Raw genomic sequence first — 70,911 nt, forward strand, 5'->3', positions numbered from 1 at the left:
GTGTGTCGTGATGTTTTTAGTTTAGTTTGATTCCTGAGAAAATTGTGACATTCTTTGAACACAAGTTCAGTGATATTTGTATTCAATTAGTTGTATAGATCTGGATAGTGTGTCTAACATGTTACAAACACCTACATGTATTACTGGATAACAGATTATTTGATTCATATATGAACCTTAAAAATAAAAATTGTCTTCTGAGAATTGCATGTGAACACTTAAGGACAAATTGCTTTATTTTCCTACAAGTTCAGTGACGGTAGTGCAGGATGTACTAGATAACTGGGTTATGATCTTCATTATAATTCAATGAACTGTCTTGAGGTCATTTCTATAACTTCACAAAGCACTCATGTGTTTGTTCATAATTGTTTTGTTGTTGTTATGTTTAATAAATAATTTCTGCATTTCAATTCAATTATTGAATTTTGTTTCACTTCCCGAATTGACTGCCTTCAATTCAAATTGACCCAAATCCTGCAATCCACCTAGTCTTGCTATTGCTGTTATTACTTTATTCCTAACACCAATCCAATCCTTTCAGATCTGCACAAGTGGATAGGAATATATTTTCCAAAGGTGTGAACACGGATGTCTGGAACCTTGTTGTATTAAAAACAAAAAACTACGTTTTAAATAGGCATTGGTCTGAAGCTGAAAAGAAAGGAAATTCATGAGCACCACAATGCCTATTCCACACATGCTCTACCAAGGTTTTCCAGCACACAGCTTTGACTTACTACAGTAGCTATGTTGGTTGTTTGAGATGATTTGAAACCTAAGCAACCTGCCTACACATAGTTTGAAGTACAATACCAACATAGCTACTGTAGTAGGTAAACGTTGTGTGCTGGAAAACCTTGTGTAGAGCATGTGTAGCGCTGATCCAGGTGTTTCTTCTCTGCTGTGCTGTATGACCACTGATACTCAGGTGAGTCTATGTAAATAGTTATGTAAAGGTTGCGTGCATCCATACAAATATCCAAACCCACCTATGTGTCATCAGCACCTATCATTGGAAACCGGTGATAAGACTCATGGAATGCCATCCGCAAAACAGAGCTAGAAAGTTCATTTGAGTTTCCATTTCCAATTCAGGTTTTGAATCACTACCTTTAGCAAATTATATCAAAATCAAATCAAATCAAATTTTATTTGTCACATGTGCCGAATACAACAGGTGTAGTACACCTTACAGTGAAATGCTTACTTACAAGCCCTTAACCAACAATGCAGTTTTAAGACAAATAAGTGTTAAGAAAGTATTTACTAAATAAACGGAAGTAAAAAAGCAAATTTAAAAAAAGAACAAGAAAAGCAAATTATATGTTATTGTTGAAGTAGGAATTACTGCCAATGTCATCAAACAATTATTATTTATTCTAGTCCCTTTATTGTATTTTATAGAACATTCCACTTGTATGTTTCTTAAACCTTTAGAAGTAATTAAATCAGGAGGATTTGTCTCTCTATTTGACTTTCCATTGTAAGGTGTAACGTATAATTGCTGCATCCTTTGTTTTGAGGGGGTGGGGGTGTGTGAATTTCTTATTTTTTATTTTTATTTTTGTCTTGCTTTCGGAGTTAAGAAATTTATTCTGAGAATTGCGTGTGAACATTCGAGCACAAATTACATTATTTTCATAAATTCAGTGATGGAAGTGCAGAATTTACTAGATAATTGGATTATGATTCTTGATTCAGATATGATTCAATTAACTTTCTTGAGGTAATTTTTATAAATTCACAAAGTTCTCATGTGTTTGTTTAGTCTTTACAGGGACAATGGAGGATTAGTTTGTCTAAAGTGGTCAATGTTATTTTGTGATTCTCTTTACTAATCACTGAGGCAATGTTGGTGTGTCATCTCTGTCGTGCTGTATGACCGGTGCTACTCAGGTGAGTCTCTTTAAATATTAAAGGTTGCGTGCATCTATAAAAACAGCCACACCCACATCTGCATCATCAGAGCTTTTTTATTATTAACTGTTAAAGCCACATTACAGTAATGTATATGTTTATGTTTCTGAAACCTATTTATGAATATTGTATCTTTATTTGACATTCTAGTGAGCAAGGCTTTTCGAATAGCTTACCTTTATTTAGAGCAAACATACCGTATACTATTAATCATGCTTAATTAATAGACAGACAGTTGTGTTGTGATATTTTCAGTTACATTTTTGTTTATTGAGAAATGGCAAGATATTCTTTGAACACAAGTTCAGTGACATTTGTATTCAATTAGTTGTATTGATCAGTGTGTCTAATGCTGTGTTCATAACCAAGTGGGAAGGTGTTTTTTACCATGACGTAATTTCTATAACTTCACAAAGCTCTCGTGTTTGTTCAGTCTTCACAGGGACAATGGAGGATTACTGTGTCTTAAGTGTTGCATGTCCTTTTTTGATTCCCTTTGCTTATTACAGTGGAAATGTGAACACATCCTGTTATTCAACAGCTAAAACTAGATAGATCACTTCATGTACTTTCCTTCACCCACACTGAGCAAATTGTTTTTACCTGTCACCTGACGAGGAGAGGGAGCTTTAACCCCAATCCCAAATCTGGAAGATTGTCCAGGTGCAAGCAATCAATTCACCAGGATTGAGGTCAATTCGAATTGAAGGCACTGGGCAGTCAATTCAGAAAGTGATTTGAATTTAAAATGTAAAACTTAAATAAATAGCTTCTACATTTCAGTTCAGTTATTGAATTGGAATTTAATTTTACTTACTGAATTGACAGCTTTGAATTTGAATTGACCCCAACTCTGCAATCCACCTAGCCTTGCCATTGCTGCTATTACCGTATTCCTAACACCAGTCCAATCCTTTCAGATCTGAACAAGTGGATAGGAGTCAATTTGGAATCGGGCGATAGACTGTTACCTCGACAATAGCCAGACAAGTTACCTCGGCTATAGACTTGCTTGTTGTTGGTGATTGGTCAGGTTACACACAAACTGACCAATCGTTCAAGACGTTCTCAATTACATACACAATCAAAGATTTCTCAGCCCTATCTAGGCCTACCCTTCATTGAGCCGAAACGTCCTTACTTCAGTAGTGACAATCTGAAGGACATTGCAATTAGCAACTTCTGGATATCTTTTGCTGTGTTTATGTTCTCAGTACAAAACATGAACTCCACAAATCCAATCTCTGTGAATTTTCTCATCAGTTTCAGAAAACCGGTTATGAATCTGTACGCCATGCTGCATTTACTTTAAGTAAACCCTGTGATGTCTGGTTTGAAAGGCTTTTCAGAAATTCCCTCATGTAGCCCAATACAAGCAGGGGTCTAGGTTTTATTAACTGAACTCAGAACTGTGGCAAACCTGAGATTATGAGAACACCATTATGTGTAGAAACCAAAGCTAGACACAAACTGAAATCACCTCACTCAGTCACACCTCACATGAGACAGTTCAAAGAGCTCTCTCCCTCTTTCTCTCTCTCCCGCTTTCTCTTTATTCTCTCTCACTTTCATTCCCTTTAAATGTGACACTTTGATACTGAAAATCACATTTCCTGCGTTCTGGTTGGTTGGCTTTACATGCCGATCAGTTTGTGATTTGCATACACTCAAAGGTCTCGCTCTTCTCTTTCTCTCTCTCTTTACTCTGTCGCTCCTCTCCAGATGATTTTTAACAACTGAGAATCCATTCATCCTGAGTGTTCACCATCCCTCTCAGGACAGGGAGCTGAATCGCTGTCTCATGCTGCCTCCGTCTCCTCTTACACTGAGAGAGCCAGCATGGAATTGGATTAGAGGCCGTCTTCTATAGAACACGATCACACTGTCTGAAGAAGGCTTACATCTGGGGACGTTAAAGCAATGGTTCATTACCAAATCAAAGTCTGTCAGATGTTTTTCACACCTTTTTCACATCAACAGTGGTCTAAAGTCAAGCTGTGTCTGTATTCCATGCCATCTGTTGTGTAAATAAATTCAGCAATATGCATTATGGGAAATGTGCAGGCCTCCATCCCAGACAAATGGGGAAGATTGGCACCATCTAGCTCCTGTTTATTAGACGGTGAAACTTTGAAAGTTGGACATGAAAGACTAGAGGGAGTGAGGGTAAGCCGGGGAAAGGGAGGGATGGAAGATGGAGTGAAGGAAAGGGAGTGATGGATGATGGAGGAGTGTGAGAGAGGATGAGGGAGAGAGAGGGTATGGGGTAGATCTTGGGGAAGAGGGGGACACCTGCTTCTCTGAAATAATTACATACTGAACACCTGATACACACTCACACACACACACACACACACTACATTTGTAATTGACAAGCATCGTAACCAATATAAAGCACTCACTCCAAATATACCTACATTATATTCCAGACAATCTCCTAACAATTTCCACGTTCTAACACACCATTGCTTTTGTTATAATTTCAATAGCTCATCTTATTGTCTCTGTTATTGCTGTTATTAATAGTAATCTAATCACGCCATAACACCCAGACCAGTGAATTTGGGGGACATGGGAGTGAGACAGAGCGAGGGCGGAGAAGGTAATTGATGGTGTAACAGTGTGTGAAGCCTGGGGAGGCCTCGTAAGCGACCCGCTTGATTAGATCGGCCTGTATCGATCCCTGCTGCCGGAGCGTCGACTAATCTCCTGGCGGGGAGAGGGGAATCGATACGCAGGGATTCAATCACGCTTGTAAACAGAAAGGATAATTTATTGTAATCAAAGGGCTAAATGGAAAACGTGAGAACAACGCGCCCGTGAGGTCAGACACCGAAACTGCATCTAAGACCTACTGTAAAATGAGTGCTGTCCCATCCTGACTCAACTGTTCTATGTGAGAGAGACATAGTTAAAAGCTTTCTTCTGTCTGTTTTAAATTCATTAAAATAAAATAAAAAATAACATTCTCATAAGAAGCATTTGCTTAATGGCACAGATATTTCTATATAATTAGGAATTAGAATACTAGATAGGACATGAAAGGTCTTCTGACACCATAAATGGTCAGCTATTTTGGTCAGGGAGTCGGTCAACCATGTCCAGCCAGTGTGATGTGAAGATATTGTGTAAAACAATGAATTTGAAGATTATCTGCACAGTATGTTTAGTAGCTAGCTAGCCAGCCATTTTAAGTGGAATTATTCAAATATTTGTTCTAATTAACTGCCAATAATATGCCAAAGAAGTTAAACTTTTCAGCAGCTGTGGCATCACCCAGGTGAGTGCTACATGTTTGGCAATGGAGGAGCAGTACCTACGGAGGAGTGGGTCCTATGGAGGAGTGGGTCCTATGGAGGAGCAGTACCTACGGAGGAGTGGGTCCTATGGATGAGCAGTACTTACGGAGGAGTGGGTCCTATGGAGGAGCAGTACCTACGGAGGAGTGGGTCCTATGGAGGAACTGACCGTCGGAGAAGCAGATGTGGTGCACTGATGAAGCACTCCGGGTCTGTTTGTCAGACTGTCTTTGTTTCTCTCTGGCTCTACCATCGATGCCCCCTCCCCTGAAGCTACACTACCTTTCCAATCCAAACTGCCTCAACTCCCAGCCTTTCATCCGAAGCCAAAGAAACATTACATCTCCATCTCTACCAACTCAATTTAAATTTGTTGTTTGTTTATTTAGCTTTTTATGCACTTTGAGACTATTTTCTGTAATGAAAAGTGCTATAAATTATTATTATTATTAACATTCCATACAAACAATGCAGTCAATCCACGGGCAGACTGGCTGAAACCAGTTGATGCTAGGTTGTAAATGCAACAAGTAGTGATATTGAATCATATTATAACACACAGCTTTCCAAGAAAACAAACATTGAGACATTTAAAAACCTATATAAACTGTAGGCCTATTTATAATTATATGGCAATATTTTAGGTTAACAATAATTCTAACACAAATGTTGATATCACATGCCTTACTTTTATTTTTCTGCTTAAGTAAAAGCAGGAAATGCATCACCTATGCCACTACCATTCATTCCAATTAGACTGGTTTTAATTTCTCCCTGACCACAATGGCTGCCATTTTCATACCATTCTGGAACTTTTAGGGTTTATGACATAGCCCCTCTTGTAATTTAATAGGATCTCTATGGGTGTCTTTGTCGTGCTATCATAGATACATGCCTGTTTGATTTGAATGTGTAGTAGGCTACTTTGCAGTAGCTGTAGGCCTTTTTAATTCTATGCTGCTTTAGATTGTACCATACACTATATATTAAGGCCTATATGGATTAAATCAGCTCAAGCGATAGCAGACAGCCGCATAGCTGATGTTTTGGCGGTGTCTGAGGTGGAACTGGGTTGGAGCTGTTAAAACAGTGAACAGCTGCTCTTGCGATCATTGTCACGAAGCCACCCCCGCCCCACTCGCGTTAGAAGTTCAGAACAAGAAAGTGTAGGCTATATAGAAATAACAATGCTCAAATTAAAAAATAATTAAATGAAATAATGAGGATTTCTATCATCCTAATCAAGGTGTAGATTAGCCTACATCTCACCCTCCAGTGTTCAAACAAATCTGCATGGGATTTCTGTTAATGCGGCTCCGTGCAGCCAATGGCAATGTCCACTTTAGGTATAATGCCAGGAGCCGCTTGTGGATGTACATTTGAGTCATTTAGCAGATGCTCTTATCCAGAGCAACTTACAGGAGCAATTAAGGTTAAGCGCCTTACTCAAGGGCACATCGACAGATTTTTCTGTCGGCTCTGGAATTTAAACCAACGACATTTCAGTGACTGTTCCAATGCTTTAACTGCTAAGCTACCTGCCAGTAAAGCAGTTCCACCTCCGACACTGCCAAAACAAGCACTATGCAGATGTCGGCTAAAGCGGATCTGATAAAATAGAGCCCTATGTTTATTTTCTTTGTACTTTTACCCCTTTTTTGTGATATCCAATTGGTAATTACAGTCTTGTCCGATCGCTGCAACTCCCCTACGGACTCAGGAGAGGCGAAGGTCGAGACCCATGCGTCCTCTGAAACACAACCCTGCCAAGCTGCACTGCCTGCTTAACCCAGAAGACAGCCGCACCAATGTGTCGGAGGACTGGTGACCTAAGTCAGCTTGCAGGCGCTCAGCCCGCCACAAGGAGTTGCTAGAGCGCGATGGGACAAGGCAATCCCAGCCGGCCAAACCTTCCCAAACCCGGACGACTCTGGGCCAATTGTGCACCACATCATACATCTCCCAGCCACAGCCGGCTGTGACACAGCCTTGGATCGAACCCGGGGCTGTAGTGACGCCTCAAGCACTGTGATGCAGTGCCTTAGACCGCTGTGCCACTCGGGAGGCCGCCCTATGTGGTTTTTATTGGTATACCAAATCATATGGGGCAGTACCATAATAAATACATGTGTAAATGTTGACAACAAAAAGTGTATCTCTGTTGTAATGACCTGTATTACTGTAATGACCTGTATTACTCTGTAGATAAAGTATCTCTAGATCAGCACAAACTGCAGACACGCATATAGGACACGTTATCTGTCTAAAGTCTGTAGTCTCATTAAGTATGTGTGTGTGTACACTTCAGAGAGAGAGTGTGTGTGTGTGTATGTACACCAGAGAGAGAGCGTGTGTGTGTGTGTGTGTACACATCAGAGAGAGAGAGAGAGTGTGTGTGTGTGTGTGTGTGTGTGTGTGTGTACACATCAGAGAGAGAGAGAGTGTGTGAGTCATTAGACTTGGTTCTAGGCCCTCTCCTCTTTTCCCTTTACACCAAGTCACTCGGCTCCATCATATCCTCACATGGGCTCTCCTTTCGACTACTCTTCTCCTTTCTCCCAGGTGGCGACACGCATCTCTGTGTGCCTGACAGACATCTCAGCTTGGATGTCGGCCCACAACCTCAACGAAACGGAGCTGCTACTCCTCCCGGGTAAGGCCTGCCCGCTCCAAGACCTCTCCGTCACAGTTGACAACTCCACAGTGTCCCCCTCCCAGGGTGCAAAGAACCTTGGCTTGACCCTGGACAACACCCTGTTGTTCTCTGCAAACATCAAAGCAGTGACTCGCTCCTGCAGGTTCATGCTCTACAACATCCGTAGAGTAAACCTTTCCTCACACAGGAAGCGGCACAGGTCCTTATCCAGGCACTTGTCATCTCCCGTCTGGACGACGGCAACTCTCTGTTGGCTGAACTCCCCGCTTGTGTCATCAAACCCATGCAACTTATCCAGAATGCTGCAGCCCGCCTGGTGTTCAACCTTTCTAAGTTTTCCCATGTCATCCCACTCCCCTGGCTTCCAGTCGAAGCTTGCATCATCTTCAAGACCCTAGTGCTTGCCTACAGAGCAGCAAGGGGAACTGCCCCTCCTTACCTTTAGGCTATGCTCAAACCCTACACCCAAACCCGAGCACTCTGTTCTGCCACCTCTGGTCTCTTGGCCCTCCCAGCCCTACAGGAGGGCAGCTCCCACTCAGCCCAGTCAAACTCTTCTCTGTCCTGGCACCCCAATGGTGGAACAAGCTTTCCCCTAGTCAGGACAGTGGAGTGAGTCCCTGCCCATCTTCCGAAAACATCTGAAACCCTACCTCTTTGAAGAGTATCTTAAATAACGCTCACACCACCCCAAAAAAGGCACTCCTACCTGCACTGACTTTGCTGATACTTTGAGGGAAAATGTACTTGATACGATTGTGATGTGTTGTCTCACCTAGCTATCTTAAGATGAATGCACTAATTGTAAGTCGCTCTGGATTAGAGCATCTGCTAAATAACTAAACTGTAACAATGTGTTCTCAGAGGGGGAGCCAGACCTGCTGGTGAGCCTCCAACACATTCAAAACAACTTCTTTTCTCAGCACCTTCACAATCTCTTGCCAATAATTACTCAACAAGTAAATGTGTGACAGATTTATATTTTATTGCAAACCATGTAAATCCATATCATTAGATTCTAAGCCACTCATAGACATACACACACACATTCAGACACACACATACACACTTTCCACTCAAACAGGCACACTTTTCCTTCACAATGCACTCATTCTGCGATCAGTCTCTGGTTCTTTGTCTGTTCCCTCTTTCTTTCTCTCTCCACTTCCCTCATCCTCCTTCATCCCTTCCTCTCTTCAGAAGAAGTTGCATGTATGTTCAGTTTTGTCTAATGGTTAAGGTTGGGATTTGAGGAGGGTATGCTGATCCTAGATCTGTCCCTATAAGCATCTCTTACCCGGAGCCCCAATCAGGAGGGGCAGGTAAACGGTCAGGACATAATGATACAAACAAGGAAGTGACATCATTCACGCGAGTCGCGCTCCATTTCCTCATTCTCCAAGTGGTGGGCAGGTCTATAGCGGCTCACGCCCCTCACATCCACCACTTGGAGTGCGGGGTTTCGGCAGGTGTTGTCCATGCTGCCCAATGAGGTGTACCTGTCAGGAGACGGACAGAGGACTCAGTCAATCAGAGACCAGGATGGGGAAATAGACAGTGACAGAGGAAACAGAGGACATGCTTGATTAAGGTGTGTATGTCTTCTTACCCTTTATCATAGAGAATACAGTAGGGCACATAGAGAGTCCTCAGGAATGACCAGATATCATGATACGTCCAGTCCTGATGGAGACAGAGAGAGAGGGGGGAGGGAGAGACACACAGAGCGAGACACAGAGAGAGAGAGAGAGAGACAGACAAGAGAGAGAGAGAGACAGACAAAAGAGAGAGAGAAAGAGAGAGAGAGAGAGAGAGACGAGAGAGACAGACAAGAGAGAGAGGCGAGAGAGGGAGGGAGGGAGAGAGAGAGAGACAGACGACAGAGAGAGAGACAGAGGCGAGAGAGAGAGAGAGACAGAGGCGAGAGAGAGAGAGAGAGAGAGAGAGGGAGGGCGAGAGAGAGGGAGGGAGAGACCCAGAGAGAGGAGGGAGAGAGACAGAGAGAGAGGGAGGGAAGGAGCGAGAAAGACAGAGAGGGAGGGAGGAAGAGAGAGAACATTAGAAGTTTATCACACACACCCTCAGAAAGGGAACACTGCAAGCATCATGTCTCACCAGCAGGGGGTTGACCCTCATGTAGTCCGGCCATCCAGGGTCAGTGAGACACATGGGGGTGAGCGTGTGTGAGTAGGGGTCACTCCTCCTGGTGCCCATACACACAGCTCTGAGCTCCGGCCTCCTCTCCTGTACCTCACTTAACGCCTGCCGAATACTGCCCTCCACTGAGAAAATCTCCAGGTCATACCTATGGGGAGACAGGATGGAGCTCTGCTAAATAGTGAGCCAAAGTCTCTGTATAATAATACAGTAAAACATTTTTTTATCAGAGTTTTGCTCAAACTCAAAGATGCAATGCAGATCAAGCAAACGAAAGCTACAACCATACACAGACTTGTTAGGGACAGAAAAAGTACATAGCTAACACAGAGGTACAGTATGTGGTCCTCTGTAGCTCAGCTGGTAGAACACGGCGCTTGTAACGCCAGGGTAGTGGGTTCCATCCCCGGGACCACCCATACACAAAAATATATGCACGCATGACTGTAAGTCGCTTTGGATAAAAGCGTCTGCTAAATGGCATATTATATTATTATCTGAGGATTGGGGAAGTGACCTAGCGATGCTAACGCTAACTACAGAGACCGATAGCTTACCTCTTTATTGTGTCCTGGAGAAATCTCTCCATCTCTGGGAAGGGAGAGACGATGCGAATGTACAGAGCCTTTACCTTGTCCTTACCCTCCGGATACCGCCTGTGAGGGAGGGGAAGAGAGGAGAGAGAAAAGAGAGGAGAGAGAGAGAGAATAACTACATGAGGTAGATCTTCCAAGTAAACAATTAATTCAGACAGGATAACACAATATGGGTTAAAAGTCACATATGGTCTCCTTCCTTCCCTCTTTGTAGACAGAAAACTGTCTTTCTCCCCCTCTCTCTCACCGTTTCAGTGCAGCGTAATATAGATGTAGTAGAGCAGTGCAGTCTTTGCCTCCATTGAAGCCCACACAGATCTCCCCTGACGAATACTGATCCAGAGCAGTCTCTATGGTCTTCAGAGCGTTTGCCACTTTATCACCCAGCGGAGTGCCTATGGGAGATGGAGTTCATACAGACAGTTGGGGTCATGGGAAATGTAGTCACAGTAATTTTTTTATGGGTACTCTCTATCTACCTGTCCCTCCCTCCCTCCCTCTCTCACCACTGTTGGCCAGTGTGTAGACCTCCTCAGTAGCGATGGACACAGGGTCCGTGACCAGGGGAACCACGCTGCCTTTGGGCAGCTCCTCCAGCAGCTGAGCCCGGGCCTTCTCCACCTCCTCAGAGCTGTCGGAATCCAGCACCAGCCTGACCCGGTGGTAGTTACTGAGCCAGTCAGGGTAGGAGCCCAGAGCCACCCTCTTCCCCCAGCCAGCCTGCAGACGGGTCAGCACCGGGGCGATCAACGCCTCGTCTGCATCCACAAACACCTACAACATAGCATGAGGAATACATCACATAACAGGCATACATTGCAGCAGAGGTCCTGTACAGGCTTTTGTTCCAGCCCAGCACAAACACACCTGATTCAGCTCATCAAGGTCTTGATGATTAGTCGATAAATTGAGTCATATGTGTTAAAGCTGGGCTGGAACACAAGCCTGCACACCCTGTGGGTCCCCAGGACAAGGAGTGAAACGATGTTGGTCTATATGTTGAAAACGTCCTGTCGACTGTATTGTAGTGGAGTCAGATGGTTGGTCACCTCACCTCTCGTGTGTGGAAGGTGGTCCCTGAGCCAGCGAACAGGTGCTCCAGACCGTTGAAGGCTCTCTCCAACAGAGACGGGATCCCAGGGAAGATGTAGACGTTACGCACACTCACCTGGGAATGACACAGAGACAGAACCAGGATGACATCAAGATTCTCCAAATTCTTAAGGAAGCAGTTGGCTCCAACGCACTGATATCTCCTATCATTAATGTTTTCTACATTATATCATGTTATACCACAGCACTGTTGAATACTCCTTTCTGATAGGCTAGAAGGGCCTTCTAGAATGGACATTAAAACCAGATAACTGGACAGTTGGAAAAGATATCGGGACACCTTGCAATCATGACGCAATATGCGCCTACACATGCAGGCCGTACTTGTTACAAAGTTACAGAAAGCTAAACCAACAACTACACAAACTGAAAATGGATAAATTGTAAACACAGGTCCAACGAGGAAAAAACGTAGCTAGCTAGCAGGCATTGATTTGTTTTTGCATTGATTTGTTTTTGCAGAGATATTTTTTTGGAGCATCTGATGACCTAACGTGGTGAGTAATGAACATGAATTTCTCTGGTCCCTACCGATGTTCCCTCTAAACTGTGCGTGTACACAGGCACGCCGCAGTAGAAATATCAGCATGTGCAATGAAGCACGAGATTGAACTTCGCTTAACTTTCTACAGTTTTCCCCCTTAGTTAACACTATCAACGTTTCCCTTTACTGTGGGAATTGTGATCGAATCAACTCAATATTAGCCACTTTCAATGCAACATACTTAATATCCAAAACAAACTATGCAAGAGATTTTTTTTGTAGGCAAAATGCATCGTAGTAGGATTCTGTTGCATTGACACGCACTACTCAGCCCTCAGTCTACACAGACCGGTGCGGCATAACCAATCAGAGCTGCAGTAGCCTATATGCAAATAGACAATTGCCATATATGGATCTGTACAAAATCTGAAGAACATATCCAGGTACTTTTTGCAGGTGCTGGAGTGAATTCACGGAAAACGCTGCACACCGCTGCTAATGCTCCCAAACTGTTTCAGGAAGAGTACTGAGTACTGCCCCTATATATAGGACCTTCCACCCCCACCTGGGATATGGATGCCTGATGAAGACCTACGGGTTTGAAACGTTGTTATAAATAAAATCAACTGGGAGCATGAGCAGCATTGTGCAGCGTTTTCCTTTTTGTTTTCCATATATGGATCTGTGCCATTCTCTTTGAACTGGACTGTGTTTACAACATGAGCGGTCGTGCGTAGATGCACTTGTTTTGAGATCAAAGCGAGAGCTGCATGTAGCCACTTGTGCACATTTGTTCATATCCTCTGCTAGTTAGTGAGTTATTAGCCCAGATATATAGATAATTTGTAGTCAGCAATGGAGGAGTGATTGCTTCCTACAAGAGCACAAAACATGTACATTTCTAGCCATCTTTGAGATGCAAGTCAGGTAAACTGCTTTTTGTTTTCTCTTAAAGGGGCAGTGTTGTATTTTGAGACAGACTTGAATAAGTTAAGTAGCCAATAGGCAGAGGGTAGCATAATTTGTCTAATTCTCTGCAATAATGGTATGGGAATAATAATACTTTTTACTTTGTAAAGTGGTGCATCAAACAACACAACATGTTCAGTCACCTTGTCTGAAGGACAAATGGATGAACAGGTTAATGTCAAGCCCTGCATGTTTTTTTCAAAAGTCTCATGGAATGTAGGTCTATACTGAACACCACACATTGGCTGCTACTGTAGGCTGAATGATAGAACAGGTATTTCCATGTAAAAATGTTATGGGATGCATTTTCTCCATTGTTTTTGATGGTAGGCCACTCTGGTAGCCCTACATTATGATCAAATAGCCACAGTAGCCTATTTGACCACTGTCTAAAACTGTAACTTAAAGCGTGTACAGCCTCAGTGTTCACAGTAAACGCGCGCTGGAAGTTGCACAGACTTTTCACAACTTTCAAGTTTGCGCTCAGCAGACCTGATATTTGCTCAGTGCCCAATAATGTTTGAGGGAACATTGGTCCCTACTGTTGCAGTCATGACGCAAGTGGCGCAATGCTTTCAAATCCTCCCACCAGTTTCTAGTTTGACCAGCTGTTTTCAGCAACTGGTATTTTTTTTATTTGGTTATCATATTGTCCGGTTTCCTAGCAACAAACTATTTAGCTAGCTTCTATCCTAGTGTTTGATATGCAATGTGATCTCCTCGTAATGAACAGTGTCGAGTGTCCTGATGAGAAGGAAAACGTTTCTAGCTATGTCAGGCAAAATCTGGCATTATCAGCTCATTGTTATGGATTTATTCAAATGAAAGTCAATAGAAAACAGCTACTTTGCTGTTATTCTGGCTGAAGAGTTCGTGACTGTGTTAGCCGTAGCTAGCTAGCAAGCAAGGAATAAGAATGTTGGCAGCGAGCATGGCAATGGAACAAAGAACAAATGACTGGGTTGCGTCCATAAATATCGAACTAATCTAACGAACGACTGGGTCGTGTCTCTAGCAACCAAAATATGAGAAAGTAAGAATTTGCTCATATAAATGAAAATATCAACAAAAACATTTTATTTCTACCGGTAAATGTGTGCTTAGTATTGTTTTCTGTGGTATAAGCGGGATAAACAGCTTAAACAAATGCAACAAAATAAACTTTGCTGTTATTCTGGCTGCAGAGGTCGGGACTGTGTTGCCATAGCTAGTTGGCGCTGCCTCATCCCGCTGCGCCATCCATTGTTTCCAAGGTAATGTACAGAACGTGGGCGTTTATCCCTTACATGTTAAAGGAATCAGATGATGCATTTTGCATCATAATAATGATGTGGCAAGTGAAACTTTGCTTCTTGAAAGTCCAATATCTTAACTTGACTGCTGACTTTCAAAACATTTTGGGACTGTATCAACAGTGGACTAATGAGAAAAAAATACCAAAATATATATTTTTTGTGGATTTTTCGTTTAACAGTAGTCAGCCACTGACCAGTGGGTAGCGTAGTGGCTGTCCAGTCTGAGGGTCAGTGCCGTAGTTGAGCTTGGCCGAGCGGGGGACCATGGCTAGCTTCATGGCTGCACTCTCCCTATCCACCACCCCAAAGAACTCCTCCACCAAACGGGTCAGCTCCGGGTGGGCATGCAGTTCCTCCTCGAACGCCATGGCAACGCTCTCAAAGGTGACGTCGTCGTGGGTGGGGCCTATTCCCCCAGAGGTGAGCAGGTGTGTGTACTGTGGGGCCAGGAGGGCCACCTCCTTAGAGATTACCTCCTGCTGGTCAGGGATGACTGTAACACGCTGGACACACACTCCCAGCTTCCTAAGCGCTCGCGACAGGAAGGCACTGTTAGTGTCCACTGTGTGACCCTGAGAGAGAGAGTGGGGGGGGTAGAGGGAGGGAGAGAGACCCTTTAGATTAGCTAACTCCTAAGAGATAGGGACTAGGGGAGGAGGTTGTTTTCAGAGACCAGGCATATTCCACTCAGTACCAAGCCCCCCACCACCATCTCCAGTCTCACCTTGAGTATCTCGTCTCCGATGATGAGGATGGCTGCTGTGACAGCACCCCCCTTCTGTTGACAGGAGTTACCGCAGCTCTGGTGGTTCTGGGCCATGGTTGCCGTGGTGACCTGGACCTGGGCGGCCACTCTCCTCACACGCACCGCTGCTCTACTCAGCCTGGACACAGCCTGCAGCATCCAGACCTGAGACAGAAAGAGTGGGGGAAGAGAAACAACTAGAGAGAGGGAGGCAGGGAAGGAGAGAGGGAGGGAGGAAGAGGGCGAGAGACATGGAGGGTGAGTGATGGAGTAGAGGAGAGGGAGGGAGAAAGAAAGAAAGAAAGGGGAGAGAGGAGAATGGGTACTGAGCAGTACATACTAGTTCCAACAAGATCAAAATGTAGTCCCCCCCCCCCCCTTCTGATAACCAGGTGGCGAATCGCATCTCTGCATGTCTGGCAGACATATCAGTATGGATGACGGATCACCACCTCAAGCTGAACCCTGGCAAGACGGAGCTGCTCTTCCTCCCGGGGAAGGACTGCCCGTTCCATGATCTCGCCATCACGGTTGACAACTCCGCTGTGTCCTCCTCCCAGAGTGCGAAGAGCCTAGGCGTGACCCTGGACAACACCCTGTCGTTCTCCGCCAACATCAAGGCGGTGACCCGCTCCTGCAGGTTCATGCTCTACAACATTCGGAGAGTACGACCCTGCCTTACACAGGAAGCGGCACAGGTCCTAATCCAGGCACTTGTCATCTCCCGTCTGGACTACTGCAACTCGCTGTTGGCTGGCCTCCCTGCCTGTGCCATTAAACCCCTACAACTCATCCAGAATGCCGCAGCCCGTCTGGTGTTCAACCTTCCCAAGTTCTCTCACGTCACCCCCCTCCTCCGCACACTCCACTGGCTTCCAGTTGAAGCTCGCATCCGCTACAAGACCATGGTGCTTGCCTATGGAGCAGTGAGGGGAACGGCACCTCTGTACCTTCGGGCTCTGATCAGTCCCTACACCCAAACGAGGGCATTGCGTTCATCCACCTCTGGCCTGCTGGCTCCCTTCCTCTGCGGAAGCATAGTTCCCGCTCAGCCCAGTCAAAACTGTTCGCTGCTCTGGCACCCCAATGGTGGAACAAGCTCCCTCACGACGCCAGGACAGCGGAGTCACTTACCACCTTCCGGAGGCATTTGAAACCCCACCTCTTTAAGGAATACCTGGGATAGGATAAAGTAATCCTTCTACCCCCCAAAATTGTAAAGTGGTTATCCCACTGGCTATAGGGTGAACGCACCAATTGGTGAGTCGCTCTGGATAAGAGCGTCTGCTAAATGACGTAAATGTGCCCTTGAGCAAGGCACTTAACCCTAATTGCTCCTGTAAGTCGCTCTGGATAAGAGCGTCTGCTAAATGACTAAAATGTAATGTAAATGTAGTCATTGGACACCAATAAGGAGAACAGCTGTTTTACATAAGGCCGGGAGGGTAGACCAGGGGAGGATTGTTACATACACAGGATTTCACCATAAATGCTTGTCCAGCTAGCTACCTATTCTATTTGAAAACCAAGCAGGAAACTGATGAAGTTATGATGCCTCAAATGTGTGTTGCTGTCAAAGTTCAAGCTACATGTCTGCTGTAGTTATGAGCTACCTGCCTATCTAGAGTAAAGGGTGATTTCGCCACGGTCATTCGGCGAGGAACAAGCTAGCCCCAGCCACAACCATTGCGTTGGACCAGAGACGGAAGCGAGACATCACACTGGCTAATTTTTTTCTGGTTCTTATAAGGTCAATTAACTAAGCAGACCAGATCCAGCTGCTATCCCTTAAGCAGACCGGAACTGTGACAACTGTTTTCAAAGGTAAACGGCCTGAGGATCTTCATTTATCCACCATCTTTCATTGGACATCCTAGGCTAACAGTTAGCTAGTTACCCACTGCGCAACGCGCACATGAGTTTGTCTGTATGTAAACATGATCATTAGTTTAATGACAACATAATACCCTTTCTACAGATTATAATTGATTTCTGCTGTGACAAATGATAGCAACAATCATGTATTTGATAACCCGTGTAATCATCAGACAAGCGCTTACCCTAAAGTAGCATACGTCCTCGTTATGTATCAGTCGACCAATTCCATGTCCTTCAAACACTGGGCGTCTCTGGCGAGCCAATCAGGAGCAATAAAGTGCTTTCTCTGAATCCAGAAAGCCAATGAGTGTGAGAAGGCTGGTCGGAAATTGACCAAGGTGTTTGTGTGGCGGAAGTACATGGTGTGCAGTGTTGCACTGATAACGTGGTTTTGCCTACAAGCGATACAGCTTTTTTTCATAGTAGGTTTAGCAGCAGGTTATGAGAATTAGGTTAAGTTTAGGAAAGGGTTAGGATAGCTAAAATACAACAACAACAACTTTTGACGTCAAATTTGACATTCTGTATCCATTCTAGACAAGACCCTGATAACATACACCCAGAGTATGCCTACAAGATGATTTTATGATTATAACATTATTATTATATTAGGCTCAACCAAGCAAAAACACATTTTTTAAAGCCTATCTGCAACAGAGTTTACAATTATTACAATGATTTGTGATAAACCGTAAGAAAAACATTAAATAGGCTTTACAATTTACTCTATGCAGACATGTAGACAGTCCTTTGTGGCTAAATTGGTAGAGCATGGCGCTTGCAACGCCAGGGTTGAGGGTTCGATTCCAACGGTGGACCAATACAAAATAATTAATGTGAATATGCACTCACTACTGTGGGTCGTCTGCTAAATGTCGATGTTTAGATTTTTATTTTCTAATACTGTCAAGTATAAATATTAATCTGTGTGTGTGTGCGTGTGCGTGTGCGTGTGCGTGTGCGAATATGGTATCTACCAGCAGAGGACTCCAGTGAACAGTATTCACTATGCATGAATGGCTGGGCTACATGGAATTATCTAGACTCAAGTGTAGCCTAGGCTATTTATCATATTTTACCTATTCTATATGGGCCTATTATATTATTGAACAGACAAAACAATAGAACAGAGTTGAGTTGTTGAGTTGTGTTGTGTTGAGTTTAATTGAAAAATAGAATAGAATAACATTACATAATTTAGCAGACACTCTTATCCAGAGCGACTTACAGTTAGTGAATACATATTTTTTTTATACTGGCCCTCCGTGGGAATCGAACCCACAACCCTGGCGTTGCAAACGCCATGCTCTATCAACTGAGCTACATCCCTGCCGGCCCCTACCCTGGACGACGCTGGGCCAATTGTGCGCCGCCCATGAGTCTCCCAATCGCGGCCGGCTGCGACTGAGCCTGGATTCGAACCAGGATCTCTAGTGGCACAGTTAGCACTGTGATGCAGTGCCTTAGACCACTGCGCCACTCAGGAGTGAACATCTATGACTGTGGAATATAATATAATTGAATGTAATAAAATAGAAAATAATGGACTAAAATAAAATACTATATAATATAATAAAATAGAATATTATTTGGCCTCTCAGTGATACATTATGAACTGCAATTCAAGTTTGTTCTCGTGCTTCTCGTTCAAGAAAGGTTGTAGCCTATAACATAGACATTACAGTTGCACTATGCAAATAATAATGTATGATTCAACAAAGACTGTGTGTATGTGGTTTAATGTCAGTTTACTCGGTTATACTGTAGGCTGGTTTGTTATTGTGGGAAGTTCTCTTTTTGCGCAATCCCTTTCTGTCAAGGCCGCGCAACCACCGGCCAGGTGCAGAGAACCACACAAACCGAGTGGCACTAGCAGCCAGGGCAAATGACGTTGCCATTTGTTCGCGGAAGTGGCTTTTTTTGTGTTGGTAGAAAGAGGGGCGGCGGGGGGAGGAAAGGAAGAGAAACTAAAGAAGGAAAGTTTCAGCCCTCTTTCTAAAGAAATTCAAATGCACACTGTACGACAGCTGGCGGTTTAAACCTTCGCATTCAGCCACTTATGTAATTTAGTTAGAGGTAGGCCTACGGGACAACAACAGCTGGGAGAAAAGAAGAGGCACAAAAGGGACAAGGAGGAAGATAGCTGGTAAGTTCTTCTGACAAAAGTTGACCACACTTCTCTGGGCATGGTTTGGGCTGGAATTTTAAGGGCTGCGTGTTGGAACGTGGTAGAGAGACGTTTTAGGACATTCGAATACTAAAACAATAACATTCTGCCTGACAGATTAATATTATTTGCTATAGGCCGATTGTAGACTACCTAGGCTATTACTTTTTGTTGTGCCATAAATTCAATGGTGGCGAAACAATCTTTTGCTGAAAAAAAAGATCTAGTCTAGCAAGACTGCTGAGTTCAGTGTGTACGAAAACATTTATCGAGTTATTGTAACATTGTGAAATATAGCCTAGTGATACAAAGTAACTAGACTAGGCCGCACATGAAACATTGTATCCATTCAGCAGAAGTCGCAAACAACCGTGTTGTCACTTTTGAGTGTTTTCAAAATCAAAGTGGTTTGCTGCAGAGGCTACTAGAAATAGTCAGTTCTGTAGGCCTGGGTCCCTGGGATATCATTCCTTACCCCACACCAAGTTGTCCAACTCTATCATTTAAACTGTTCTCGTAACACTTTATAGGCCTACATGAGTACTAACACTGTAATAAAAAAAAGTATCAACATTGTTTGTATTGACATGTTGTTAGCATACTACTATAGCAATATGGAGTTTTTGTTTGTTTGTTATTCTACACGTGGAAGAGGAACTGACTGCGGTTCCACTTATGTAAACTCCCCAAGGCCTACTATGCAATGGAAACTATGCGACCATTCTTACCATGTAAAAACATGTTAATGCAAGAATATTACTAAATTAATCCCAGTGTTACCACACAGGTTTAGAGAAACTAAATCTAGACTAAACAGGCTGGTCTTGTCTTTCTGTAAATGCTCTAGTTCTTTTTCAGCGACCTAATCAGAAGTTAGGATTACATTACATTTCTGTAATGTGCAATATAGATCTGTAGCCTATTGTCAAGATGGCATTCTCATGGAGATTATTTAATGTTTCAATAGGTCTAGGTTATATATTGTTATGGATGTGTAACTATTTGTTTCAGACAATAATGATAATCTAAATCATCTGTAACAAGCCCTGACTAAAACAGTACTCTGTAGTTGGCTACGTGCCATACAGAACATTCAACGACAAGCTGTGATGCTGGGCCCTTCATTATCCTATGATACGGGCTGTATTAGTGTGGCCATATATGTGGCAAGATGCGTAAATACACACAGTTGTTATGGTTACCTGCACCTCAGTCTGTGATGGGACTACTGTTGTGAGGCAGCTGGCCTGGTCCTGAGCCCTATACTACGTACATGGTTTGAGGAGTTAGCGAGGTAACTTTGGTCAACTCTGAGTTCAACTCGGGATAACCGGTACCACAAAAGTGGCTCACCTTTTAGCCAGGTACATTTCTATGGCAACAAATCCAGAACTAAACTGCTCCTGGGCAGGCTTACTCAGGGCTAACTCCATTTATCCTGAATCAAGTGTCTGAGCCACGAGTTAAAGACCAATGAAATGAAGTAAAACTTGTGTATGACTTAATACAATTATTATATGGATAGGAGTGGAGGGGGAAAGGTGCTTGTGCATTGATAAGCACACCAAAGACGGTGTTAGCGATAAGTAATAAAATAAAGACGGCACTTCAACAAGCCTATTTCACACCACAGCCTGATGAATTTGCAGCACAGGAGGTTGGTGGCACCTTAATTGGGGAGAACGGGCTTGTGGTAATGGCTGGAGCGGAATAGGTGGAATGGTATCAAATACGTGGTATCCATGTGTTTGATGCCATTCCATTCGCTCTGTTCCAGCCTTATTATGAGCCGTCCTCCCCTCAGCAGCCTCCACTGATTTGCAAGATAACTCTTCTTTCATTTTGCACAAATTAAAATGTGGCACTGAGTCGCCCATGGATGGATGTTTCAGCATTGTCTCAATGAAAAGTTTGGCGTTCGACCAGACACGTGTGACATGCACCCGTAGTTACAAGCCTGCTAGAGTTAGCGGCAGGCAGATGAGCAATATCCACCGTCGTAGTACGGATGAAGCCTGAGATGGAATGTAAAGCTAACTGAAGCTGGATAGCTTTAGAAAAACCCTGAGTAGATCTAGGTTCAATCATAGTATACCACTCTGATGGTTTGGAGACACCGCAGACAGGGGTTAGGGGTCAGGGATGGAGTGAATACAGGTAGGCCTATGTGTCTGAACAGACTGCTTCATAATATGCCCAGCTCCCTCCTTAAACTCACTGTCAGTGGGATATCGCTCTGATGGTGAGGATGATGAGGAGGAGGACTGCTGCATGGCTGGGCCTGGGGATAATACACTCTCTGAGAGACAAATGTCAGTGACAGAAATGTACACACACACAACCAACTAATCTATTCATCTATCTGTCAGTCAAAGACATCCTGTTTGACACAGAGCTTCCCAATCCACCTCAGACCCTCTCAATCAAACCGGGTCTGCCCAATCTAATACAGACCCTATCAATCAAAAGCAGAACCAATCAGTCCTGTCTGTGTGATAAGCTTGGCTGGGTGACACCTTTCGTTAACTCCCTTTTGATTTGTCAGACAGGTGAGTGTATCTCAGCACATAAATAAGTGTGTGCGAGCACGTGCATGTGTGCTCATGTGTGCCAGCCCATAGTTGCAATTGGCAACAGTCTTAGATTTCACTCAGCGTCAGTTTGTGTATCAATATGAGGCCGTATCTGACATGTAGCTGACTGCCAGAGAAAAAAGACAAGCAGCTGGCTAGATACTGCTCTGTGTTAGCTGGCAAGATCCTGTTTCAGCTGTTGTCAGCAGCAGCTTATCTGTATGGAGAAGAGAGGTTTTGTTTTCAAGGTTTTAAGAACATTATGTATGACCTTTGACTTATTTGGGTCCTTCACTGTAACACTTAATTGTGGACCCAAATAGTTTTCAGCGTGTGTGTGTGGAAACACTGCAGGAGCAGTTATCTGGGTCTCAGTGTGTGGTTGTCCGTCTCTTACAACGTAGCGGAAGAGAAGGTGAGGCCAGCTCCACTTCCTGCCCTGCAGCCCTGGTCTGCCTCCTACTCACTTCACATAGAAAGACACTTAGACTACATGCTAATCTGCTACGAGTTGCAGAGAGATTCAGTCCCACATAGATAAGCTTAAACTAAAGGCCTACTAGTATTTACTTGATGCACGTATGACTGTGAGTCGCTTTCCATAAAAGCGTCTTCTAAGTGGCATATATACAGTGAGGGGAAAAAAGTATTTGATCCCCTGCTGATTTTGTACGTTTGCCCACTGACAAAGAAATGATCAGTCTATCATTTTAATGGTAGGTTTATTTGAAAAAATCCAGATAAACGCATGTCAAAAATGTTATAAATTGATTTGCATTTTAATGAGGGAAATAAGTATTTGACCCCCTCTCAATCAGAAAGATTTCTGGCTCCCAGGTGTCTTTTATACAGGTAACAAGCTGAGATTAGGAGCACACTCTTAAAGGGAGTGCTACTAATCTCAGCTTGTTACCTGTATAAAAGACACCTGTCCACAGAAGCAATCAATCAATCAGATTCCAAACTCTCCACCATGGCCAAGACCAAAGAGCTCTCCAAGGATGTCAGGGACAAGATTGTAGACCTACACAAAACAGGAATGGGCTACAAGACCATCACCAAGCAGCTTGGTGAGAAGGTGACAACAGTTGGTGCGATTATTCGCAAATGGAAGAAACACAAAATAACTGTCAATCTCTCTCGGCCTGGGGCTCCATGCAAGATCTCACCTCGTGGAGTTGCAATGATCATGAGAACGGTGAGGAATCAGCCCAGAACTACACGGGAGGATCTTGTCAATGATCTCAAGGCAGCTGGGACCATAGTCACCAAGAAAACAATTGGTAACACACTACGCCGTGAAGGACTGAAATCCTGCAGCGCCCGCAAGATCCCCCTGCTCAAGAAAGCACATATACAGGGCCGTCTGAAGTTTGCCAATGAACATCTGAATGATTCAGATGAGAACTGGGTGAAAGTGTTGTGGTCAGATGAGACCAAAATCGAGCTCTTTGGCATCAACTCAACTCGCCGTGTTTGGAGGAGGAGGAATGCTGCCTATGACCCCAAGAACACCATCCCCACCGTCAAACATGGAGGTGGAAACATTATGCTTTGGGGGTGTTTTTCTGCTAAGGGGACAGGACAACTTCACTGCATTAAAGTGCCATGGACGGGGCCATATACCGTCAAATCTTGGGTGAGAACCTCCTTCCCTCAGCCAGGGCATTGAAAATGGGTCGTGGATGGGTATTCCAGCATGACAATGACCCAAAACACACGGCCAAGGCAACAAAGGAGTGGCTCAAGAAGAAGCACATTAAGGTCCTGGCGTGGCCTAGCCAGTCTCCAGACCTTAATCCCATAGAAAATCTGTGGAGGGAGCTGAAGGTTCGAGCTGCCAAACGTCAGCCTCGAAACCTTAATGACTTGGAGAAGATCTGCAAAGAGGAGTGGAACAAAATCCCTCCTGAGATGTGTGCAAACCTGGTGGCCAACTACAACAAACCTGGTGGCCACCAAGTACTAAGTCATGTTTTGCAGAGGGGTCAAATACGTATTTCCCTCATTAAAATGCAAATCAATTTATAACATTTATGATGTGTTTTTCTGGATTTTTTTGTTGTTATTCTGTCTCTCACTGTTCAAATAAACCTACCATTGCAATTATGGACTGATCATGTCTTTGTCAGTGGGCAAACGTACAAAATCAGCAGGGGATCAAATACTTTTTTCCCTCACTGTAATAATCAAGTCCCAAAGTAATTATTATGATGCCGGTATTCATAGATTATTCGATTTTGGGTGATACAAAATGGGGATCTTTATCAGGGTTGCACATGCTTCATACTCAGGGCAGTAATATGCTGGTGCTTCCTGTCGGTCTATGGGGGAGTTATTTCACATTTGGTCAGCACAATTAGACCGGGACATTCCTAATGTCAAATGTTATTAACTAGAGTACATATGAACAGGGAGCCAATGGAACTCCTGTCCACTGAATGGAACCGAATGAAATTAATAGAACGGTCAGCTCCCTTACTTCCTGGTCTCCTTCATGACATCATCTCTGTGTCTAATCCTGTTTTCTGCTATCTTAGGTTCAGGGCATTGGGTCTGTGTGGTGTGACCTCTGTGTGGGAGGTTTGTGACCTCTGGCTGGTGAGGTCAGGTTAAAAGGGGACTGTTTCAGGCTCACATCCTGTTCTGGCCCAGAGGCCACAGTTTCCTGGGGTTTCTTATTGTTTCCCTATAAAGTGTTACACTCTAAGAGTTCCCCATGGTGTGCAGTCTGTGTAGTGTTACACACTAATAGTTCCCCTGGCTGGCTGAGCCTGCAGTCAGAGCAGTGGTGAAGGAGTTCTCTGTCTACCATAACAGTATGTGTGTGAATAAAGTGAGTTTCTTCAGTCTTTGGGGTGTTGTCTTGAATTTGATAATTTATTTGGGCCATGAGTTGTGAAGGGCAGGCTATGAGTCAGAGCGAGTCTGAATAGATTTGGACAGACCTGTCCTGTGTGTTGTAAAGGATTGGCCTCCGTTAAGGCGTGTTGTTCTGGATAGTGAGGTGTATGTTTGTACAGCATTTATGGGGCCCTGTAGAATTGGTTAATATTCATCAAAGCACCAAATCAGAAGGGAGAAGGACAGGGGGAGAAGAGATGGAGAGAGACCGATGAGAGAGAGAGATCTTGTTATTCAGTCAATTCTAGCATTGACTGCCCTGAGAACCTTTGGTAAATAAAAAAAATATATATATATATATATATATACATATACACACACTACCAGTCAAGGGTCTACTTATTCAAGGGTTTTTCGTTATTTCTAATATTTTTACATTGTAGAATAATAGTGAAGACATCAAAACTATGAAATAAGACATATGGAATCATGTAGTAACCAAAAAAGTGTTAAACAAATCAAGATATATTTGAGATTCTTCAAATAGCCACCCTTTGCCTTGATGACAGCTTTGCACACTCTTGGCATTCTCTCCACCAGCTTCATGAGATAGTCACCTGGAATGCATTTCAATTAACAGGTGTGCCTTGTTAAAAGTTAATTTGTAGAATTGATTTCCTTCTTAATGCGTTTGAGCCAATCAGTTGTGTTGTGACAAGGTAGGGGGTATACAGAAGATAGCCCTATTTGGTAAAAGACCAAGTCCATATTATGGCAAGAACAGCTCAAATAATCAAAGAGAAACGACAGTCCATCATTACTTTAAGACATGAAGGTCAGTCAATCCGGAAAATTTGAAGAACTTTGAATGTTTCTTGAAGTGCAGTCGCAAAAACCATCAAGCGCTATGATGAAACTGGCTCTCATGAGGACCGCCACAGGAATGGAAAACCCAGAGTTACCTCTGCTGCAGAGGATAAGTTCATTAGTGTTACCAGCCTCAGAAATTGCAGCCCAAATAAGTGCTTCACAGAGTTCAAGTAACAGACACATCTCAACATCAACTGTTCAGAGGAGACTGCATGAATCAGGCTTTCATGGTCGAATTGCTGCAAAGAAACCACTACTAAAGGACACCAATAAGAAGAAGAGACTTGCTTGGGCCAAGAAACACGAGCAATGGACATTAGACCGGTGGAAATGTGTCCTTTGGTCTGGAGTCCAAATAGGAGATTTTTGGTTCCAACCGCTGTGTCTTTGTGAGATGTGGTGTGGGTGAACGGATAATCTCTGCATGTGTAGTTCCCACCGTAAAGCATGGAGGAGGAGGTGTGATGGTGTGGGTTGCTTTGCTGGTGACACTGTCTGTGATTTATTTAGAATTCAAGGCACACTTAACCAGCATGGCTACCACAGCATTCTGCAGCAATCCCATCTGTTTTGCGCTTAGTGGGACAATCATTTGTTTTTCAGCAGGACAATGACCCAACACACCTTCAGGCTGTGTAAGGGCTATTTGACCAAGAAGGAGAGTGATGGAGTGCTGCATCAGATGTCCTGGCCTCCACAATTCCCCGACCTCAACCCAATTGAGATGGTTTGGGATGAGTTGGACCGCAGAGTGAAGGAAAAGCAGCCAACAAGAGCTCAGCATATGTGGGAACTCCTTCAAGACTGTTGGAAAAGCATTCCAGGTGAAGCTGGTTGGCAGAATGCCAAGAGTGTGCAAAGCTGTCATCAAGGCAAAGGGTGGCTACTTTGAAGAATCTCAAATATATCTTGATTTGTTTTGTTTAACACCTTTTTGGTTACTACATGATTCCATATGTGTTATTTCATAGTTTTGATGTCTTCACTATTATTCTACAATGTAGAAAATAGTTAAAATAAAGAAAAACTCTTAAACGAGTAGGTGTGTCCAAACTTTGGACGGGTACTGTATTTATACAAATGTTTACACCCAGGTTAAAACACTCAGTTTATTAGGTACACCCATCTAGTACTGGGTCGGACCCCCTTTGCCTCCAGAATAGCCTGAATTCTTTGGGGCATTCTACAAGGTGTCGGAAAAGTTCCACAGGGATGTTGGTCCATGCTGACGCCATGGCATCACGCAGATTGGACGGCGGTACATTCATGCTGCAAACAGTCCGTTCCATCTCATCCCAAATATGCTCTATTGGGTTGAGTTCTGGGGACTGTGCAGGCCACTCAAGTAAACTGAACTCGCTGTCATGTTCCAGGTGATGTTTTTCCACTCCTCAGTTGTCCAGTGTTTGTGATCACGTGCCCACTGGAGCCGCTTCTTTTTTTTAGCTGATAGGAGTGGAATCCAGTGTGGTCGTCTGCTGCAATAGCTCATCCATGACAAGGACCGACGAGTTGTGTGTTCCGAGATGCCGTTCTGCACACCACTGTTGTACTGCTCCGTTATTTTTCTGTTTGTGGCCCGCCTGTTCGGTTGATCTATTCTTGCCATTCTCCTTCAACCTCTCTCATCAACGAGCTGTTTTCGCCCACAGGACTGCCGCTGACCGGATGTTTTTTGTTTGCCGCGCCATTCTCGGTAAACCCTAGACACTGACTGTAGTGTGTGAAAAGCCCAGGAGGGCGGCCGTTTCTGAGAAACTGGATCTGACGCGCATGGGACCCACACAAACTCATCAGAGAGGAGGACAGGAGACCAGCAGAATGGGAACGGTGTGTGTGTGTGTGTGTTTGAGGATCTGAGAGTAGCTAAGTATGTGAGTCAGCAATAAAAAGCCTTTACCGTAAAACTTCAATGAAACGCTGAGTCTCAGATAGCCGCCTGTCCCTTTTAATAGCCGGGCATCGGCACACATTTCAGCAAATAAACACCTGTTTCAAATAGATTCCGGGTCTAAATGAATTGCTTGTGAGTGAACTTCAGCGAGTACCGTAAAGAAGATGAAGGAGACCAACATCATTGCCATGAACGAGACAGCAGTATGGTTTGACATGGTCGGCTCAACTATGGTGGATACAAGTGAGATAATGGTGCTGAAGCACGAAATCGGGGGGGTGTGATAGGCAGCCTAGTCTTTGCATGTCTGATCTGCGGTGGATTTGTTATTATAATGTCAATACTGGTCACAATAAACAGTGTGGTAGTCTTTTCAACATTTTATTGAGCAAAAGCTGTGTGCATTAAGGAAATAGACGCCTGGCTCAAATAGAAGCCTGTCTCTAATAAACGCCGGTTGTGTTCAGTGATTGAAGCAAATAAACGCCCAGGCTATTAATTGAAGTTTTACAGTATTTGGTATTGAAGGATAGAGTAAGGGACAGACTTTTGGAGAACCAGAGAACGGGCGAGAGGAAGAGAGAATCAATGAGAGAGAGTGGACAAAAGGGAGAAAGAAAGGGAAACCGACAGAGTAAGTGATGGAAGGAGAGGGGACGGAGTGAGAAAAAAATGATGATAGAGCAAGGAATAGAGGGTGGGAGACAGAGGAAACAAACCTAAAATAGCTGAGTGTCTCACATGCTACTGTAGCTGAGTGTGTAGAGCTGGTAGGTTGGCTGGTTGGGCATGCTGAAGGCCTGGCTAATCTAATGTTCATATCACCCCCTAATCACATTGATTTACCCCCAATCCAATAACGTGACTATTTCTGGACCTGTCCTGTCACATTCACAACATCTGACGGGGTTATTTGTTGTGTGTGTGTGTGTGTGTGTGCAATTATGACTGGGTTTGGGAAGAGAAGCTGTTGTCTGGATTTATTTGACTAGTCTCTGTAGGTAATTCCTTTCATTCCACAATGTGTGTCTGAACATGCTCAAAACACACACACACAGTCTTTGGTATGTGGGGACCCAAAATCAGCTTGCCTAACGTGTGTGTGTGTGTGTGTGTACCTTTGCGCTCACCTGAGCAAGGTCACATAACTCTCTCCACAGCTGATCCCGGGAGCAATGCATGCTCGAAGCCATGTGTTTGTGAGGGGAGCATTTAGGATAACTATGATTCGCTAAATGTACAATGCTCAGTGATTGGCTCAGTGAGTGAAGAGTGTGTGTGCTGATGTGCGCTTTGGTGTTTTTAGGGTTACAGAAACACACAGGCAGTCAGTGTTGTCCCATGGAATACGTGGTAAGAACTTGAGACACACACACCTATAGGCATATGGGTTGCTGGTTGATCCTCCCACTGTCAGTATCTCCCAGCTGTAAAGGGCATTCTTTATTTGCCTGTCTAAGCCATTTAGAGCTGTACTTCCTCTTAAGTAAACGTTCAACATTTTATTTTGAAAGAGCAACCCATATGCCAATGTGTGTGTGTGTGTATGTTACGCTGGTGTGGGGTGGCTGGGGGTGCATTCAACGATCACAACTATCACATGTATACCTCTGTGATCTGTATGGTGAAGGGTGTCATCACACACCGCAACGCTTTGTAACGCTGAGGTGTTGACGTGGGTTATGTGGTTCTCTCCCTGATTCTGTCTCTAGCGGTTCTGCTGAGTTCTAGATCTTCTTCTGTGGTTCTGTTCAGTCTGAATCTTGGTTCTCATCAGTGGAAGTTCTCACTTGGTTCCACTGATCACTTTGGTTTTCTCTTTTTCTTATTTCTTTGTTTCTGTTGTTATTGTCCTGTTTGTGTGATGATGACCTGGTCTTTACCAGCGGTGAACTCAAGCGGTACAGTAGCTGCTTGGCATTGTCAGGTTGAGTGGCAGATGTCCATATTTGGCCGTATACGTCAAGGTTATTCACAATGCCCTCAAATCAGCCTGCATCTCTGTCTGTCCGGAGGGAGAGAGGGGGACAGGAAGGAAAGAGACTCTCCCCTCCCTCTCTTCTTCTGTCTGTTTCCCTCCTCCCCCACTTACCTCTCTCCCTCTGGTTCTCAGGTTACCCAACAGGAATAAGGGGGATGAGCCTCTTTGTAGAGCCCACATGGGCTGTTTCCCCTCTATCTCCATCCCTCTCTCCTTCCCCTAGTGTGTGTGTGAGAGAGCAACGCTCAGTGCACACGCGTGCATATACTGTTAAATGAGACTGCAAAGTGGGAGAGGAGAAAAGGGAAGGAGGGGTGAGCGAGGGGAAAAAGCAGCAGCAGCGAGAGAGAGAGAGGCGGCATCACCCAGACAGACAGACAGACAGAGGGAGGGAGGATAGACAGCGTGCTCGTCTCTCACTCAGACAGAGAAGGGGAGGATAGACAGCGTGCTCGTCTCTCACTCAGACAGAGAAGGGGAGGATAGACAGCGTGCTCGTCTCTCACTCAGACAGAGAAGGGGAGGATAGACAGCGTGCTCGTCTCTCACTCAGACAGAGAAGGGGAGGATAGACAGCGTGCTCGTCTCTCACTCAGACAGAGAAGGGGAGGATAGACAGCGTGCTCGTCTCTCACTCAGACAGAGAAGGGGAGGATAGACAGCGTGCTCGTCTCTCACTCAGACAGAGCTGGAAGGAAAGAAAAGTAGGATGAGACCGATGCAAGAGGAGGAGAGGAAGACAATGAAGGAGTGCCGTTGTTCAGCCCTGCCGTTCTGCTGTTTCACAGTCCGCTGAGAGAGGGGGAAGAGAGGAGGAGGACAAGCGGAGGAGAGGATATGAGACCTTCCAATGACTTTGTGATTTAAACGAGTGGAAGAGAGGATCAGAGGAGCACGCTTTTCAGGGAGTGGGGACAGAGAGAGGGAGAAGGGGAGAGAGAGAGAGAGGGTGTTTAAACATGAATATGGTTCTGATGTGAATATGGAGCTCTGTTATTACCATGCTACGGATAATCAACTCTACTCTGTTCAACCCAAATAAGGAACAATTGTTTTTAATTTTTAATTCACTCTTGAAGCAAAGGAAGAGTTCTCAAGGAATTTATTCACATAACTCAAAAAATAAAATAATAATATTAATCTCAGCATTTTTTTTTTTTTTTGGGGGGGTAAAATTAAATACAATAATAGGTGGAAAAAACCTGCTCTGCAGATTATTATACAATCACCACCTTTTGTCGTTACATACCTAACAGTTAGGGCTGTACAGGAAAACATTCAGGTTGTTGTTATGCAAATTGTTTCTATGGTGGTAGCTATTGGGATTAGTGATTTAGTAAAGTTTTATTGATATTAATATTGACTATCATAGATGAAAGTATTTCATCCTCTGAAGCAATATATGTTGTGTTAATCCATGTGTCCTAGCCAGAGTCTGGAATCAGCCAGGTTGGGATGTCAACATTGATTGGGTTTTATGGCCGGTGCGACGCGAGCCAAACTTTGATCATTTCCTGAGCGGTATTGATCCCTCCAGGAGTCTCTGGCTGGCCGACCGGCTGTAGTTTCTCCAGTTAGATGTTAAAGACCGTAATGGGTCCGTCTCTGCTCTGTCTAGCTGCTCCTGGGCTCTGATTTGTGGATGCAGTCTGTTATTTCTTTGTCTGGAGATGTTTCTGCCGCTGTCAGGATTTCTCAATATAGCTCCTGAGCAGGCTTCTCTTTTAATGTCTGTTGCCACAGCAACTTGCATCTGCTGCAGATGGAGACAGACTGAGATGTAAAGTTATTTTGAGTCTTTTTCTCTTTTTTCAAACACTGGTGCTGTTTATTCTATACGTGTCTGTCTAGGGTGGTGATGACCAGGAGAAACAGTCTAGACTGGACCCGACTACTGGTGTTGATAACCAGGAGAAACAGTCTAGACAGGACCAGACTACTGGTGGGGTGGTGATAACCAGGACAAACAGTCTTGACCGCACCCTTGACTGGACCAGACTACTGGTGGGGTGGTGATAACCAGGAGAAACAGTCTTGACCGCACCCTAGACTGGACCAGACTACTGGTGGGGTGGTGATAACCAGGAGAAACAGTCTAGACAGGACCAGACTACTGGTGGGGTGTTAGTGTGTAGAACATCTAACCTACTTATGGAAATGTAGGCTCTGTCTAGAATTCTAGACTGTATTTGGTGCAGTGTCCTTACTGGTTTGCCGTGAGGTATCTCTCTCGTTCTCCCTCTCTCTTTAGCTTGTGCTGTGCCACCTTTGCCATATTAGCCATATTCACTGGCAACTAGCGTCCTGACTGGGACTAGTGGTATACCAAGCCGATGTCAGAAATGGCTGGACTAATCTGGATTATAATCAGATGATTCTACTGATACTATGTGTTGGCATATCATTCACTCTGTACAGCAGTGGAACTGTGTAGTCTTAACTGGTTTAATCTACTGTGTGTTGTTAATGTGTGTTAGTGGGGACTTTCTGTACTTGTGTCTTTTCTATCTGTGTGTAGGAGACTCAGGACATCTCCTCAAGTAAAGGGTGCTGTACTCTGCACTCGTCTGACCTACACTGTGTTTTATTCTGTGCACTAACATCTGGCAGGGCGAGGGTAAACCTGCTGTACCTGCACTTACTAGTGTTAACCTCTCTGTATGTTTGCTAACTGACTCGTCGGCTATGTTTGTGACATCTCATCACTGTTAGCGAGTGTTGCTAGCGTTTCATGATTGAACGCAACTCTATATGTTCATCTGTGTTGACATTTACATTTTAGTCATTTAGCAGACACTTTTTTCCAGAGCAACTTACAGTAGTGAGCGCATACCTTTTCGTACTGGTCCCCCATAGGAATCGAACCCACCTTCCCTGGCGTTGCAAGCCTAATGCTCCTCCAGGTGAGCCACACGGGACACAGCCACTAATTGACCATCGCGATCTGACCATCTACCCTGCACTTAGCATTCCACTGGTAGCGCTACAGCACTAGGACAAATAGACATTTAGAGACTATAATGGAAGAGTTTTGTAGTTATGCAAAGACAGTTAGGCTGTGCTAAGAGCCTGCTGTAGGCTGTCATAAGACCTTAATAGCCCTTCATAGCCCCCACATAGCACTTCATAGCTAATCCCAGTCTGTATCCTGATGTGTTCTGGTGCTCGCTTGTTGTTGAAAGTCAACTTTCTCTGGGATCATCCTGAAACTTTTGGTGCCAAATTGTCAATCTGTTACAAAGTTTTATCTCAGTGGGTCAAACCTGGCAGAGTAAAGGTTAGAACATGTGTAAAGTGCTGTTAACAACACTGATATGTGAGCTGGATAGCCCCTGGTGTTATATTACAGGTTCAACCTCCGTTGACTATTCAGTTCTGTGAGTTGTGTCTTGCAGCTGGAGACTGTTAATGTAAGATGACTGTTGTTTTCTCTTTGGATGGACTATACAGATAGTTTGGACTGTAGTTAGCTCCTGTGTTTGTAGTTAGGCTAGTACTGGACCATGCTGTGGGTGCTGTGTCAAGAAATACACATTCTTCTCTCAGGTAACTGACTATTGGCTTGGCTTGTTGTTTAAACGAGACTGTTTCTGTGGTATCGATAAGGAGAGCGAGAGAGAGAGGGGAGGGAGGTTTAATTGAGTGTAATAACCGGGTGATTGAGTTCACGGTTGCCTCTAACAAGCCTCCAGTACCATTCAGGTCTCATTATCATCAAAACAATCCCACCACTGGTGTCATCATCCAATGACCTACATTCTCTCTTGTTACATCACCACTGTGTGTGTCTCTGTGTCTGTAACCAGAAAAAGACATCTCAAACTCTAGCACTTCTGATGCTATGGTGCTCCAGAACGTATCCACTCTAACCAGGGCAGCAATGTTATAGAACAGCTCTACCTACTGTTTTAGCCATATCAGAAACTTCAGTCAGGGACAAACCCAGCATCGGGTCTTTTCCTATCTATCTGTCTTTTTCTTATCTACTGGTGTCTATTTCTAGGTTATGTGCAGAGTATAGACTGGCTGTAGTTACAGAGTGAGTGAGTGTATGTGAGAGAGAGAGACAGACAATCTTTTAAAGTAGAGGAGGGACTGTTTAAGAGGACAGCCTGGAGAACGGAAAAGGAGACGAGGGAGGGGGAGAGGGGGAGCGAGAGATCATCTGGAAGAGGAGGCAGGAAGTGGTGGAGCGAGAGAAGGAGGAGGCGCAGCGGCTACTGAGGGAGGCGCAGAAAACAGTGTGGAGGAGGAGAGAGGGATTCCAGGAGAGGATAGGAGAGGACAAGCTGAGGGGAGAGAGGAGCACAGAGGGAGGGAGAGAGACCGCCCCGGAGGTGATCTGGAGAAAGAGAGAGGAAGAGGGGGAGAAAGAGAGGGAGAAAGCCAGGGCCATCCAGAGAGGACACGAGACCATCTGGAGGAAGCGGGAGAGGGAGTGGGAGTGAGGAAAAGAGAGAGGGAATGAGGAAGAGGGAGAGAGAGGGTGAGGAAGAGTGAGTGAATGAGTACAGAGGATGAAGTGCTAAATTACTTAGGGGTCTTGTCCAGCAGCCTTGGAACCTGAAAAGCAAAGCTGCTCACAGGAGAGAAAGAGGGATAAAGAGAGAGAGGAGTAGAAGGCAAGAGGAAGAAAGGTATATTTTCCCTGCCAGAATTGGTGTCTGGCCATAGATCAGCGGGTCTTAACAGAACTTTGCTATATTAAGCACTGCAGGTAATCTTACTCTGTTGTATCGACCCGTCACTGCTGTGTTTCGCCAGTGTGTGTGTGTCCCTTCTGATCTACTCGTTTGCAGCTGATAGGGTTTTTATGGGCCGTGTCAGGCGAGAGCGGCTAGTGAGCTACTGCCCCGACAGACACACTGAAACACACACACACACACCACAGACTCACACACTCTCAGTGCCATTGCAGGCAGTAGAGTAGGTTTCTAGTCCGACACATGCTAACACACACAGACACATGAGGGTAGGCCCCTCGATGCAGTGAGTGTCTGTGTCAAGAGACAATCACATTCTGAGGTTTTATGTTGATTCTCCATGGTGCTCAAAGATGAAGAACTGGACTTAAGTGCTATGCTACATTCATTGGCATGCTGATGTGCTCAGAAAGCATTTTTCAGAACACGTGCCGCATACTTGATCACAAAAACCCTTTTGATTCTCTCTATTGGAAAGTGGCAGTCATTTCTGTGGATTGAAAGTCATCAAATGTTGTAAGACTGACAGCATAGACACAAAAAACTCTGAATATCACTCCATCAGTGTGCTGGGTTAGAGTCTTCGAGGGATATCCCCCTTTGATCTTCAACCGCTCCTCTCCTCTCGCTTCTCTCCTCTCGCTCCTCTCCTCTGTCTTGTAGATGAAGGCGTTTATTGCGCAGTGTCTGCCGCACTGCCTGACAATGACAGGAGGAAATAAAACAGGGCAGACGGACAGACAACGGACACTGAGAGGGAAAGAAAGAGGAGAGCGTGTTTTGGAGCGAGAGACTGATAATACGGAGAAAAGGAGAATGAACCACAGTTGTTGTTCAGACTGAATCACACCGGAGAGTTGGTCTCTGATTGGTCAGAATCACACAGGACTTGTTAGAGAAACACTGAAATAACATTAAACATCTCAGATCCATGATGGAGCTGGTCCCTAAAACTAAGTACACTCACTTCCGGAGTGAATCTCTCAGTTCGAATGACGATACCAACTCCAATCCCTCCTCCCTCCCACCTTCCACCCCCGCAACCCCCCTCACCCCTCCTGGGCTACCCTCCTCCCTGTCCTCCTCCTCTCTCACCCCCATCCTCCCCCCTTCCCGCCGCCGAGCCGAGAACAGCCCCACCACGCTCTGCTCCTTCTTCCCCAGGATGGGAGCCCTTCGCCTGGGCGTCTCTGCCACTCTACTCCCAGGCCTCAAGGCCTCCAGCAGGCCTCAGCAGGCTCAAGCCCCCATGGAGTCTTCAGGGGTTAACAGTTCCAGTTCCAGATCTCCCCCTCCTCACCCCCCTCACTGTCTAACAGCCCCTTCTCCCCCCCCTCGTCCCCCTTTGCAGGATATGAACCGGCTGGGCGGGGCGTCCAGGAGGGCGCGGGTGGAGGGGGGGCAGCTGGGGGGAGATGAGTGGACGCGCCACGGGTCCTTCGTCAACAAGCCCACCAGAGGATGGCTACACTCAGACCACGTGGTCAGCACCACTGGGGTTGCCTACTCTGTACGGGTAAGAGTTGGTTGACCTGTCTGTCTGTTTTTCAGTTTGTAGGATGTAGGCCTATAGGCTAGTACTTGCATATTTCTTTAACTTTCCATATCTGTCCATTTTTCTGTTGCTCTCTCAAAATAATCTATTCTCTTGTCTATCCATCTGTCTCTATCTGTTTCGATCTGCCCCTCCGGTCAGTGGGGGTGTTCTGGAGGAAATATAATCCTAGTTCATATGAGTTCCTTTCCTGTTTCCTGTGTAGTATATGGGCTGTGTGGAGAGGAGTGCTGTAGGAAGTGGCATCCCTGTTCATATGCGTCTCCTCTCTATTTCCTGTGTAGTATATGGGCTGTGTGGAGGTGCTACAGTCTATGAGGGCGCTGGACTTCAACACCAGAACTCAGGTCACCAGGTGAGAACCCTCCAGTTGGGATAGTTCTCCCAAATTACAAAATGTCATATTGGTTTCCTTACCCTGTAAGCAGTCTATGGAGAAGGTATGACAGTCAAAATCATCCGAAAGTATCTTAAATTGATTGTGAGGCTCAACAAAGTAACTTATAGATGATTTGAACATGATGCGCGTAAAATGCTAATATCAGTACCATGACTTGAATGGGATTTGTGCAACAAATGCTAAAACGTTAGCATTTAGAAACAGTGCCAGGGAAACTAAACCAAGGCAGGGATTGCTGTCATACCTTGTCCATAGACTGCTTACAGGGTAAGGAAACCAATGTGTCATTTTGTAATTTGGGTGAACTATCCCTTTAAACTGTTGTTTATGGTTAATGATCAAGTTACTTCACTCAGATGTACTGTGGTTAGGTAGTTCAGAACAGAGCCATGTAGTTAGAGCCTAGTACTGTATATGGCTCTGGTTCAAAACACTGCAAATCACAAAATGTACTCTTACTAGCTACCTCATTTTCACATAAAAATGTATTATTTATCTCCATCTTCAGTTCATATCTTTCTCTCTCTGCTCCTCCCCCAATTCTCTTTCTTGCCCTGTTCTATTTTGGTCCCTAGCCTCTACCCATTCAGTGTTAGACAATCTGAAAGGACTCCATAGGTTTAGCAGTATGATTGTGTGTGTGTTTGTGTGTGTGTGTGCGTGCGCGCCTTCCGCCCTCACGACCTCTAAATTAAAATGTTCTGGAATCCTGGTGGTTTCCTTCTGGTTTCCGTAGTGATGTTTGTATCTGTGGTGAGGACAAGTGTGGTTGTCAGGATGATGAAGTCTGTGTGACATGTTGCCTGATTTCATCTAATCTAAGTATGAAATCCGCACGAGTGTGTTAGAGAGAGATTCTCACACGTGTTGTTGTTTCAGAGAGGCTATCTCAGTGGTGTGTGAGGCAGTGCCCGGAGCCAAAGGAGCCCAACGCAGGAGAAAGGTACACACCAATACACACACACAGAGCATTATTTATTTATGTGTTAAGTGGAGGGCAGTGGTCAGGGCGTTGTTGGATCTGGATTTAGCTGGATTGTCCACTCTGTGGTCAGTGGTACTTACAGGTAACTACCTCTGTCTCTCTCTTTCTCTCTCACTGTCTCTCTCACACACCTACACACACACACACACACACACTGCCCCTTGTATGAGGGAGACTTGTGAATAAGTTGTGTGTGCCCAGACTAAGCCAACTCCAACTGGGCCGGGCCCAGCCTGTCTTTATGGAGGAAGGGAGGGGGAGAGAGGGAGGGGGGGAGGGGGAGGGAGAGCGTTCCTGTAAAACTAAAAGTATCCACCCAAACACTACATAAAACAGAGCTATATACAGACCAGACTGGTTTGGCTAAAGCATGTCTGGCCCTGCAAGACTGTGGGAGACTATTGGGGACACTTTTAGACTATTGGGGACTATGCAAGACTATTTGAGACTATGGACTGTGTGGGACTTGACTAGACAAGCTTAAGTTTGTGTTGACCAGATGAACCATTGAGCAGAGCAGAGTCAGACAGGATCACTGGCAGCCTGCAGCTGTTCTTCTACACACACACACACACACACGGCTCAGACATGCTTCTCCCTCTCTATTGCCTACACACACACACACACTGACACACTTCTTCTCTGTATATTGTACAGTACATTTACTATACTCTGATTGTTAGGTCTTCTTTTATAATATCTTTATACTATAAAGAGCTCTCCCCCCTGCCCTCCCTCTCTCCAGCCGTCGTCTCGCTGTATGACGTCCATTCTGGGGAAAAGAAACCTGCAGTTTGCTGGGATGACCATCAGCCTGACGGTCTCTACCATAAGCCTCAACCTGCTGGCCTCTGACTGCAAACAGGTGACACACACATGCACACACCTACACACACACACACACACTCGGGCATACAAACACACTGCGTGCAGGGATCCTGAATGAGTGATTGTTGTTATTGATCTATCTGGGTTTGTTATTACAGACTATTAAGGTATTTAGTATACACTATATCTAATTGTCAATGGAACCAACCCCTACTGCTGAATGGAGAAACATGATCTCTCTCTCCTCTGTCTCTCCATTCTCTCTCTCTCTCTCTCTCTCTCTCTATCTCTCTCTCTCTCTCTCTCTCTCTGTTCTCTCTCCTCTCTGTCTCTCTCCATCTCTCCACCGCTACATCTCACCTCTATACATCATTCATCACACTACCATGCTCAAATCCCTCCCTCCCTCTCTCTCTCTCTGTCTCTCTCTTCACAGATAATCGCCAATCATCACATGCACTCCATCTCTTTCGCTTCTGGAGGAGACCCAGTGAGTTATACAGCCCTCTCTCTCTCATCTCACTCTATCCCCACTCTATCCATACTTTATCCCCACTCTATCTATCCTCTATCCATTTCTCTGCCTCTGTCCATCCATATACTCCTCTGCCTCTCTCTCCCTGCTTCACTCTGTCCATCCGTCTACTCCTCTATGCCTCTCTTCTCTCTCCCTGCTTCACTCTGTCCATCCATCTACTCCTCTGCCTCTCTCCCTGCTTCACTCTGTCCATCCATCTACTCTGCCCCTCTCTCCCTGCTTCACTCTGTCCATCCATCTACTCCTCTGCCCCTCTCTCCCTGCTTCACTCTGTCCATCCATCTACTCCTCTGCCCCTCTCTCCCTGCTTCACTCTGTCCATCCATCTACTCCTCTATCCCTGTCACCCTGCCTCTGTCTTGCTCCGTCCATCTTTCTTTTCCTCTATCCCTCTCTCCTCCCTCTGTATTCTATAGCTCTTTTCCTCCCTCCTTTGTCTGCATCCACATCAGTGGAACTCCCTCTCTTCCTCAGACACGTATTCTTCCTCCTCCTCCTCATCTCTTCCTCCTAGATCATTGTGTGTTAATAGCTCCTCTGACTAAATGTCTTTGCTTCCTTCTCTCTTCCGACTCACCCACTCTCCCTTTTCCTCCTCACCCTCCCCTTCATATTTCCCTCCCATTTCCCCCTCCCACCCTCTCCTCCCCATCCCCCTCTTCTCTCTCTCCCTCAGGACACAGCAGAGTATGTAGCATACGTGGCCAAAGACCCAGTCAACCAGAGAGGTGAGACTCAATGTCATCCCTCCAATATATTTATCCAGCAGCACATCCAATCCTTGTTCAGTACCTTACTTTGGACAGTGAGGCAGTGCCAATATTCTGTTTCCTTATCTCTGTTGTTTACCCTCCTCTCCGCTTCCTTTCTGTCCAGCGTGTCATATCCTGGAGTGTTCGGAGGGCTTGGCCCAGGATGTCATCAGTACGATAGGACAGGCCTTCGAACTACGCTTCAAACAGTACCTGAAGAACCCCCCCAAATTGGTCACCCCCCATGACAGGTGTGTGTGTGTATGTGTGTGTTTGCATGTGCGTGTGCGTGTGCGTGTGTGTGCATGTGTGTTTCTCACTCTTGACTCCTCTCCCCTTTCTCAGGATGGCTCCGTTTGACAGCTCAGCGTGGGAGGAAGAGGAAGATGAGGGAGCACCGCCCTCTGCAGAGGTTCCGTACTATAATAACTTCCCCGGGAAACAACCTCCTCCTGGAGGACTGGTGGACATGAGGGGCCGTCCCGGGGCTACCCTGGTGAGACACACACATCAAGTCATTGTCAGTCAATAGTATTGAATCCAGCTCCAGACTGCAGCTCCAGAAGAGAGGGCAGTTCAGTATGTAGGCTAATCATCTAACCCAGTCTCACCCTCACATCACAGCAGACCTTAGTCTCCCACTCTCTCTGGCACTCTTTATTCACCTCACTGTGTGTGTCTGTCTGTGTGTGTCTTTGTGTCTGTCTTTGTGTGTGTGTATGTCTGTCTTTGCGTGTGTGTGTGTGTGTGTGTGTGTGTTAACAGTGTAATGTATGTTTTTCCATCTGTATCTTAATTGTATCTTAATTGCTTCTGGCGTGTGTGTTTGCAGCCCTATGGACAGCCGGGTCAGAATGATATTCACAAGCAGCCGCTGCCCCCTCTACCAAGTGAGCCATCTCTCTCTCTCGCACTCACTCAATCACTCACTCTCTCACTCAGCTAAAGGATATGAGGTGACACATAATACAATGACTTACAGCAAGAGAATGCCACAGACACAGTGAGAGAGGAAATTAGTCAGATTGACCCTGTGTGTGTGTGTGTTACTCTAGGACAGTGTGTGTCAACTGGTCTGTGTGTTCCCATAGGGATGTGTGTGTTATTTCAGGTCAGTGCTGCTACACTAGCATAGGGTTTTTCTCCATCTGAGTCCCTAATCATAAATGAGCCAGCAACTGCACTGAGAAATAGTCTAAACACACACACACACACATACTGTACAAACCCTGTCACCCCAACAAACACACACACATGCATGCACACACATTTTAAAAACATGACACACCTCAACCAGAGATTTGTGTTCAGCAAAAAGCAGGGCACTCAGAGCCACTTCAGGACTAAAAACACTGCAGGGTTCTGCTCTATAGCTTTCACCTCTCCACAACATCACCAAACATACTGGTAACTAACCCAAGATACATCATTGGCATTGTGTCCAATGGGAGCAAATGAAGCAGTGGGCAGAACAAGCAAGGAGGTGGGCAGAGCCTAGCGAGATCCTTAGTCCGTAACAGATTCTAGTTTTGGGAACAGAACTGTATTGAGATCTAATGTTTCATCGATTAGAACATTTGCTGAATGTTCGGCCAAGTTTCATCTAGCTCCATATTCTCACACTTCCCGCCACTGGACTTCCTCTCATCACCATATTTGGTGGTAAGAAGAAGTTCAAAACGGATGCATCAGATTTATACATCCTGTGAATTATGTGTTCTTCTTCTATTTATGACATCACAGAACATCCATAGAAATATTTTTTGTAGAACAGATACTCTAAATGTTGCACCTCCCTGAACACCTCACAGGTGATACCGACATACAGTTATGTGATTAAACTCTGATTGGTTGTTTCAGTGGGAGCAAAGGAGGGAGGGCGGGACCTGTGTGATGACCCTTCATACGTCAATGTGGATAAACCCCGCCCACCAGCAGCTGCAGCCAATGGCAACGCTCACAGAGATGCGTTCGATATGAGTGAGTCCCAGTTGGCCCTATCAGCTAGAGTCTGTGTACAATACATCAACTGGCCCTGCAGTCTATAGCAGTGACTATCAGTCATCTCGGATAAGACTAATTAGAATGGTTATCAGCTATATTGCAGTAATTACACTACAGTAGAAGTCATTAGTTTATTCATTTTGGTTTGGACATAGGGGAAATGAGAATATTGGTATCCTGAATGTATCAAGAATTAATCTGGTCTGGTCTTATAGTCTCACAATGAATCTCTCGCTATCTCTCTCCTCTTCCTCCTCCTCCTCCTCTCAGAGCCGTTTGATGATTCCCTGGGTGTATCAGGTCTGGGGGTCTCAGCGGCACCCCCTCTGGTGGAACAGCTGCAGTGCGAGGCCTGGTTCCACGGCAGCCTGAGTCGCAGGCAGGCTGAGAGACTGCTGACCCGCGACGGAGACTTCCTGGTCCGAGAGTCAGGCACCACCCCTGGACAGTACGTCCTCACTGGACAACAGGGGGGTCAGCCCAAACACCTACTACTGGTCGACCCAGAGGGAGTGGTGAGTGGGGAGGGAGGGAGGGAGGGAGGGGAGGGTGTTTGTGTTAGAGCAAGCCACCCAAAGCCTTCCCACTTATCAGCTGTGATGTGCTATGTTTTGTTGACCCTCTCTCTCTCTCTCTCTCTCTCTCTCTCTCTATCTCTCTGTCTGTCTGTCTGTGTGTGTTGTCCTACTCCTCAGGTACGTACCAAAGACCACCACTTTGAGAGTGTGAGCCACCTGATCAGTTACCACATGGACAACAGACTGCCCATAGTATCAGCAGGCAGTGAGGTGTGTCTGCAACAACCAGTGGAGCACAGGGCCTGAACATACACACACACACACGCACACACTCATACAGCAATGCAACACATACACACTCTCAGCAACACTACACACATAAGCAGTGCGGAATACACATACTGTACACACACACTCACACACTGACCACATTAAGGAAAGCCAAAAAAACACACCTCTCTCACTCTTTCTGCCAAATCAATTGCTCGCTGCTTTTTCTCACACCCTCCTGGACGACACACTGTGACCTCCATGATCCCTCCTTCTGTTCATCTTTCCATCATCGAGGTCCACTCCCTCCATCCCTCCAAAGAGCGAGGGAGTAATACTGAGGAACACCTCTTTTCTTTTTTTTCTTTTTTTAAAAAGTGGGACAGAAATGAATACAATTTAGTACAAAACTGAGCATTATTAATAAAATCATGCCATAGAATCATTCAAAAATGATACAATCATAGTAAAGGAGGACTGTGGACCTTGTGTGGAGTGAAACGTAGAGAAAGGAGTGGAGTGATGGAGGGAGAGGTCTTGATCCAGATATGGCAGAGGAAACATTTTCTCTCACCGTCACAGAAGCACTCCAAAGACTTGTCTGATGATTGGAATCATCAGAGAGCTCAGACGTGGACCCTCCAATCAAATATCAGTGGAACACAGGAACAGCCAATCAAATATCAGTGGAACACCAGAATAACCAATCATGACTGAGATCAGGCCTCCTGTTAAATATGCATAGACAGTTTTGTATCCACACAAATCAGGGCCCTCGCTCACCCTCTAGCCACTCCCATTTAAAGACCTTTCATCTTTGACCATTGACCCACTGAGTGATACCTGGTAATGTCACGGAGGATGTTCCTGTATGCAAAAAGGGGGTTGCTATGCCAACAACCATTTGTCTCCGTCTGTCCAAATATGGACAGGGTTTCTTTCCTGCCTCTGAGGGCGGAGTTTGATAAAAAGGATGTGATTCATGTCCATCCGACATCAGCCTGTCTGTCTGCATGTGACTGGTCTCCCTTTCTGTCTGCATGTGACTGGTCTCCCTGTCTGTCTGCATGGGACTGGTCTCACCTTTCTGCTCTGATCATGACAAATAAAGTGGACTGGGGCAGCAGAAACCATGGAGATGACTAACATACAGTGTGTTAGTCTGTATATCTGTCATGTGTACTTTCGTTGGGAGTATAGTGTCTTTACAGAGAGAGGGATGGAGAGAGGACTGGGAAGGGGGCAGCAGGCATGGGGGAGGATCCACATCTAGATATGATGTCATCAGACCTAGACACGATGTCATCTAAAAGAGCTCAAAGCCAATTCTACGATGATGTCACAGTCAACGCAAATGCGGCTGTCACAATTTAATCGGTGCATTGTTGGAATCGTAGTTCAGATTAATGCCAATATTTTCTTGCTTTTCAATGGATTTGTTGTTTATCTGTTTGCCTTGACAATCTATTCCCTTGTCTCTGTTGTCTGGACTGGTGGGGACGAGGAGGGTGGGGGGTGGAGAGGTTGAGGGGGATACTGGACGAAGTGTGTTTAATGCCGAAAGCATTCGGTCCAGAGCATTCAAAGCAATGATCTCCTCTCCAAATGTGCTGCAACACTTTGTCAGGAGATTAGCTTTTAGCATTAGCATTAGTGTGTGATGTGTTTCTTCTCAGCTCACTCCAGGGAAAACTGTTATCAGCGCTGTTCACAGCGAAATCTGGGAGATTCGCAAACGTTGGTCAGACGTTGGACTTTGACGTGTTGTTGTTTTCCTTGAATTAGAGGATAGTAGAAGGAGAAAAAGTGGAGGAATCATCCTCTCCTCTCCCTCCTCCCTCCTTCTCTTCATTATGTTTTTTGTATCTTTTACTCGTGCCTTGTTTCTTCGATGCAGTTGCCTCACTCCAATGCAGTCAGTCACCTTATGTACTTATGTACTGTGCTTATTGTACAGTCAATTGATGTACTTAATCCAAATGTAGTGGACTGTTGGATCCTGTCACATGGTCTCTCAGGCCATTAAAGACTCTGCAAAAAGGACACTCACCGACTCTCACCACCCAGGTCCAGTGATGGCAATCTGCTCCTCTGATGCACATTCATTCTTACTTCTTGTTGTCACGGTTGCTCGATGTCGTAGCTCTCATTGGAGGGATTTCCACCCCACCTGTAAATAACATCAGATCTGATTGGTCGTCTTGAGTTCTTGGTTCTGAAATGAAAGTCTTTATTGTTTAGATGTTTTTAATAACGTGGGTGGGACAGAACCAGATACTATATTTCACGTGTAATACCCACCGAATACATTTCTCTCTGAATCCAATTCATTTTGATTCTAGCCAATGAACCCTGTCCAGGTCTTTGAGGGAGGCTGAAACCAAACTGTAACATGGAAGTGAAGAGTAAACTGGTATCTGCCACCTGCTGTACAAAATATGTATGTCTCATTAGTAGGGTTGCAAAATCCTGGTTGGAGGATTCATGGAATTCCTGCTTATTCGCTCATGTAATTATAGGATTATTCTAACCAGGATTTCTGAAAAACCGGGGAATTTGGGGAAAGTTATCAGAATTTTGCAACTCTACTCATGAGACAAGATTCTCTGAGCCTGGACAGGTAATTGTTTTATTGATCTTTCTCATCATGCTTCAGTAGTCTGTGTGTTGTGTTGTGTGAGAGGATGTGTGGATGATCAGAGTTTATGGTTGGGAGTGTAGGGGATTGTGTAGTTCTTACATGGTGGTACGTGTGCTCTGTGATTGTGTGAGGCCTTTGCTTCATTCTGTCAGAGATCTGTCACACACACAGGAGGGACAGCTGTGTTACACACTGACTGTTCAAGTGACTATAGGTCCTGGATAGGCAACAAGAAAACGAGTCCATATGAGCCCCGAACTGTGTGTGACGTGTGTGTGTGTGTGTGTGTGTGTGTGTGTGTGTGTGTCTAAAAGGAATCATCTATCCTCTCTACATCATTTGTGAAGCATTCTAGCATTGTCATTTTCTCATTGTTCATCACAGTTGCCTTTGTTGCATGGAAATCCTTTTTACAGTTTCTATATTGTTGTTGCTGTTTTGATGTACTTTTTAATTTGTGTTTTGAAAGCCAAATGGTTCTTTTCAATTAGCCTGCACAAATATTGATTTAATTTTTTACTTTTTACAGTTCTGTTTTAATACTCTTGTTGTTCTAAAAATACATCTGTTTACACCTGTATCTGAAAATATAGATTGCATATATAAATGCATATATCATTAATCTTTATTGGTGAGTTTGGTTTTAAATGCAGTTTCTGTATTTACTCTTTGGTCTCCTGTGATGTTTCTTACATTTTGATTCATAACTATTAAATAGAACATATCCCCTTTACTTACTTATTTATTTATTCTGCCAAATACAGGTAAACACTATATATTGTTTTAATTTAAGTTATACACTTCAAGGAGCCGACCAAGGAGATAAGGAGAGGACAGGACGAGGCTACTTGAGTTACCTCAGGGGAGGAAGAGGCTAGTTGAGTTACCACAGGGGGGAGGAAGAGGCTAGTTGAGTTACCACAGGGGGGAGGAAGAGGCTAGTTGAGTTACCACAGGGGGGAGGAAGAGGCTAGTTGAGTTACCACAGGGGGGAGGAAGAGGCTAGTTGAGTTACCACAGGGGGGAGGAAGAGGCTAGTTGAGTTACCACAGGGGGAGGAAGAGGCTAGTTGAGTTACCACAGGGGGGAGGAAGAGGCTAGTTGAGTTACCACAGGGGGGAGGAAGAGGCTAGTTGAGTTACCACAGGGGGGGGGGAGGAAGAGGCTAGTTGAGTTACCACAGGGGGAGGAAGAGGCTAGTTGAGTTACCACAGGGGGAGGAAGAGGCTAGTTGAGTTACCACAGGGGGGAGGAAGAGGCTAGTTGAGTTACTACAGGGGGGAGGAAGAGGCTAGTTGAGTTACCTCAGGGAGGAAGAAGAGTTGCGTTACCACAGGGGGGAGAAAGAGGCTAGTTGTGCCTAGGCGTACAGTAGGGACTAGGGTTCGAGAATGTGCATTGGTACAGGGTCCATGTCAGCAAATGTTGTAAATTCAGACCTCTGGTGAGAACATGTCCTATAGCTTACATTCACAGAATCATTTCAACCTGGACGTTGACCACCACTCAGTAATCGAACAATATAGAAATCATAATAGTGGGGCTTACTTATTTCAACCTGTTCAGAACACAAAACCCAGATTACCAGAAGAGAGAAACAATAGGCAGTCACACAGTCCTGGACAAAAAGTGGGATGTGGGAGGGAGAGGAGGCATACTGTACGCTTTTACAGTAGAGCTGTATTGAGCAGGTGATACTGGAACTATCCTGAAGGGTGGACTGTAGGAGTGGTGTGGTGGAGAGATTCTGCTTTCCATAGGGAGAGCACCGAGCTAGTCTGTTCCACTGGCATAAACGCTAGAGATGCGGAGGGAGGAGGGGAGGGGGGAGGGGAGGGGAGGGGAGGGGAGGGGGGGTGCAGAACACACCCAGAGCCAGTGAACAGAATGTTTTATAACCAGTGGTGACTGGTGTGTCCATGTTCCAGAGTGTAGAAGAATAGAGAAAGATCAGGAGCTGAGAGAACGCCCCCTGGTGTTGGTAGTGTTGATGTCACTATAGGAGGAGCTCTCTGTCCACACACACCCAGTCCAACCCTGGTCTGACCCTCACCCTTCTACTCTTCCTTTCCTCTACTCCTCTGGGATTGACCTGACCACTCTTCCTCTACTCCTCTGGGATTGACCTGACCCCTCTTCCTCATCTCCTCTTTCTATCACTTCTTCCTCTTGTCCTCCGTGTGGAGGAGAGCCACAGAGCCATGCACCCCCAGCGTCCTCTCCCCCAGGCCATGCCCTCCTCCCTCGGGCAGAACCTGCGTGACATGGCCATGGGCCTAGGCAGAGGGAAGAACTTACTGGGTGGGAACATCGCCTACGGCTTCATCCAGTCCCTCAAGGAGTGCCTCTACTTCGTACTCTGCTGCTGGTGCATCAAGGAGATACTGGACTGACTGACCGATGACTGAGACACTACGAGAGGGAGAGAGAGGTACGAGGGTGAGGTACTCTTTCCTGCTTGTCTCTCTGGATGTGTTTCTCTCTTCCTCCTTGTCACTCCTTTTCTCCTCTGTTTTTCTCTCACCAGCTATGATGTTAAACGCAGCGTGTGAAGCGGTGTAAGTATCAGTCTCTTGTCATTACATACAGTAGATACTGTACATAGTTTGGCAAACATCTATTTTGGCATCAAACTTTTTTCTGACATTATAATTTCATTTCAGCTACGGTACATGTTACCTGTAAAATATTCCACCAAATATGTAGGACTGTAGTATATGGCCCTGGTGTATGTGTGTGGATTTTCTCTTCTTAGTGCCCATGATGCAGTTCTGTATTCCTGTCTGGAGGCTTGAGAAACTGATGTGCTGCCTAGAGTATCGGAGGACCTCTGTTATTCTCTGATCCTGAGTCAGTCAGTCTGGAGACCTGTAGTGCAGTGTGTGTGGCATCTTAACACCAATCAGCTGATCCTAGACCTGTGGAGAAACCAAACCTGTGAGGCAGTGGACATGGTTTTTGATGCTGCTTAGGTCACATTTAATTCCAGGTTTTATTCATTTCCTGTACTATCTTAATATGCAAGGATTAAAAAGGAATGTAATATCTGATTTGTGTGTGTGTGTGCTATCAAAAGTCAGATTGTGTGTAAAATAAAATAAAAGTATAGCCTGTTTTCTGCATCTGACAATGTCATCAGTGTTAGGTGTCACCACTCAATGTCGGAAAGCATTGCGTATGGTATATTTTGCATACCCACTCTTATCACCTGCGTGTGTCAATCAATCTGAACGTGTGCAAATCGAGCGACACGAGAGAGCGATGTCATTGGTCGAGATGGCCAGTGAGGGGTGGAACATCAGAGAATGCCCTCCCCCAGTTGGAAAAGAGAGCGTGCATCACGCAAGTGTAAAAGCGACTCTTCCAAGTTCCAAAGTTGGATGGATCCAATTAATTTGGCGGAAAGGGATTGATACACAATTGCCATTAAGGAAAGCTACGCATTTAGAGGTAAGTGGAATATGCATAGACTATGATTAGAAAATGGGATGTTACTTTGTGTTCTTGTTACCATTTTTTCGTTAGACGTTACTGGTTCCTGGTTCTTGGTTCTCGACAGGTTAAAGTACTTTTCTGGATTTTCGGTGGAAGGGATTAAAGTTTTCTATAGAAGTAGGTTAGCAGATTCTGATCTCTTTAATGGAATAGTATATGTTTTATAACTGATGTGGTAAAGTTTCAGTATCCTTTAGTTCTATATTGTGTTGTCACCGATGGTTACAATGTTTCACTCGGTGATGATTTTTTCCATGGTTCAGTGAAGATGCGGTGTGACAGTTGTTTACATTTCAGAGTACACACCTCCTTTGTCAACACGGTGAGATGGGTAACATATGCAAATTAGGTGTCAGGGAGTAATGATTAATAACCAGGCATAGGTTGAACGCTTACATTTGTTTAAACATTTTACAGCCTAGCATCGACTAGACAAGGCTAGCAGTGTAACGTTGTGACCATTTTTGGTCATTTTCTTTCGCCGAGAGCGATAAAGAGCTATAATAATAGGCTATTGGCACACAGCAGACGGAAGAACCATGTGACAACGCAAAAATAAAAGAATGAGAGAATCTCGTTTCAAAGCACATCGTTCTCTATTACCCAGGCCTATTTCAGAAAATATAAAGAGGAAAAAGTGCAGTTTGCAGTGGACGCTTGCGTAGGCCAAGTCTACTACCGCTGGCGTCGAAGCGTTTGTTTATTTGTGAAGCTGAGTGTGTGTGAGAAGTTCGCTACTCTGCTGAGAGCTCCGTGGCTGCCAAATTAATACACCACTTCAGATGTTTTGTCTAGAAGGAATACAGTTTTAGTCAAAATGGACTTTTCGTAGCAGGTTTAGGAGAACTTATGCAGCAGGTTAGCCGGATGAAAATAGCAGGTTAGGAGAATTAGGTTAAGATTAGGAAAAGGTTTAGGGGTTAGCTATAATGCAAATATTGCAACTTTTGACGAAAATTGGACAAAAGCTGTATCCCATCTAGACATGACCCACTTCAGAGAGTACAGAAGAATGAGGGTATCTTTCATTGACACCACATTTTTACCGATGTTTTTTTTTCTTCTTTAAACAAGCAAGATGTATTTTAGATATTGAATTCTAGGCTACTTACTGTAGGTCTAGAGAACATTTCCTTTTATAGTGGCGATTTTTGCATGTAAATCTTGGTTGGGCAAACTCAAAAAAAAAAATAAAAAAAAAGATACATGCCAGCAAAGCCACTACACAACACAACACAACACTAAACAATACATTCATTGCACTATAACGGTGACAAACGGTGCTTTCTTTTCAGCACCATGGAGTGACTCCTTCCCACTGCTACACCTGGCTACCAGCAGAGCCTTGTCTGGTAGCAAAACAGTTCATTCAACCTCATTTACTGCCTTTTAAAAAAACAGCCGATATGACTGACTTGCTTAAACAAATGTGGTTTCTACTGACAATTGAGATGTACAAACTACGGCATAAGGGGACGACGAGCGGATAAGAGGCAATCCGTAATTTCGATTAAGACATTAGTGAGTGAGCTACGACGGACGTAGTCAATATAACTATTTGTTCAGCACTTTTGAAATGTACAGCGACAGAATTCAGAACATGGGGCGTTCCTACAGTATTCTCCCTGTACACCAAGTCAGAACCGTAGGATAAATAAAGGGGGCATATAAGCAGACAATGAAAGCTCTTACAATATTCGATTATTAAATTTCTCTAAAACAGGCTATGGGCTACATGTGCACCACCAAGTCAGAAGAGAAGGCTAAACTATGAGGGGGAAAGGGACCAAACTATGAGGGGGAAAGCGACCAAATTATTAGGGTGAGGCACATGGGCTACTAACAGCTTACTACACAACATACACTTAGTATTACTTTCTTAGCTACAGTATACATATGTCCCTGGCATATTACATCATTTATGCAGCAGCATACAATACATTTTTGGACTCGCCTTGTTGTGCTCACGTGAACAGGAAGGTGGTCCAGCGGTCCTCCATGGGCAAATGTTGTCATCAAAGCCTGCCATTCTCTGCATTTATGGTGCTTTCAAGACAACTGGGAACTCGGAAAACAACAAGGTCGAATCATGAAGTCAGTGATCTTCAGGTCGGACCTCTAGAAAGAGGCCTGAGTTCCCAATTTGTTATTTCGAGTTGGATGACCTTTCAAAACATATTTTCCCAGTCGGAGCTCGTTTTCTTATGATTTCCCAGTTGTCTTGAACTCACTGAAGTCTTCGATTTCCGAGTTTCCAGTTGTTTTGAACGCGGCAGAAGTCATGCTGGCTTGACAGCATGGCTAATGTATTCAACCTTTTTATGGCCCATGGTGTTGAATGTTTATACTTTTAAGCTTGGAAAAGAGACCCTTACACCCAGACTTGGACCACACACCCACTCCACTGAATAACAGGCTAGTGATTGCTTTGCAATGCCTGCAGTTAGCCACTGATTCCTTCCAAACCCCTCATTGTTGAATTTGCAATTTCCAACTTGTTGTGTAATGTTTGTCCAATGGCTGATGAGCACCGATACATTTTATCTATAATTTATCTTCATATGACAAGGTTTGAAAAGGATTTGCCAGTAGATTGTCGACTTGATTCATGATGATGACTGCTAGCTAAGATTTTGAAAGTATGATGTTGACATGATCAGTCCAATCAAAGCTACGGTAGATATAATGTGATTTACGTCATTTTATCTGTGGCCAATGACCTTGAGCCTTCTTGGATGGGCACTTCTAATGTAACTCTATGGCAGCACCCAAGGGGCTTGAATTTTCGTGGTCTCCCCGTAGATTTTGCTGGACGTAGTGTCCCCATGAGTGACAGAACGCCGAGCCAATCACGGCGCAACTAGAGAACAACCCCTGCCCCACCACCACAGAAAGCACTGAGCTAGGCTGAAACGCCTGCATTTTGGAGCTGCCTTACTCAAGAAAGCAAAAAAGAGACCATGTTTGTATGCGGTTTTATTAACTCAAATTTATTTATTTTTTTACAATGTTTGCAAACTGACATGTGACACGTATTAATGCCAAAATAAAATGCAAAACAGGCAAAAAATATATACACTACCATTCAAAAGTTTGGAATCACTTAGAAATGTCCTTGATTTAGAAAGAAAAGCAATTGTTTTGTCCATTAAAATAACATCAAATGAATCGGAAATACAGTGTCAACATTGTTAATGTTGTAAATGGCTATTGTAGCTGGAAACGCCTGATTTTTAATGGAATATCTACATAGGCGTACAGAGGCCCATTATCAGCAACCATCAGTCCTGTGTTCCAATGGCACGTTGTGTTTGCTAATCCAAGTTTATCATTTTAAAGTGATCATTAGAAAACACTTTTGCAATTATGTTAGCACAGTTGTTCTGATTAAAGAAGCATTAAAACTGGCATTCTTGAGACTAGTTGAGTATCTGGAGCATCAGCAATTGTGGGTTCGATTACAGGCTCAAAATGGCCAGAAACAAATAACTCAGTCTATTCTTGTTCTGAGAAATTAAGGCTATTCCATGCGAGAAATTGCCAAGATTGCCTGCAATGACAACAAGCTCAGTCCGATGATGCTGTGACACACCGCCCCAGACCATGACGGACCCTCCAACTCCAAATTGATCCTGCTCCAGAGTACAGGCCTCGGTGTAACGCTCATTCCTTCGACGTTAAAACGCGAATCCGACCATCACCCCTGGTGAGACAAATCCGCGACTCGTCAGTGAAGAGCACTTTTTTCCAGTCCTGTCTGGTCCAGCGACGGTGGGTTTGTGCCCATAGGCAACGTTGTTGCCGGTGATGTCTGGTGAGGACTTGCCTTACAACAGGCCTACAAGCCCTCAGTCCAGCCTCTCTCAGCCTATTGCGGACAGTCTGAGCACTGATGGAGGGATTGGGCGTTCCTGGTGTAACTCGGGCAGTTGTTATTGCCATCCTTTACCTGTCCCGCAGGTGTGATATTCGGATGTACCGATCCTGTGCAGGTGTTGTAACACGTGGTCTGCCACTGCGAGGACGATCAGCTGTCCGTCCTTCTCCCTGTAGTGCTGTCTTAGGCATCTCACAGTACGGACATTGCAATTTATTGCCCTGGCCACATCTGCAGTCCTCCTGCCTCCTTGCAGCATGCCTAAGGCACATTCACGCGGATGAGCAGGGACCCTGGGCATCTTTCTTTTGGTGTTTTTCAGAGTCAGTAGAAAGGCCTCTTTAGTGTCCTAAGTTTTCATAACTGTGACCTTAATTGCCTACCATCTGTAAGTTGTTAGTGTCTTAACGACCGTTCCACAGGTGCATGTTCATTAATTGTTTATGGTTCATTGAACAAGCATGGGAAACCGCGTTTAAACCCCTTACAATGAAGATCTGTGAAGTTATTTGAATTTTTACGATTAATCTTTGAAAGACAGGGTCCTGAAAAAGGGACGTTTCTTTTTTTGCTGAGTTTATATACATACACACACACACACACACACACACACAGGTCATCTGATGCAGCACTCCATCACGCTCCTTCTTGGTCAAATAGCCTTTACACAGCCTGGAGGTGTGTTGGGTCATTGTCCAGTTGAAAACAAATGATAGTCCCACTAAGCCCAAACCAGATGGGAGGGCGTATCGCTGCAGAATGATGTGGTAGCAATGCTGGTTAAGTGTGCTTTGAATTCTAAATAAATCAAAGACAGTGTCACCAACAAAGCACCCCCACACCATCACACCTCCTCCATGCTTCACGGTGGGACCACACATGCGGAGATCATCCGTTCACCTACTCTGCTTCTCACAAAGACACAGCGGTTGGAACCCAAAATCTCCAATTTGGACTCCAGACCAAAGGACACATTTCCACTGGTCTAATGTCCATTGCTTGTGTTTCTTGGACCAAGCAAGTCTCTTCTTCTTATTGGTGTCCTTTAGTGGTTTCTTTGCAGCAATTCGACCATGAAGGCCTGATTCACGCAGTCTCCTCTGAACAGTTGATGTTGATGTGTCTGTTACTTGCACTCTGTGAAGCATTTATTTGGGCTGCAATCTCTGAGGCTGGTAACTCTAATGAATTTATCCTCTGCAGCAAAGGTAACTCTGGGTCTTCCTTTCCTGTGGCGGTCCTCATGAGAGCCAGTTTCATCATAGCGCTTGATGGTTTTTGTGACTGCACTTGAAGAAACGCTCAAAGTCCTTGACATTTTCCGGATTGACTGAACTTCATGTCTTAAAGTAATGATGGACTGTTGTTTCTCTTTGCTTATTTGAGCTGTTCTTGCCATAATATGGACTTGGTCTTTTACCAAATAGGGCTATCTTTTCTATACCACCCCTACCTTGTCAGAACACAACTGATTGGTTCAAACGCATTAAGCAGGAAAGAAATTCCACAAATTAACTTTTAACAAGGCACACCTGTTAACTGAAATGCATTCCAGGTGACTACCTCATGAAGCTGGTTGAGAGAATGCCAAGAGTGTGCAAAGCTGTCATCAAGGCAAAGGGTGGCTACTTTGAAGAATCTCAAATATAAAATGTATTTTGATTACTACATGATTCCATATGTGTTATTTCATAGTTTTGATGTCTTCACTATTATTCTACAATGTAGAAAATAGAAAAAAATAAAGAAAAACCCTTGAATGAGTAGGTGTGTCCAAACTTTTGACTGGTACTGTATATATGTGGATTTTTATTTATTTTATTAGCTCTGCACCACCAGCCCTGAGTGACAGGTCGCCACTGCCTCTTTAAATGCTCCACAGTTGAGACAGTGGCGAGCCTTCAGAATGCGTGTGCGTGTTAGAGCGAACAGTGCCCTAGGGAATCACTCAATCTGTCTTGGGAGTCTATCTCATTGGCTCTATATTTAGCTAGGCTAATATCTATATTTAAGTCATTTCACGATATGCTCCGTTGGCCCTAGGCGACGTTCAACAGTCCTCATGGGAAGACCCTGATTAGAATACCTAAATTACTGTGGGACCGAGAAGAGACATAGGGGACTGAAGTGTGTCATGCAGTGATCTGACAAAAGTGGCATGATTCAAGATAGTGTCAGACACAATGAAAAGAAGAAATCCCGTATTGGAAGTAGCCTAGAAAGTCCAACTTAATAGAAGAACATACTTTTGAAAGTAGAAAGGACATGTTAAAGGCTTTCAGTAAACTTACATACACATGCAAAACTTTAGTATGGCATGTATAAAGTTTATTGCGCCGTTTTATAACCCTATCCAGTATTTTCAGTCAGTTGGTTTCCGCTCCAGTAATTTAGGCCTGAGTGGAGGTGCCTCCCGCACTGCCTGGCCAAACAGCCAGACATAGAATCACAATGACTCAAATGGACTAGATCTAAAATCCACTATCCACCGAATGACACAGTATAATTTGCCATTTGTGCATGTGTAGTAGAACTTTGAGAAAGGCACAATAAAAGAAGAGATTATGTAGTTCGCATCAATTAATCGAACATACTGGGCCTTCCTACACCTAATATGGCTCCCGGTGTAGACCTACCCACCATGGACCGCTGCTTTGGGAATGTCTGTTCTACTAATTCTAATTCTACAATGGCCCCAGCCATAGTAACCCCTGTTTCTGCCAAAGCATGCATCAGCCAGTCAAAAGCCAGGGTAGCCACGAAGCTAGCAACACACACTATACTATTAATGGACTGAATACACTCACAGGAGTGTGCACTTCATGTACACACACACACACACACGCAAGAACAGAGGGTGTAAATGAGTTTGAGCAGCAGATTGAGGAGTGGAACAGTACTGTAGCATACTGATGCTGTAGGTCCTTCAGTAGCAGATTGAGGAGTGGAACAGTACTGTAGCATACTGATGCTGTAGGGCCTCCAGTAGCAGATTGAGGAGTGGAACAGTACAGTAGCATACTGATGCTGTAGGGCCTCCAGTAGCAGATTGAGGAGTGGAACAGTACTGTAGCATACTGATGCTGTAGGGCCTCCAGTAGCAGATTGAGGAGTGGAACAGTACTGTAGCATACTGATGCTTTAGGGCCTTCAGTAGCAGATTGAGGAGTGGAACAGTACTGTAGCATACTGATGCTGTAGGGCCTCCAGTAGCAGATTGAGGAGTGGAACAGTACTGTAGCATACTGATGCTTTAGGGCCTTCAGTAGCAGATTGAGGAGTGGAACAGTGATGAACTGTACTGTAGCATACTGACGCTGAGCGGATGGTCGGGGGGCTGGAACATAATTAAGCATTAACACTCGAGGGGGTGTGGTATATGGTCAATATACCACGGCTAAGGGCTGTTCTTACGCATGATGCAACGCGGACTGCCTGGATACAGCCCTTAGCCGTGGTATATTGGCCATATACCACAAACCCCCGAGGTGCCTTATTGCTATTATAAACTGGTTCCCAACGTAATTAGAACAGTAAAAATAAATGTTTCGTCATGCCCGTGATATACCACGGCTTTCAGCCAATCAGCATTCAGGGCTCAAACCACCCAGTTTATAATCAGAAATAATTTGTAGACTGCAAATTGACCGCAAGAAGCCCAAACAGATATGATGTTTCACTAAAACAATGATTTCAAACCTTGCTTACATTTGCCTGAGAAAACAGATGTCTTAAATTAAAATCACTTACATTTACATTACATTTTAGTCATTTAGCAGACGCTCTTATCCAGAGCGACTTACAGGAGCAATTAGGGTTAAGTGCCTTGCTCAAGGGCACATTAACGTCATTTAGCAGACGCTCTTAGCCAGAGCGACTCACAAATTGGTGCGTTCACCCTATAGCCAGTGGGATAACCACTTTACAATTTGGGGGGGGGGTAGAAGGATTACTTTATCCTATCCCAGGTATTCCTTAAAGAGGTGGGGTTTCAAATGTCTCCGGAAGGTGGTGAGTGACTCCGCTGTCCTGGCGTCGTGAGGGAGCTTGTTCCACCATTGGGGTGCCAGAGCAGCGAACAGTTTTGACTGGGCTGAGCGGGAACTATGCTTCCGCAGAGGAAGGGGAGCCAGCAGGCCAGAGGTGGATGAACGCAATGCCCTCGTTTGGGTGTAGGGACTGATCAGAGCCTGAAGGTACAGAGGTGCCGTTCCCCTCACTGCTCCATAGGCAAGCACCATGGTCTTGTAGCGGATGCGAGCTTCAACTGGAAGCCAGTGGAGTGTGCGGAGGAGGGGGGTGACGTGAGAGAACTTGGGAAGGTTGAACACCAGACGGGCTGCGGCATTCTGGATGAGTTGTAGGGGTTTAATGGCACAGGCAGGGAGGCCAGCCAACAGCGAGTTGCAGTAGTCCAGACGGGAGATGACAAGTGCCTGGATTAGGACCTGTGCCGCTTCCTGTGTAAGGCAGGGTCGTACTCTCGAATGTTGTAGAGCATGAACCTGCAGGAGCGGGTCACCGCCTTGATGTTGGCGGAGAACGACAGGGTGTTGTCCAGGGTCACGCCTAGGCTCTTCGCACTCTGGGAGGAGGACACAGCGGAGTTGTCAACCGTGATGGCGAGATCATGGAACGGGCAGTCCTTCCCCGGGAGGAAGAGCAGCTCCGTCTTGCCAGGGTTCAGCTTGAGGTGGTGATCCGTCATCCATACTGATATGTCTGCCAGCTAATTTGCTGGTGTTTTTACAGTCTTTTATGTCCCCCAAAAAATAAAGATATATACATACAGTTGAAGTCGGAAGTTTACATACCATTAGCCAAATACATTTCAACTCAGTTTTTCACGATTTCTGACATTTAATCCTCGTAAAAATTCCCTGTCTTAGGTCAGTTAGAATCACCACTTTATTTTCAGATTGTGAAATGTCAGAATAATTTTACATTTACATTTTAGTCATTTAGCAGACGCTCTTATCCAGAGCGACTTACAGTTAGTGAGTGCATACATTCTTTTATTTTTATTTTATATATATATATATTTTTTTTTCATACTGCCCCCCCGTGGGAATCGAACCCACAACCCTGGCGTTGCAAATGCCATGCTCTACCAACTGAGCTACATCCCTGCCGGCCATTCCCTCCCCTACCCTGGACGACGCTGTGCCAATTGTGCGCCGCCCCATGGGTCTCCCGGTCGCGGCCGGCTACGACAGAGCCTGGATTCGAACCAGGATCTCTAGTGGCACAGCTAGCACTGCGATGCAGTGCCTTAGACCACTGCGCCACTCGGGAGATGTGTAGAGAGAGTGATTTATTTCAGCTTTTATTTCTTTCATCACATTCCCAGTGGGTCAGAAGTTTACATACACTGAATTAGTATTTGGTAGCATTGCCTTTAAATTGTTTAACTTGGGTCAAACGTTTCAGGTAGCCTTCCACAAGCTTCCCACAATAAGTTGGGTGAATTTTGGCCCATTCCTCCTGACAGAGCTGGTGTAACTGAGTCAGGTTTGTAGGCCTCCTTGCTAGCACACACTTTTTCAGTTCTGCCCACACATTTTCTATAGGATTGAGGTCAGGGCTTTGTGATGGCCACTTCAATACCTTTACTTTACTTTGTTGTCCTTAAGCCATTTTGCCACAACTTTGGAAGTATGCTTGGGGTCATTGTCCATTTGGAAGACCCATTTGCGTCCAAGCTTTAACTTCCTGACTGATGTCTTGAGATGTTGCTTCAATATGTCCACATAATTTTCCTTCCTCATGATGCCATCTATTTTGTGAAGTGCACCAGTCCCTCCTGCAGCAAAGCACCCCCACAGCATGATGCTGCCACCCCCGTACTTCACGGTTGGGATGGTGTTCTTCGGCTTGCAATTACCCCTTTTTCCTCCAAACATAACGATGGTCATTATAGCTAAACAGTTCTATTTTTGTTTAATCAGACCAGAGGACATTTCTTCAAAAAGTACGATATTTGTCCCCATGTGCAGTTGCAAACCGTAGTCTGGCTTTTTTATGGCGGTTTTGGAACAGTGGCTTCTTCCTTGCTGAGCGGCCTTTCAGGTTATGTCGATATAGGACTTGTTTTACTGTGGATATAGATACTTTTGTACCTGTTTCCTCCAGCATCTTCACAAGTTCCTTTGCTGTTGTTCTGGGATTGATTTGCACTTTTCGCACCAAAGTACGTTCATCTCTAGGAGACAGAACGCGTCTCCTTCCTGAGCGGTATGACGGCTGCGTGGCCCCATGGTGTTTATACTTGCATATTATTGTTTGTACAGATGAACGTGGTACCTTCAGGCGTTTGGAAATTGCTCCCAAGGATGAACCAGACTTGTGGAGGTCTACCATTTTTCTTGGCTGATTTCTTTTGATTTTCTCATGATGTCAAGCAAAGAGTTACTGAGTTTGAAGGTAGGCATTGAAATACATCCACAGGTACACCTCCAATTGACTCAAATGATGTCAATTAGCCTATCAGAAGCTTCTAAAGCCATGACATAGTTTTCTGGAATTTTCCAAGCTGTTTAAAAGCACAGTCGACTTAGTGTATGTAAACTTCTGACCCACTGGAATTGTGATACAGTGAAATAATCTGTCTGTAAACAATTGTTGGAAAAATTACTTGTGTCATGCACAAAGTAGATGTCCTAACCGACTTGCCAAAACTATAGTTTGTTAACAAGAAATTTGTGGAGTGGTTGAAAAACTAGTTTTAATGACTCCAATCTAAGTGTATGTAAACTTCTGACTTCAACTGTATGTATGTATGTATGTTTATTTATTTATTTATTTATTTATGTAGGGTCTACAGTAGAATACTGTACTGTAGCATACTGACGCTGTATACGTGCCTTCAGTATCTCTACATAAAGCCTACAGCAATACTATTCATATTCAGGCCTTGGGGGCCACTGCAGTACTGGTGCCTTTCACCTCTCTGGCCCTTACTCTATCAATCAATGTAATGTAATCGCCCATGACAGACACACACTTGGTTTCCCAGGTTTAAATCAGTTAAAGGAAAGAATGAAAACCAGTAGAACTGCGGACCTTGAGGCCAGGATTTCAATATTACTGGCCTACTGTAGGCCTATCTATATCCTGTGCTGAAGTATCCTGTGTTTGAGTTGCAGGTGCTGGACAGAGCCACTAGGGGGCAATGTCTGACAGCAGTGGTGCTGCCAACAGCAATAGCTGGACTGTCCTTACAGCTGAGGTACGCTCTCTTCACTGCTTTGTGTGTGTGTGTGCACTGCAGAGTTTGCACAAGTTTGAGTTTTGAACACTTAAGTAAGAAAAAAACGAGTTTTTCTAATGGGATTAAATGTGTCACCATATGGGTCAATTCAATAATGTGTGTGTGTGTGTGTCTCAGGAGACTGTTGCTGAGACGCTGAGGCCTGTAGAGGAGGGAACGGAACATCATGAAGATACACCAAGTCATACTGCTACAGAGAAACCTACAGGTACACCCAGTCATACTGCTACAGAGAAACCTACAGGTACACCCAGTCATACTGCTACAGAGAAACCTACAGGTACACCCAGTCATACTGCTACAGAGAAACCTACAGGTACACCCAGTCATACTGCTACAGAGAAACCTACAGGTGCACAACACATACAGTAAGCTCCAAAAGTATTGGAAATGTTTTGTTTTGTCTCTGTACTCCAGCACTTTGGATTTTAAATTATACAATGACTATGAGGTTAAAGTGCAGACTGTCAGCTTTAATTTGAGGGTATTTTCATACATATCGGGTGAACCGTTTAGAAATTACAGCACTTTTTGTACATAGTCCCCCTATTTTAGGGGACAAATTCACTTATCTGTATTAAAGTAGTCAAACGTTTAGTATTTGATCCCATGTTACTAGCACACAATGATTACATCAAGCGTGTGACTCTAAAAACGTGTTGGATGCATTTGCTGTTTGTTTTGGTTGTGTTTCAGATTATTTTGTGCCCAACAGAAATTAATGGTAAATAATGTATTGTGTCGTTTGAAGTCACTTTTATTGTAAAAAAGAATAGAATGTTCCTAAACACTTGACAAGATTACGGATAGTCCTGAATGAATCGTGAATAATGATGAGTGAGAAAGTTACAGACGCTCAAATATCTTACCCCCCCAAAAATGCTAACCTCATTATACATTTACATTTTAGTCATATAGCAGACGCTCTTATCCAGAGCGACTTACAGTTAGTGAGTGCATACATTTTTTTTTATTTCACACTGGCCCCCCGTGGGAATCGAACCCACATATAAGTGACTTTGTCCCAATACTTTTGGTCCCCTAAAATGGGGGGAATATGTACAGAAAGTGCTGTAATTTCTAAACGATATGGATGAAAATACCCTCAAATTAAAGTTGACAGTCTGTACTTTAACCTCATAGTCACTGTATCATTTCAAATCCAAAGTGCTGGACTACAGATCCAAAACAACAAAAAATCAACTGTCCCAATACTTTCGGAGCTCACTGTGTTGTAACATGAGAACCTACAGGTACACAACACATACTGCAACAGTGGTGATTTTGGCATGTAAATCTTGGTGGGGCAAACTCAAACGTTTTTTTTTCTTCGATGCATGCCAGTAAAGCCACAACACAACACTAAACAATACATTCATTGCACTATAACAGTGACAAATGGTGCCCACAAACTGTTAGGGCCTACATAAAGCTGTCCCAACAGCAGAGCTTTCTTTTCAGCACCATGGATTGAATCCTTACCGCTGCTACACCTGGCTATCAGCAGAGCCTTGACTGGCAGCGAAACAGTTCATTCAGCCTCATTTACTGCCTTTTAAAAAAACAAACTGATATGGCTGACTTGCTTAAACAAATGTGGTTTCTACTGACAATTGAGATGTACAAACTATGTCATAAGGGAATGATGAGCGGATAAGAGGCAATCCGTAATATCGATTAAGACATTAGTGAGTGAGCTAGGATGGATGTAGTCAATATAACAATTTGTTCAGCACTTTTGAAATGTACTGCGACAGAATTCAGAACATGGGCCGTTCTTACAGTATTCTCCCTGTACACCAAGTCAGAACCGTAGGATAAATAAAGGGGGCATATAAGCAGACAATGAAAGCTCTTACAATATTCGATGATTACATTTCTCTAAAACAGGCTACAGGCTACATGTGCACCACCAAGTCAGAACAGTAGGCTAAGTTATGAGGGGGAAAGGGACCAAATGATTAGGGTGAGGCACATGGGCTACTAACAGCTTACTAACACAACATACACTTAGTATTACTTTCTTAGCTACAGTATACATATCTCACTGGCATATTACATCATTTATGCAGCAGCATACAATACTTTTTTGGACTTACCTTGTTGTGCTCACGTGAACAGGAAGGTGGTGGTCAAAATTTTGTCATCAAAGTGTCATTCTCTGGATTTATGATGCTTTCAAGACAACTGGGAACTAAAAAAAAAACAAGGTTGAATCATGACGTCAGTGATCTTCAGGTCGGAGCTCTAGAAAGCGGCCTGAGTTCCCGACTTGGAATTCCAAGTTGGATGACCGTTCAAAACGTATTTTCCCAATTGTCTTGAACTAACTCAAGTCTGAGATTTCCGAGGTTCCAGTTGTTTTGAACGCGGCAGAAGTCATGCTGGATTGACAGCATGGCCAATGTATTCAACCTTTTCTGGCCCATGGTTTTGCATGCGAATGTTTATCCTTTTAAACTTGGAAAAGAGACCTTTAAACCCAGACTTGGACCACACACCCTTTCCACTGAATAGCAGGCTAGTGATTGCTTTGCAATGCTTCCAGTTAGCCACTGATTCCTAAATTTGCGATTTCCAACTTGTTCTGTAATGTTTATGGCCGATGAGCACCGATACGTTTTATCTATAATTTCTCTTCATATGATAAGGATTGAAAAGGATTTGACAGTAGATTGTCAACTTGATTCATGATGATGACTGCTTGTCTAGCTTGCTAGCTAAGATTTTGAAAGTATGATGTTGACATGATCAGTCCAATTGTCACGCCCTGACTCAAGGGACGTTTATTTGTTGAGTCAGGATGTGTATATTCCGTGTTGTGTTTGTTCATTGTTATATAATCTATTATGTGTAGATCTATGTTGGCCGGGGTGGTTCCCAATCAGAGGCAGCTGTAGCTCGTTGTCTCTGATTGGGAACCATACTTAGGCATCCTTTTGGCACGAGTTAGTTGTGGGATCTTGTTCCGTGTAAGGTATGTTGTTTGTGTGCTACCTTGGACTTCACGTTTCGTTTGTTGTTTTGTCGGGTGTTTATTCAGTAGATAAATAAACATGAATGCTTATCACGCTGCGCCTTGGTCCTTCTCGTTCGTAAACGATCGTGACAGAAGATCCCACCAGACCTGGACCAAGCAGTGTGCCGAGGAGAGAGGATGGACTTGGGAGGAGATGAGCGAGAGTCTGGCAAGAGGGATGGAGGCCATGATCACGGGGGAGAGACAATCGGCAAAAAAATTTAGGGGGGGCACACGGTGTGGACGACTAGGCAACGGGAGGCCGCGATAGAGCGGTTCCGCTGTTTAGCAGAGGAGGCTACCAGATTAGGGGGGCCATTGGTTCAGAGGGAGCAGAAGGAAAGTGTAGAGGCACGGCGAGAGGAGCTGGTTAGGCAGCAGAAGGAGAGGGGGTTAATGAAGGAACCCAGTCCCGCTCCTCGCACCAATCAAGTGGTGCGTGTCGCCAGTCCGGTCCGGCCCGTTCCTGCTCCCCGCACTAAGCCAGTGGTGCGTGTTCCCAGTACGGTTCGGCCCGTTCCTGCTCCTCGCCTCAAGCCAGTGGTGCGCGTCGCCAGCCCGGTCCGGCCTGTTCCTGTCCCTCGCACCAAGCCAGTGGTGCGCGTCGCCAGCCCGGTCCGGCCTGTTCCTGTCCCTCACACCAAGCCAGTGGTGCGCGTCGCCAGCCCGGTCCGGCCTGTTCCTGTCCCTCGCACCAAGCCAGTGGTGCGCGTCGCCAGCCCGGCCCGGCCTGTTCCTGCCCCTCGCACCAAGCCAGTGGTGCGCGTCGCCAGCCCGGCCCGGCCTGTTCCTGCTCCCCGCACCAGGCCAGTGGTGCGCGTCGCCAGTCCGGTACGGCCGTTCCTGCTCCCCGCACCAAGCCAGAGGTGCGTGTGTCCAGTCCGGCACGGCCCGTGCCTGTTCCACCGGCACCGGTCAGCTGCTCCACTCCGGAGCAAGAGCAATCCGCTCCACCGGGGTCCAGTCCAGCTCCGGTCAGCGGCTCCACTCCGGAGCTAGAGCAGTTCACTCCACCGTCGTCGGGTCCAGCTCTAGTCAGCGGTTCCAGTCCAGACCCAGACGTCAGCCCCTCTCCAGGTTCGGGGTCTCCCACACCAGGGTCCAGACAGGGCTTGGTACGTCGTGGGAGGAAGGAGAGGGGAAGCAGCGCGCCGAGGTCCAGACCAGACCAGGGGCGCAACAGGGAGGTGGAGAGTAAGTGGTGGTCACGCCCGGAGCCGGATCCGCCTCCGAGGCGGAATGCCCACCTGGCCCCTACCCTGTTATGTTTATGTGGCGCGGTCGGAGTCCGCACCTTTGGGGGGGGGGTACTGTCACGCCCTGACTCAAGGGACGTTTATTTGTTGAGTCAGGATGTGTATATTCCGTGTTGTGTTTGTTCATTGTTATAGAATCTATTATGTGTAGATCTATGTTGGCCGGGGTGGTTCCCAATCAGAGGCAGCTGTAGCTCGTTGTCTCTGATTGGGGACCATACTTAGGCAGCCTTTTGGCACGAGTTAGTTGTGGGATCTTGTTCCGTGTAAGGTATGTTGTTTTTGTGCTACCTTGGACTTCACGTTTCGTTTGTTGTTTTGTCGGGTGTTTATTCAGTAGATAAATAAACATGAATGGTTATCACGCTGCGCCTTGGTCCTTCTCGTTCGTAAACGATCGTGACACCAATCAAAGCTACGGTAGATATAACGTGATTTGACGTGATTTTATCTGTGGCCAATGACCTTGAGCCTTCTTGGATGGGCACTTCTAATGTAAATCTATGGCAGCACCCAAGGGGCTTGAATTTGACGTATAAGGAGAGACTTTGTTATTTCTTCAAACAATTATACTTTATTTATCGATTAATTATTGCAATAATGAAGCTGGTCGGTCATGCACTCTGAGGTGTAAGGCAGAGAGCTCGAAGACACAAGGAGTACAGAAGCCTTATATAGCGAAGCTGTCTTATGCAAGCATGTACAAAACACGTGATCTTGGTATGTGTGTGGGGGACGAGACAACTGGGGTACAAGGTACAGACTAACTGTGAAAAAGGTTGCCTCATTCTGTAGCAACTGCTGGTTATTCTAATCCACCAGACACCGTTCCTCAAAAGTAGATGAATGGTTCACCAAACCGGGCAAGCGAGCGCCTTTCGCTTTCTGCCTAGATTATGTGGGGTTTCACACCCACACACATACACAAGCAAGAACCTTTCGCCCAGCAACATCAATGACGGGTCGCCACTTCACTGCAAATGGATAACCTACAGGCACTAATACTTTTATACTACTTAACGTCTAACATGCCTCTCCCTGTGTGCGTGCGTGTCTGTCTGTCTATCAGAGAGTAGGCCTGGGGAGGATGCAGTGTCTGCTGAAGAGTCTCACTCTGTGGAGCCACAGCAGGTAAGAGCTCCATCTCTATTGACACCCCACCTAGGATCATATCTATCTAGGGGAAACACTGACTGGTCTTGCACACTAACAACTGTGTTTCACATCCATCCCCAGGCGACCCAGGAAACACAACCAGAGAGAGGCAAGGATCACACCCCTGTTGTAAAGAGTCACACCCATGAGCCTACCCATGACCTTCCCTCTTACCCTGCCCTTGACTCCACCTCTGCTAGTGTTGCTCCTCCGAGCTCTCTGTTAGAAGTCCCTGCCCCCACAGGCCCTGACCCAGATACACGCAGCCAATCCAGAAGCCTGCCTGGGAGCCCAGCCCCTCCCATCTCTGACCCTGATTCGTTCTCTGACTCCTACACCCACATTAGCTCCTCCCCCGACCTCGAAGAACACCCTGCCTTGCTGCTCAACACTGAGCCACCGGAAGAGGAGGGGTATATACAGGATGTGCATCATCATTATGAGGAGGGGCTTGGGCAGGAAGAGGAGGAGTCTGATCTGTCGGAGGTCGGGGGCAAGACAGGTGAGACACAAGGCATCTGTCTGGAGCACCGTAACAACATTACCTTCACTGTCACCTCCTTAAAATTGTAGTTTGTGAACTATCCCTTAAAAGCTAATGTTCAGTGGCTCTAACTCCTCTCTTTCTCCCTGGGCCAGACTCCCATCTGGAAGCAGAGGTGTTGGGGGAGGAGAAGGGTGAGGAGGAAGGGGTATCAGGGGTGAGGAGGAGGAGGGGGTCTCTCCTGGCAGCTCTGGAGCGGATTGGGAGGAAGGAGGAGGAGGAGGATGAATTCCGGATTCCGCAGAAGAGGGAGGAAGAGGAGACTGGTTTCTCTCTGAACAAGTGCATCCTGGGAGCTGTCATCCTGCTGGGCCTCGGAACCATCTTCTTCTCAGGTGTGTGTCACCACAGTTTCTGTTACCATGGTAACATACATTATTGTTACCTGGGAGTGACCTGTGTAGGACCTACACACACCTGTATGTCATCTGTGCCTGTCTCTTCTCTATGACGGTAACACAATGTGCTAAACATAATCATGAATGATTAGACTAAAGGGATTTTTCACCCACATCACAGCTAGTCAGTAGTGTGTTGGTTGATTCAGTAGTGGTCACAGATAAAGGTCTGAGACTGTATTATGCCTACAGGTGTCTTCATGGACCTGGACGATGGTAGGTTGTGTGTGTGTGTGTGCCAGAGGAAAAGAGGAGTGTTATGCGATTAACACTCCCATGCTTGGTTGACAGTGCTCCACTCTTTCCCAAAAAGCACTGCTCTACATCCTTGTGTTTTGTTGTCATGGTGATAGTGCATCCTAGTGTTTCTGTGTTGTGTTATGATGGTGATAGTGCATCCTTGTGTTTCTGTGTTGTAGAATGATGTGTATTGTCCCCAATGATATATGTATTATATGTGATATGTCTCTGGTTGTCCCCCATTGTCTTTGTGTTACGATGCATTATACTTGTGTTATAACAGTGTGTTATAATGCATTGTAATGTTCTGTCAGTCTTATAATGCATTATAACAGCTGTTTTCCTTCCAGAGGGGGACTATGACACCAGGGAGCTGAGAGAAACAGAGGTGGTGGGAAAACAGGTCAGCCTCTCACTCACTCACTCACTCACTCTCTATCTCAGTCTGTCTCTCTCTACCTACCTATCTATCTTATCCCATCCCCCTCTCTCTAACTTCAACATTCAACTGGAATGATTGGTCATCGTGTACTTGATATTGTGTGAACTGTGTGTGTGTGTTGCCAAAGGAATGGCTGAATCCCGAGATTCCTCTTCCACCACCTGTAGATGTTGACAGTACAGACCATCTGAATAAACTGGCTAAAGAAGACCCACAGATAGCTGTACTGCAAGCCCAACTCCTGGTAGGCCCCTCGCTGTGTCTGTCTGTCTCTCTCTTACTCTCTCTCTATAGTTCTCTCTCTCTCTCTCTCTCTCTGACTTAATGTACAGCAGTGTGTATAAGCAGGTGTGTGTGTTTCTGCCGTGTGTGTATGCTGCCTATATTCTCAAAGGGTCCTCTTTGCTCTTTTTTAATCAGGCACAGAAAGAGGAGCTAAAAGTAGCCCAGAGGCAAGCGGAGGATGGAGGGAAGGAGCGAAAGAAGAGGGAGGAGGTGGAGAAGGAGCACGGTAGGCTGAAGAAAGAGATGACGTCGCTCCCTGTCCTTCAGAAGGAGAACGAGAGGATGAAGAGAGAGCTGGAGTCTGTTCCTGTCTTACAGAAAGAACTAGAGACACTCAGAGCCACAGTGACTGAACTAAAACACAGCACAGGTACTTAGGAGTATACCTGGCTTCAAATACTATTTAAAATACTTTAAAATACTGTACTTTAGCTGGGTTTGATTGAGAATGTCTGGCACATTGAACCAATAAAATTGTCTTAAAACTGCAAACCCTGCCCATCTGGTACTCCAGGCAGGCTGAAGTGATCACTAAAAGTATTTGGAAGATTTCCAATAGTATTTCAACGCACAGGTCTGTGTAGGAGAGAGGGAGGGAGGGGGAGGTAGGGAATGAGAAGGAGGGAGGGGAAGGTAGGGAATGAGAAGGAGGGAGGAAGAGGACGGGGGGAAAAGCTAGCTAGTGACACTAATAGCCACAGTGACTGAACTAACACACACATAACATGTACACAAACACAAACATTTCTAATTCTCTTAATTTATTTCCTTAGACAAAGAAGCAGCTCCACTGCCTGTCTCTGCCTCTGTCCCGCCCCCCTCTGGCCAAGCTGGGGATTACAGCCAGAACACAGCAGGAACGATAGAGGGGGAGGGCAAGAAACCAGGGGAGGGAGAGAAAACAGAGAAGAAGAAAGAGTGGAAGAAGGAGAAAACTGAGCAGGGAAAAGAATGGAAGGAGAAGGAAGAGAAGAAGGATTGGAATAAGGGAGGGAAGAAGGATTGGAAGGTAGAAAAAGAGTGGAAAAAGGGAAAATATGACCAGGAGAAAGAAGGTGAAGAATGGAAGGGAAAAGAGAAGAAAGAGTGGAAGAAGAAAGAAGACAAGGGAGAATGGAAGAAAGATAAATCAAGCAGAGGGGATGAGGGCAAGCCATGGAAGGCCAGGGAAGACAAGATAGAATGGAAGGAGAAGGGTGAGAAAAAAGACTGGAAGGAGGAGAAAGATTGGAAAAGGGAAAAACCTGAAAGATGGAGTGATAGCAAGTGGAAAGGCGAGAAGGAGTGGAAAAAAGGCAAGGATGAGTGGAAGGGAGAGAAGGAGTGGAAGGGAAAAGAGGAGAAAAATCTAAAGAAAGGAGGTTGGGATGAGTGGAAGGGAGAGAAGGAGTGGAAGGGAAAAGAGAAGAATCTAAAGAAAGGAGGTTGGGATGAGTGGAAGGGAGAGAAGGAGTGGAAGGGAAAAGAGGAGAAAAATCTAAAGAAAGGAGGTTTGGATGAGTGGAAGGGAGAGGAGTGGAAGGGAAAAGAGGAGAAAAATCTAAAGAAAGGAGGTTGGGATGAGTGGAAGGGAGAAAAGAATGGAAAAGATGACAAATATCTAAGGAAAGGAGGATGGAATAAGGGCAAGGATGAGTGGAATGGAGAGAAGGCGTGGAAGGGAAAAGAGGAGAAGAATCTAATGAAAGGAGGATGGAATAAGGGCAAGGATGAGTGGAAGGGAGAGAAGGAGTGGAAGGGAGACAAGGATGACTATAAGGACCGTGGCAAAGGATGGAAGGAGAGAGGAGAGAAGGAGTGGAAGAGCGAAAAAGATTGGACAAAGAAAGACGGAAAAAAATATTGCAGTAAAGAGTGGAAGGGTAAGGACGACAGGAGAGAAAATGAGTGGTCTGATGGAAAGAAGGAAGGATGGAAGGAGGAGAGAAACGGTGGGAACTGGAACAAGGACAGAGGAGATGACAAATACGAGAAGGACCACCACTACTCTAAGGAAGGTCAGAAAGAGAAAGAGAGGGGAAAGAGAGAAAAGGGTCCTCCTCAAACCCACCGCAGAGCCCCCCTGGAACAACCTGACTACTGGAGCCACCAGAGAGAACGACTGCAGCACAAACCCAACCCTCAAACCCACTGCAGCTCAGTGGAGGCCTGCGCCCAGGCAGAGGGGCTGCTCCCTGTCACCATGGCCGAGTTTGAAACCCTGCTCCTGGGTTACCTAGCCAAGGCGGAGAGGGTTGGGGTGGAGACCTCCAAGAGGGAGGAGCTCAGTAAGCAAGCCAGGGAGTTCTTCAGGGACGGAGTGTTCGTTCACGACCAGATGAGCTTCAAGGACTTTGTGGAGGATGTGGATGACATCTTGGAGGATATGGTGAAGGGAGAGGAGGATGAGGAGGTAGAGGAGGAGATGGATGACATTGAGGAAGAGGCAATGAACAGGTTTGCAGTTCCAGGGGGAGGAGAGAGGGAGAAGTGGAAGAAGGAGAGTGGGAGAGGACGGGCGTGATGAGTGAGAAAGGGAGTCGACGCATGTCAGACACACACACAGTCTTCCACTCTATCTACTAATGTCTTTAATCTTAATAACCTAGCTACAACCTTTCTCTTCTCCATGGAGTCCTGGCCAACCACAATCAACATGCTATTTTCCATTTCAGCAGTTTGAAGGTCTGAATGAATAATGAATTACACACACACACACACACACACACACACACACACACACACACACCCCTCAGGCAATCAATGCAGAGGGATATGTGAAGTTGTTGATGGGAGTAGAGAGAGAGAGACTAGCAGGCCAGTGGCACTGGGGAAACAGAGACCCAATCCAGCAGTCTTAACATAGCTAGTGGGAGGGGACTAGAACTTGTCTCTCAATGGCCAATCCCAAATCAACCCCTCGACTGACCTCTAACCTCTTACTGTCCCCAAGCACATAGGAAACCAAACCACCCAGGATTGCTAGCCTAAAACAGTGGTGTTACACTTGTCTGTTTCATAAAGAGGAGTGTATGTTTCCTCTCTGTAGAATACACTATGCATCGTGCACTGCCAAGCTAACCCTTTCACGGGCAGCTTGTAGCGTTGGTAGCTTTCAATCATGTCATATTTCTGTTAACTTATTTATTATTAATTCTTTATTATTTTTGTGAGACGTGGTCTTTAAAAGTCATTGAAGGATAGATTTACAAAGTGAGTGTGAACTACTGAGGAGGAGGAGTGAATGTAAACTGATGGTGATGCCGGTCTTTGACATGAAAATAATGTTCAACGTGTTGTAAATAGTGCACTAAAACACCACACACTTACAAAACATTTGAATGATATATTCAATTTTTTTATTTTATAGGATATTCGAAATGTCGAAAGGCACATAAAATTGTTTTGGAGCAATGTAATATGTTGACCATGCATCCATCCTTTTGGATAAAGAGGGAATGTATTGAAAACACTAAAACGTCTTTACTTTTGGTTATGTTGCAACAGTTATTATGAAGCAAAATGCTCATGGCACTTAAGATAAGGATTGTCTTCAGGAAAGAAAACAGCTGGATGTTGTGGTTACACTTTACTTTACAGTCCTGTATTTACTTATATAGTAGAATGATAATTACATTAGAGTAACCACCTAATGACAACTTTTTTTTTTAAATTATTTTTACAAATTCATTGTAAGAGTTTCTAATTCTGTTGAATTCTTTGAGATAACTACCAGAAGGTATGACTTGTTACCATAGTTTTGTAGTAAATATCAGGTACTGTAGATACCAGATGAAGCAGGGCTGTAAAATATAGTCTTACTGATGCTCCATGTTTACATGATGGTAACTGTGTAAAACCTGATGATTGACAAGCCCATATACACTTATTAAAACATTACTTGAATGGGCATTCAAGTCTAACCACGTGGGCTTACAGCAGCATCTTTGAAAACTCCACTTTGTATGCTAGAAATGTGCAAATGTAACATGGTCCGATTGTGATAAAAGCAGCCTAATAAATGAAGCTTTGTCCTTCTGAAGAACAGTTGTCGCGTTGTTGTGTCCAAAATGTCCGCCAACTGATAAGGGAAGTGTTGAGGTGAGAATGAAAAGTATTGGTGTTGTTTCCATTACAGGTCTGTTAATAAACCTTTAACACTTCACAGCAACAGAGAACCTCTATCTGACTATTTTAAACCTGCACTACAACTTTTGCAGTAAAGATATTGTTTTCACTTCCCTTTTCTGAAGACATATTTAAAGGTTGTTCTCTAGTATTCTGCACCACACTATAGCTGTCTGGGTGTCGACAGA

The 70,911-nt window shown here is 45.0% G+C and overlaps 4 protein-coding genes across 7 annotated transcripts; 3 read left to right on the top strand and 1 right to left on the bottom strand.

The window, feature by feature from the left end:
• Positions 1-8,839: 8,839 nt before the first annotated feature.
• LOC121543200 (FAD synthase) lies at positions 8,840-17,384 on the bottom strand. Of its 2 annotated transcripts, none has more exons than XM_041852921.2 (10): positions 17,295-17,384; positions 15,214-15,431; positions 14,963-15,061; positions 11,683-11,796; positions 11,135-11,402; positions 10,876-11,023; positions 10,590-10,688; positions 9,991-10,180; positions 9,485-9,558; positions 8,840-9,374 (listed from the first exon to the last, which is right to left on the bottom strand). In XM_041852921.2, exons 2-10 carry the CDS (start codon positions 15,391-15,393, stop codon positions 9,239-9,241), a joined length of 1,308 nt encoding a protein of 435 aa, XP_041708855.1. In that variant the 5' UTR covers positions 15,394-15,431; positions 17,295-17,384; the 3' UTR covers positions 8,840-9,238. The 2 variants fall into 2 exon arrangements, with proteins under 2 accessions (XP_041708855.1, XP_041708853.1); XM_041852919.2 differs by having other exon boundaries at positions 14,684-15,061.
• Positions 17,385-18,986: 1,602 nt separating this feature from the next.
• LOC121543201 (SHC-transforming protein 1) lies at positions 18,987-45,368 on the top strand. 2 transcript variants are annotated; one of them, XM_041852923.2, is made up of 13 exons: positions 18,987-19,258; positions 35,496-35,660; positions 35,984-36,054; positions 36,979-37,042; positions 37,830-37,949; positions 38,349-38,402; positions 39,127-39,178; positions 39,327-39,453; positions 39,548-39,698; positions 40,035-40,092; positions 41,063-41,182; positions 41,477-41,721; positions 41,902-45,368. In XM_041852923.2, exons 2-13 carry the CDS (start codon positions 35,499-35,501, stop codon positions 42,028-42,030), a joined length of 1,353 nt encoding a protein of 450 aa, XP_041708857.1. In that variant the 5' UTR covers positions 18,987-19,258; positions 35,496-35,498; the 3' UTR covers positions 42,031-45,368. The 2 variants fall into 2 exon arrangements, with proteins under 2 accessions (XP_041708857.1, XP_041708856.1); XM_041852922.2 differs by lacking the exon at positions 18,987-19,258 and having other exon boundaries at positions 33,888-35,660.
• A 1,264-nt stretch (positions 45,369-46,632) lies between these two features.
• On the top strand, positions 46,633-48,084 carry LOC121543202 (lens epithelial cell protein LEP503-like). 2 transcript variants are annotated; one of them, XM_041852925.2, is made up of 3 exons: positions 46,633-47,074; positions 47,163-47,193; positions 47,391-48,084. In XM_041852925.2, the coding sequence occupies exon 1, from the start codon at positions 46,837-46,839 to the stop codon at positions 47,026-47,028; it is 192 nt and encodes a 63-aa protein (XP_041708859.1). In that variant the 5' UTR covers positions 46,633-46,836; the 3' UTR covers positions 47,029-47,074; positions 47,163-47,193; positions 47,391-48,084. The 2 variants fall into 2 exon arrangements, with proteins under 2 accessions (XP_041708859.1, XP_041708858.1); XM_041852924.2 differs by having other exon boundaries at positions 46,636-47,066.
• Positions 48,085-59,178: 11,094 nt separating this feature from the next.
• Positions 59,179-70,640, top strand: LOC121543882 (golgin subfamily A member 6-like protein 22). The gene is made up of 10 exons (XM_041854019.2): positions 59,179-59,235; positions 59,395-59,629; positions 64,622-64,683; positions 64,789-65,209; positions 65,347-65,586; positions 65,842-65,865; positions 66,240-66,292; positions 66,459-66,575; positions 66,752-66,986; positions 67,390-70,640. The coding sequence occupies exons 1-10, from the start codon at positions 59,179-59,181 to the stop codon at positions 69,117-69,119; spliced, it is 3,174 nt and encodes a 1,057-aa protein (XP_041709953.2). The 3' UTR covers positions 69,120-70,640.
• Positions 70,641-70,911: the final 271 nt, after the last annotated feature.

The sequence above is a fragment of the Coregonus clupeaformis genome, chromosome 17 (genome assembly GCF_020615455.1).
Source record: "Coregonus clupeaformis isolate EN_2021a chromosome 17, ASM2061545v1, whole genome shotgun sequence".
In the NCBI taxonomy this organism is placed as follows: Eukaryota; Metazoa; Chordata; class Actinopteri; order Salmoniformes; family Salmonidae; genus Coregonus; species Coregonus clupeaformis.

Coding starts and splice junctions, on each gene's coding strand:
- LOC121543200 (XM_041852919.2), bottom strand. CDS start 15,393: ATGCTGCAGGCTGTGTCCAGGCTGAGTAGAGCAGCGGTGCGTGTGAGG. Junction 11,797..14,683: donor AGCCACTACGCTACCCACTG/GTCAGTGGCTGA, acceptor TGTCATTCCCAG/GTGAGTGTGCGTAACGTCTA. Junction 10,181..10,589: donor CTCCAGGACACAATAAAGAG/GTAAGCTATCGG, acceptor GTCTCCCCATAG/GTATGACCTGGAGATTTTCT.
- LOC121543201 (XM_041852922.2), top strand. CDS start 35,076: ATGATGGAGCTGGTCCCTAAAACTAAGTACACTCACTTCCGGAGTGAA. Junction 39,699..40,034: donor GCCGTCCCGGGGCTACCCTG/GTGAGACACACA, acceptor GTGTGTTTGCAG/CCCTATGGACAGCCGGGTCA. Junction 40,093..41,062: donor GCCGCTGCCCCCTCTACCAA/GTGAGCCATCTC, acceptor TGGTTGTTTCAG/TGGGAGCAAAGGAGGGAGGG.
- LOC121543202 (XM_041852925.2), top strand. CDS start 46,837: ATGCACCCCCAGCGTCCTCTCCCCCAGGCCATGCCCTCCTCCCTCGGG.
- LOC121543882 (XM_041854019.2), top strand. CDS start 59,179: ATGTCTGACAGCAGTGGTGCTGCCAACAGCAATAGCTGGACTGTCCTT. Junction 65,866..66,239: donor CTTCATGGACCTGGACGATG/GTAGGTTGTGTG, acceptor TTTTCCTTCCAG/AGGGGGACTATGACACCAGG. Junction 66,293..66,458: donor CAGAGGTGGTGGGAAAACAG/GTCAGCCTCTCA, acceptor GTGTTGCCAAAG/GAATGGCTGAATCCCGAGAT.